Consider the following 71,768-nt stretch of genomic DNA (forward strand, 5'->3'; position numbering starts at 1 on the left):
CCAAGGTGTTCCAGGAACTGGATCACCTTTCCGGCCGCTTGTAGACAAGTAGTGTTGGATGCTGCCCACACCAGCCAATCGTCCAGGTATGCTACTACTTGAATTCCTTTGGAGCGTAGTTGCTGGACGATTGAGTCCGCTAGCTTTGTGAATATCCTTGGGGCTATGTTTAGCCCAAAGGGCATGGCTGTGAAGACATAATTTGTCTTCTGTAGCCTGAATCCTAGGTAGGAGGAGAGGGGGTGACTGACTGGTAGGTGTCAGTAAGCATCTGCCAGGTCTATTGAGACTGTGTACGCCCCTTTTGGTAGAAGGGTCCTTATGTGTTGTAAGGTGAGCATCTGGAACTTGATCTCGATGAACTTGTTGAGTGGAGACATTCTAGAATGACTCTGAGTTTGTCCGAGTCTTTCTTGGGAACACAAAACAGCCTTCCCTGGAATTTGATGGACTTTGCTTCTCTTATTACCTTCTTGTTCAAGAGTTCTGAGGTATATTCTTCCAACAAGGGGGTGGAGTGTTGGAAGAATTCTGAAAAAGCGGGTGGATTTTTGTTCCATTTCCATCCGAGTCCATTTGTGATTAGGCTGTGGGCCCAGGGATCGAAGGTCCAACGATCCCGAAAGTGAAGGAGTCGGCCTCCTACCTGGAACCTCTCATTGCTTAGAAGTTCCTGAGGACTTGTTTCCGTGACCGCGTCCTCCTCTAACCCTTGGGGGTTTCCGGAGGATCCTCTTTTTGGGCCTTTACTTTTGTAGGGCCAAAAGGTGGTCATGTACCTCTCAAAGCCTGGGTTGAAGACAGGTGACTGAGCCACCAGCTGCTGAGGGACCATCTGGAAGGTGGTTTGCAGCTGGGCTACCATTTGAGGCACTGTGGCCATGGTCACGGCCGAAAGTTGTGCTGGTCTACGTGGTCTCTTTGCCTTTCTGTTCTTAGGCCGGGGACCACTGTCTGAGGAAGATTTCCTTTTTGAAGACATGCCTCACTTTTGGAGAAGGTTCCTATTCTCCGTGGCAGCTTTGGCAATGATTTCTTGGACCAAATCTTGTGGGAAAAGGTCTTTTCCCCAGATGCATGATAAAATCAGCTTTCTGGGTTCGTGTTTTACCGTTGCTGCGGCAAATACATGCTCTCTACTAGTCCTCCTTGACCTGACAAGGGCATATAAGTCCTTCACAAGGGCTTAGCTAAGACCATGTACATGTCTGAGGCATTAGTTAGGCCTGCACACATTTCCAGGGAGTTCTGATGAGACAAGGACGCAAGTCTTTCTTTCTTCTCCTGTTCCCTTCTCAAAAGATGGTCAGGCAACTTTGGAAGGTTCTCATTAAACTGCTGGCCTGCTATCTCCGGATCCAACTTCGAGATGGAGAGGGTTAGATGTACCTCTTTCCACTTCTCCTCGCAGGTGGGCATGGCTAGATATAATGGTTTACATTCCTCTAGAACTGGGCAGGGTTTGCCCTCTTTGACTGCTTTCATGACACAGTCAAGGATTTCACCGAAAAGGGGAAAGCTCTGGAGGAAGGAGCAATGAAGGTTGGGTGCTTCTTGTTCAATACTGAGACTTTGGAGTTGGTATATCCGACTCCTTTCACGGTCTTGGTCAGGATAGCTTGTGCCTTGTCATGTTCAAAGACAATGACTTCCTTTGGTACCGTGTCCTCGGGGGGATGCAGGTTTATCTCGCAGTCTCACGTAACAATCTGGGTATGCTGAAAAGCTGGGCCAGAATTGAAGATCTTCAAGGAGTTTGGCCCCCAACTTCTCGGAGATATAAACCTTCTCATTCATGTGTTCCGTATACCTCCAGGGGTTAGTTTCGGAGCAGTGAGGAAGGTCAGATACTTTAAGGGGCTTAGCAGAGCCCCTGGAAGCACCAGGGCTTTTTCTTCTTCTTCTTCGACTAAAGCTTTTCCCGCTATGCAGGGTCGCTATTTCTAGAGAGCCGTTTCCAAGTTCTTCTATCTCCGATGTCCTCCATTGTGAGATCTTTCTCCTCCATATCTGCTGTTACACACTCCATCCACCTTCTCTTTGGTCCCCCCCCCCCCCCCTTCTCCTACCTGGAACATCCATATCCAGCATCCTCCTCCCAACATACTCCTGGTCTCTCTTCATTACGTGCCCAAACCAGTGTAGTCTCTTTTCTTGGATTTTCTTTGACACCTCTGTAACCTTTGTTGTTCCCCTTACCAAGTCATTCCTAACCTTATCCAGTCTTGTGATCCCAGCCATCCATCTGAGCATTCTCATCTCTGCAACATTCATTTTCTTCTCAAAGATCTTTTTCATGGGCCAGGTCTCTGCACCATATGTCATGGCAGGTCTCACTACAGTTTTATGTACCTTTCCCTTTAACTTTAAGTTTATCCTTCGATTACACAACACTCCCGACACTCTTTTCCAATTATTCCATCCAGCTTGAATTCTACTGTTCACTTCCATTTGGAGTTCTGCTGTTTCCTCCACACATGACCCTAGGTACTTGAATTTTTCTGTCCTCTTTACTATTTCACCCAGCAAATGTATATCATTTAATTGGTTCTGTGGGTTGCAACACATATACTCTGTTTTTGTTCTATGATCTTTAGCCCTCTACTCTCTAATTCCTCTCTCCATCTCTCCAGCTTCCCCTCCAATCCTTTTCTGGTTTCATCGCACAGAACTATATCATCTGCAAACAGCATGGTCCATAGTGACTGTTCCCTCACTCTTTCAGTAATTACATCCATTACTATATTAAACAAATAGGGGCTTAATGATGACCCCTGGTGTAACCCAACTTCCACTTCAAACGTCTCTGTAAAACCAACACTTGTTCTTATTTGTGTGCCTGCTCCTTCATACTTATCTCTAATCAGTCTAACATATTTCTCTGGTGTTCCCCTCTCTCTCAAACATCTCCATATCTCCTGCCGTGGAACTCTATCATAAGCCTTCTCTAAGTCAATAGATACTATATGTAATTCCTTTTGGCCTTCTCTATATTTTTCCATCAACTGCCTTAGTGCAAACATTGCATCCGTTGTGCTTCTGCCTGGCATAAATCCAAACTGCTCTTCTCCCATCTTGGTCTCTTCCCTGATCCTACGTTCTATAATCCTTTCCCAAAGCTTCATTGTATGTGGGAGGAGTTTGATTGCTCTATAATTATTACAATTTTGTACATCCCCCTCTTCTTTGAATATGGGCATCTTTTCTTTCCGGTGTATCTTTTTCATCAGATCCCACAGCATATCCACTCCAAATTCCCCCAAGCATTTCCAGACTTCCACTGGGATCTCATCAGGTCCCGTAGCTATTCCATTTTTCATCTTGCTGAGGGCAACCTTAATTTCTTCTCTATCTATATCTCTTACCATTCCTAAATTTGCATTTCCATCTGCAATTATAGACCTCAGATTTTCTTCATTTAGCACCTTCTTGTACCTCTCTCTTCGTCTCTTTGAGATCTTACTTCATCTCTTCCTGTTCCTTCCGGAACACTCCCAACATCTGCTGGATCGACTCCTGTCGACCTGTTTAGTCGGTTGGGGAGTTGGGGCTGAAGAGGTTGGCGGCATAGGCTGATATGCTGTCACAGTGAACTGAGGGTCCTCAGTCACCGTCGAAATGGATCCTTCTTCCTCCATTGGTGGTTGAACCACTTCTTCTTCAGGGCCTTCTTGCAGTAGGTCCTGTTCGGTGTCAGTGGACACCTCCGACATCCGTTCTTGATGAATGTCCGTGCCTTCAAGTGCCTTATTGATGTCCGCGTCCATTTTCAGTTGAATGAAAGGAGGCTGGACCTGTTACTGGGGCATTACTGCACTGGATTGCGCCTTAGGGAACAGAGGGCACCTAAGAGATTCATTAGGTAAGTAAGGTCCCGGAGAGTTCTTCTGGAACCCTCTTACCCACTTACGAAGGGTTTCCCTTGCTGTATCTCCTGTCTTTGTGGTGGCAGGGATATCTTCTCCAAAGCCGTTGGTCAGCAAGGTCGAGCAGTTGGAGCAACCCTTTGGGTCCCAGTATCTCAGGGATCCAGATACGATGCAGCAGGGGGCATGAGACCTGCACATTGTATGCCCACAAAAGTCCTTACTCTTGTGGTTGCAGAACACAACTGCACATGTCACCATTGGCTCCTCCTGTAAAGGAAAAAGGGTGAAATGAGTATACAGTTGTTTATATCGTTGATATAAATGCATACTTTTAATAGTAATACTTATTATTATATTTAATAGCTTAGGATAGTAAGCTAGAAAGGAAATAGGAAAGACGCATATCTGTGTTTCCTCTCCCAGGCAATCGCTGAGACCTCTGTCAATATTAATATTTAAATTCCCTTTAAGGGAGAATACAAGGTGGAACGACTCCCGTACGTAGAGCCAGAGTTAGTAAATATTTATACTTACTGATACTGAACGGTGTTTATAAGTGTTCCGATGATCAAAGGATTCATGACGAAAGATAGGGGGTGAGGCTGGGGCTCAGGGAGGGAGGAAGGGTTTAGCCTCTTTTCTCTAAAAGAGAAAAATATTGAACCTTATCCATAAATTCTAGGGGTTTATATGTCTCCATCCGAATTAATAAGGAACGATATAGTGAGGTTAAACAATGGGAATTACTTTACTAACGTATACTTAACGAGTTAGGTTAGCCTAACTCCGGTGGGAACCACGGCCAAGGTTGGTACCACTGGGGTCCCCGGCGTATACGAAAAGTAAAGTTACAAATCGGAAGAGGAATAATTAAATAGTATGCAATATCTTCACTAGTATAATTTGCCTAACTAGCTAAAAAAAATTTATAGCTAAATACCGGGAGTGTCGCATTACTGACTAAATAAAATGTATTTATGACGAGCGACAGCGGTCTCAAAGGAATGATGAGCTGTAGTGGTACGGAGAGGAGGTCCACCGGATACCTTGATAACGGCTCCCCTTTCGTTCGCCACTCTTCCCCCTCAAAGACTTAAATCTATTCTGGGCGAAGATTGCAATGTGTCGTATAAAAAAATACGTCCCCTGATATTATGTGATATCCTTAAAGCTATATTAAGGATATTCACGCCAGGAGTTAGAATTCTAGAGACCGATGGTTAATTCTCTGGGAGTATCACTGTAGCAAATATCCCGTAGAAAGCTACCTAAAGGAACCTTCCATCAGAACAACATGGCCGAGCCCAAAAAGTACTGTATATAGGAGTGTTAAAGGTCTTTGAAAAATAATTCTTTCACAAAAAATTATCTGTAAATAATATTAAAGCCAGTTTGTTTAGACAAAAAGAGTGCTGCTATCTAAAGGCATTTGAGATTTTTTCCTCTATGTACGCCCATTATGTATTTACTGTACCCGGTCCTTTCTATGCCAGTTTTTACCAGTAAACTTTCTTAGCTCGTCAATCCATTGTCTTCTCTCCCATCCCTTACTTCCTTTGCAGTCTCTAGGTACCCGTTCTCTTATTCTTAAGTTTGCTCTCATTTCTCTTTTTCTCTCTCTCATGGTGTTATTTCCATCATCATTCTATCCATAGCTATTTGAGCTGTAACTAGCTTATGTTCCATATATAAGAATGTGTGAGCATGGCCCTTTTTCAATGCAGTTATCAGTGGTGGTCAAGATCCAACTCGATATCAAGAATAGCAATAATGTGGCAGCTTTCAAGAAAAACCTGAAGCCTTATCTTTTTGGAAAGTGTTATAATAGTGACCTGAAAACTATTAGGCCTAAATACAAATGCTAGCGAAATAACTGATAACGATACAGAGCAAAATATCAACTGGAAAGAAATTATTTTTTTCACACACCAAGGCCCGTCTGAACAGACCTTTAGTGTTTGATGGAGGGCGAGAAATAAACCCGTAAGAGTAAGTAAGTAAGTAAGTGGAAGGGTGAAGCTAGGTGATCCCTCTCGACTCGAGTCTCGACCCTATCATCAGCCCATTCGTTCGGAAACCGTAGTAACCGACTGACCCACCTGTCAGTGGATCCATGCACCTCTGGCTCACCCCCCTCCCCTCCCAAAACTCGCTTCTCATAGGAGTCCTACTGGCTGGAGAGAAGGAAGAACAAGATCTTGGTAAACTATATCTGTCAAAAGTGAGGATTATTGGGGTGAGCCTGTCAAGAGTACAAAGTACAACCAGGTCAACAGCCATTTGAGGACAACAAAGACGGTATTCCAAGGAGTTCAGGTCCTATATTGTGGCCACTTAGTTTTCCTCCATTTTTTAGTTTATACTAATTTTAACTTGATTAGGTTAACTGGCTATTACATATTTCGGACTGTGCGCGGTGGGATTGTGTACAGTTTTTTTTTTCCATATATATTTTTTGCGTTCGAGACTAGCACAGTCTCTGGGTCATATGGGCCACGTGTCCACCCCAATTTTGATTACTAATCATTGCAGAAGACCACATGTCTAACCAACCATTCTTTATTATTTTGAATTGCTTTTTTATTGCACCACATTTCATTTTTATACCATTTTTGTGTTGTTCAGATGTCCATTTATTTTCATGTAAATTTGTATAATAAATTCAAGATTAGGTTAATTAAACCTCGACGTATTTTTACTCCCTCGTTTGTTTGATTGTCTAATAAGATTAGTTGATCACGGGACAGAATACCCGATATTTTGAAAAGAGTAACCCTAGGTAAGTCAAGTGTGCTAGCGAAGAACTTTGTATTAATCTATCTGCTTCGAAGGTAAAGATCCACATTTCTAAGCTATTTACTTTACATCACTGCTCCAATTTTTTGGTTTGTCTCAATAATTACTTAACGAAATATTCCTGTCCAGCATCTCACTGGGGTCCCTAGGACGGAGTCGAAACAGAGCCTGAGAGTGTAGATGACTATAGACCTGGCAAAGCTAGAGTAGGCCATTAAATTACTTTTATTTTCCCGTATGGAGTTCTTCGGCCTCTGGATAGTACAATTTTCTTTTTGCATTTAAGAGTGATGGTTAGTGAACTACGTCAGTATAATTATTAACTGGGTGTTTTTGCCCTGAGTGTAAGTGCTCCTTATCCTCCCCTGTTGATCTTTGAGTAACTGACGTAGGGAGACTTTCCTGGACTAAGTTCCCACTCAAACATTTAATTATAAAATTATTCTCCACAAAGACAGTTTTCCCCAATAAGCTTATGGCTTTCATCAAGGCTGCAGGCTGTTAAACCATAGATTATTACACTTTAAAATCTATCAGCGGAAATTAAAAAAAAGAAATCCAAAAGTATATATAAGATAAATCTTGGAATTGATTAACAAACTTTGATGAATTGAAAACAAAGTAAAAAACAAGCGTACTGGTCGTTAAATATAATTATATCTACACTCTCTCCAGCTATTTGTATTAAATTAAAATTAGTATGGCTTAAAATATCTGCTCTACCGAGAGTCTTAAATGCCACGATTTTCAAGAATTATTTTTGGGGAATCATAATAAAGTAGGACAGAATTAGAGATGAAACTATAAGGGAGATTATTCGAGTGCCATATGTGGACGAGATCATGGTGAGGGGTAGATGGCACTAGAGGAGTTGGAATACCCAGGCCTACATGGCTGAGGACTATAAAGTGCGAAGATGATGAATGGAGAAGTATTGAATTAAAAGCTCAAGATAGAGACGACTGGCGAAATCTAAATGAGGCCCTTTGCGTCAATAGGCGTGGAAGGAGATGATGATGACGATGATAAGAAAGTAAATCGCTGCTCCATTGTTCCCATGCCTAATGCCATTTTTCAAATCTAGGTATTCTCGTTCTATCTCCCAAGTTCCCTAAATACAATATAATCTCAGTTTATAATCCTGATACAGTGTTGCTGTTTCCTATGACAAATCTAAGCCAATGTATTTATTTGGGTAGTGCCATAGCCTCTGTACCATGGCCTTCTGTTGTCTAGGATTAGGGTTCTCTTGCTTAAGGGTACACTCGAACACACTGTTCTAACTTATTTCGCTTCCTGTTTTTTTTATATATAGTTTATGTATGAATTGTCTGATTTAATGTTGTTACTGTTCTAAAAATATTTTATTTTGATTGTTTATTATTTCTCTTGTAGTTTATTTAATTCCTTGTTTCATGCCTATGCTATTTTTCTCCGTTGGAACCCTTGGGCTTATAGCATCTTGTTTTTCCAACTAAGGCTATAACTTAGCATGTAATAATCATCATTATCATCATCATCATCATCATATATCCAGTTTGCACCCAAGTCCTGATAACATTGTGTAATTTACAAGAAGAGGTAAGGATGAAATCCGTTTTCTATGAATTTGTTTACTTATCATTGTGATTTGTGGGACGAACCAGCCAAGAAGCCAAGTAGCAATGTTGCCAGCCTAGCGCGAAATGCGCTAGTTCTAGTGCATTGGAATCACAAATAGCGCATATATTCTGCATTTTGCGCATAACGCATTTTCTAGCGCAAATTTAATAGGGTTGGTGCATTTTCTAGTGCATGTGTGTGTGTCTGTCTGTAGGCTAAGTTGCAATTAATTCTTTATAAGGTGAAGTTGAATATTCCAATTGAACTTGTTCTCTCTCTCTCTCTCTCTCTCTCTCTCTCTCTCTCTCTCTCTCTCTCTCTCTCTCTCTCTCTCTCTCTCTCTCTCTCTCTCTCTCTCTCGTGAAATTTCTGAAACCATAGTTGTTACTCGACCCTATGATTTCGCTGCTACTAACACTGTAATATTTACAGTAGTTTTACAGAGTATATCAGTCATTTATTTTCATTATAAATATTGATAAATAACATTCTTCAAGTACGTAGTTAAGAAAGTTTGAACCTGTGTAGCAATTCTTCTATAATACAATAATTGTACCCGATTGCACTGTATGTCAGTCGGATTATTCGTATAACAAAGCCATATTTAACATTCTTAATAGTTGCAAATTGTTGCCTTGACTTTGTTGTTGTTAGTTCATCTTCTATGTGAAGTATATCATCACCAGGTTCAGGTTCAGGTTCTGGGGTGAGCCATAGCCTTTACAACGGCGCCTCTTTGTCTTTTAGTTTTGTGTGTGCCTTATTTTCACTAGTTTTTCTCTTTTCATCCACATTTGTTGTAGTATACTTTTCTTATTTTCAATATTCTCTTCACAAAAAAAAGGAATTTTCCAACTGTTTGTGCACTATCTTCTTCGTATGGTTGTTGAAGCTCAATTGCTTTTATTCTTATATCACTAAACTGTGGACAATATAATATAAAGTGGTTAGCATTTTCTTCTACATCACAGAATACATAGTTTATATTTCCATCTTGGTGTCTGTTTCTTATATTCAAGCCCAATGAGTTTGTCCTTGCTCTGAATAATAAAATTGACGAAAATGTATTGTCATACACTTCCTCCTCCTTGATTTCACTTTTCCAGTTTTTATACAAAATTAAACTCTCCTTACACTCCATTTCACTCTTCCATTTGCTTGTGTCCCAAAATTCATATACAGGGAGAAAATCTTCCTAGCGCATTTCAGACCTCAATCTAGCTCATTTGTGTCCAACACAGTTGGCAACCGTGGGTAAAGATGAAATCCATTTTCTATGAATTTGTTTACTTGTCATTGTGGGAGGAATAGGGTTCCCAGATTATTTCGACTGGATTATCGTACATGAGCCTTAAAATTGTCGTTTTTCAACCAAAATCATCGTACACAGTTTCAAAATAATAATTAAGAAGTTACATGATTGACTTATTTCAAAATATTTTAGTACAATTGTTTAATTAAACACACACATATTTATATACCTAAGGTATGTATCGTACATCGTACTGGACCTAAAATAATCGTACATGTACGATAATTATCGTACGAATGGCACCCCTGGGGAGGAATACCAACCAAAATCGTCATGTTAACAAGTCAAGATAGTGAAGTACGAACCTCGGAACAAATATCAAGAACAGCGGACCATCTATGACTTGTCAAATCTAAAGTTTTCGATCGGTTTAGTTGGAAATGATGCTATAAAACTTCCGTATGGCAGTAAATACTCTGGTAATTTTCTGTAATTATTTGTAACTTTCATTAGACACGGTAGGTCGATGGTAGTTTTTGTCCAACTCCTTAGAAAATTGGCAATATTTAGAAGGTTTGGTATTATACTTGCGGACGGGACAATCTTTTCTACTAAAAAAAAAAAAAGGTGTTTCCGGTTGTATGTATGATAGCGGCCATGTGTATGGATGATTACAGCAAATTAGAATACGGCTGTGTAAAGGGGGGCGTTAGCTCCCTCCGTTAGGTAGTTAGGTAAGGACACGGCTTGTAGGTTAGGTTAGGGTGGAAAATTTAGGTTGATGTCCATTTTGAATCCACATGGGAGGAAAAGTTGGGCATATCTCCCTTGGTAGTTAAGGTTACGGCTTATAGGTTAGGTTAGGTTAGGTGGTGTTTTTGTTTTCACATTGTGATTACAGTCCCACCCAATTAAAAAATAAAAAGGTAAATATATAATACTTCAAGTTTTAACCAAATAAATGTTTGTGTTTTATGCATTTCTGACCATGGGGGAAAACCACCTGTTCATGAGTTTTTGGACCCCCTTATATTCCCCGGGGATTTTTGGGTTGGGAAATGTCATAAACGAGTGATTTACAGCAATAATAATGGTCAGAAAAGCAAAATAAGCACAAGATAACCAGATGGAGAAATATATGGTTCATGTAGTGGCTGAAAACTGGCCAAAACATGATTATTTATCAATTTTAAGATATTTTTAAGGGTACAGAACCTAACAAACCCACCTGACCTAACCTAGCTGGGGGGGGGGGGGTAGTGTAGGTTGGGAGGATGACAACACTTGAGGCTGCTATTCCTCGCTTGAATTGTGATGCAAGACCAAGAGTTGGGCTTGAATTATTGGGTCATGGTGCCGTGGCCGTACGCCTGCCCCAATCAGCAGAGCGTATGATACATGATATCCTGACACAGCCGTGATCAGTGCCAGGGATTCTTCCCCACTGTGGTTGGCCTGCCTGGACCTTCTTCAGCTCCCGGTTGTTCTGCCATATGGGGCTGGAAATGTGACTTAGTGGTCCTTTGGCTTATTATTACTTATTAGGTCAGTTTCAGAGTTTAATTCTTTGTTATTAATGAAAGATTCATTGCTTTTAATTACATGAAAGATGACCAAAAATAAGTTTTTCTGTGTTATAATTAATTTTTTCATGGCCAATGAGAATAGTTCACATTCCATGCAGCATCTTTTGAAAAATTTTTTAATGATACAAGTGCAGAACACTATTGGCTTTTTGAAGTACTGTAGAAGTAAATGGGTTTTATACTTTATATTAATAGACCATCTCCTGACTGTTGAATTTAATGCATACCAGTATACTATATTGTACAGTGTACTAAAATAGGAGTTTACATTTAGCCGTGCAAATACTTTGTTCCAGCACAACATCCAAACTTTTCGCTTTATACGTTGGAGTATTTATTTCACCGAAGCTGAAACTAGTCGATATAGCTTTTGTAAGGTGTAACTACCCTTAGCCAGTTAGCAAAGGTAAGGAGCGGGGTATACTAGCTCCCCGCTCACAGTAGTACAAGCGACAAACAGTCACTTTTTAATTCGGCTCAGTAAAGTGCAGATGTCTCACTCCCCCTTTAACAAAACCTTAGAAATTAGAATCTTCCATAACTGGCCTAAAGCTTAAAAACATTTCCATCCTACTTTTTGTTTGGTGTGTCACTGCCCGTGAGGTTCTTAAGTATGTGGGTTTGTCTAGGCACCGAAGGGCGCCGATGCGGCACTTTCATATCGGCTAAGGAGACCAATCCTCATGGTCTGTGCCCTGCGTGCAGGAGTTTTTTTTTTAGCATGCAGGAGTTCTTGTGCTGAGTGTCAGGAGTGGTTGCCCTCCCAGTGGCTGAGATTTATCAGGTGCCGAAAGAAGAAGGCTAAGAGAGATTCTTCCTCTTTGAGGTCAGTCTTGAAAAGAAAGAAACCTTGCCGTCTTTATACGCTGGCTCGATTGGCTTCCCCTGGGAGTCGGTCGAGTACGAGCGGCGCACAACTGACTCAAGGACAATCCTGCATGTTGGGGACCTCTGTTGCTTCCCCTAACAAAGCAGCGCAGGTCACCTCTGTAGGGGTGTCTCTATCAGAAGATGCGGTTCGTCTGTTGTGGCCTTCTTTGGGGTTCACGATTCGGTGTGCAGAGGAAGCAGGCGTCTTCCCCTAGGCTTGAACTTGGTCTTCTCTTGCTCACTCCGGCATTTACCCTGCTCCGGCGGGTGAGCGTGAGCAGTTGAGGACCTGCACTCATCGGAGTGACTTGACAGGGGATCTCGCGATCCTAGGGACTAGCTTCGGCCACGTTCCAAGGGTGGTTCATGCTGTCGATCAGAAGGGAAACAAGGTAAGGATTCTGGAGCAGTCTCCCTTTCCGAGGGAAGACAAACCTCCACCAGCTCCCACCTGTCAGTCACCTCGCCTAAGAAATGTGCCATCGGGAGTAGAAGGGGTTGATCGTCCATCCTGTCCGCAGGAAAGATGCCCTTCTCCTGAGAGGTCTCCCCCCCTGTTTTCACTAAAGGGTGATAGATTCATCCATGCCCTACTCTAATTCATCGTACCGCAGCTTTTAGAAGCTGGATGATGATGGTGGGTATGGTTGCCATCTTTTCTTACCCCACATCGTCGTGCCTTATGCAATGCCGGACTCTAGTGAGACCGGGCCTAACGTTTCTACCTCGCTAGGGGTAGAACAAGCTTCGCTATTGGTGTGCAAGCGCCCACCCCCTGTTGTCCCTCTCCCTCAGGGGAAAGGAAGACGGTGCGCCTTTCTCCTTTAGGAGATCGAACAGGAGAGTTCCTATCCTAGATGCTGTCATAATGGAGTACACGGACCGGTCTCTAGCGGATAAGTCACACGCAGCGTTGCGCACCTTACCTCCTAGTGAGGAGGTAGGCTGAACTTCTTCACTGAGTCGGATAAGCGAGCCATCCATTATGAGCTGGATGCTTATGTCACAGGTTTTCACTTGTAAACGCTAGATACCTGTTCTAGTACTAAGGTGAACCGAGAAAGGCACACATGCCAGTGCGCTATATCAGCTACGAATGCACACAATCCCGTTGCAAGTGCCCACAGGTGCACCAGTTACCTGTGAGACCTGAGAAAGGCGCGCATTTCTAGCTCTCACCTTGTGAGCTCATGCACTTAGCTGGGCAAACTGGAAGAGGTGAGTAAGCTAGTGCACCTTCTCAGCCTTCACCTCATTAGTGTGCACATGGGGATTTCACTTTACCTGTTTGGATTGATCAAGGCGCTCATGCTAGCCTGCGTATTCAGTCCTCTCTTCACCATTGCGCACAAATAGGGTTTGCTTTACCTGAGCAATCAGGGAAGGTTGTGCACACATAAGCCTCAACTCATCCCTTGCCTCTCCATCGACTCGGACAGGTAGACAGCACTCTCTTGTGTAGAGAGCAGGAGCAGAATCTCGACCATGAGCTGAGGGCTTCTTGCCCTCTTCCTTTCCAAGGCACTCCACTCAGACCTCAGAAACTGCTGAGCGGGATGCAGTCGGGAGCGTCGTTTTTGAAAGACGCCCCTTGGTTTAACGAATTGGTTCTGGGAGTGAGGCAGGCAGACGGAATACCGGCCAATCCTCCACTTAAGGTTCCTTTTCCAGGGACTCCCAGCATCCCGTTAGAATCCTCACAGCTGATCTAGCCTAGCTAGGCAGCACTCCTTCCCACCCCTCTCAGGTCTTCGAGGTATGAGGATTACCTTAAGACCAATGATCCAACCACTCAAGATCTTACTTGGGAGAGGCTAGGGATGATTCCCATTGAGACTAAGAGGAGGAAAAGGGACCAAAGGGCCATTACTCCTCCTCCAGAAGACACGAGTAGGGCATCTAGATCTCCAAGAGAGATCTCCTTGACAGAAAACTATAGGCTTTCACCTATTGAATAGGGCTGTAGAGAACCTCCTGCTTCAACGACAGAGGTTCCTCCTCCTCCAACGACAGAGGTTCCTCCTCCTCCAACGACAGAGGTTCCTCCTCCTCCTGCCACTTCCAAGGATGCAAGACCTGTGGAGCCAGTGAGGAAGGAGGGCTCCTCTTTTATGGAAGAATTTGACATTCGATCCAGAGAGAGGAAGGACACTAAGTACCCAAGAATTGGCACTCTATGGATGAGCGTTAGTCTCAAGGGGAACGTTTTACTGGTCCGTCTGCTTCTGTAGAATTGGAACATAGTGGACTTCCTCCTAGCCCATTCCTTGTCGAGGAACCAAGACGACGACCTCCACCCTCTCTGGGCTGCTATGGGTGCTAGCTCAGAGGAGGAATAATCGTTTGTTGATGGAGTGCTGTGGAGGATTAATTTTATTCTAATTTATTTTTTTTGTTTGCCAAATCGAGAGAGAGAGAGAGAAAGAGAGAGAGAGAGAGAGAGTTTATTTGTTTTAGTTTTGTTAAATCGAGAGAGAGAGAGAGAGAGAGAGAGAGAGAGAGAGAGAGAGAGAGAGAGAGAGAGAGAGAGAGAGAGATTTTATTTGCTTTAGTTTTACCCAAGAGAGAGAGAGAGAGAGAGAGAGAGAGAGAGAGAGAGATTTTATTTGCTTTAGTTTTACCCGAGAGAGAGAGTGTTTATTTGTTTTAGTTTTGTCAGAGAGAGAGAGAGAGAGAGAGAATTTCATTTGCTTTAGTTTTGCTAAATCGCTCGCGCGAGAGAGACAGTATGTATGTGTGTGCGTGTGTTTTTGTGTCCGCGTGTTTGTGTGTCCGTGGTGCGCGCCGCCGAACAAGTGGTAATTGTTTGTAGTGGGAAAGACTGTCGGTATAATTGAAGTTGTTTGTTTACCTTTTTTAGCTAGGTTAGGGCGGTAATGAATGTCTTGGGCGAAAACATTTTCTATTTGACTGTAGCAGGAGTCGGTTGTTTGTTTTGTTCTTCGACAGCCAGCTTTGAAGTGATTTTTTCATTATATTGGAGTAAGTACTGTTTTTAATTTATTTTTGTTAGGCGCGATCATGAATGATAGAAAGTTTGTTATTTATCTTTGATTATAGTGCGATAGTTTAGTTAGTTAGGAGTTTTCGTAAGCGTTTTTTTCTTTTTTATTGCAGGCCGTAATTCCTCCTTTGGATTCCTTTAGAGTCCTTTGGATTCCTTTAGACTCCTTTGAACTCCTTTGGAGTTTTTGTTTGTCCGTGGCCTGTTGGTTGCCTGCCGCACATTTTACAATAGATTGATGACGACCCCGTATGTTAAATCGTATAAGGATTTGGATAGACCGCTCGTGTAACTGTTGATGACCAAGCCTAATAAGTCCCGGATGATGATGATGACGACACTGGTTTGGCCTGGACATGGAGATGATATTCTAAGAGTATAGTTAAGTGATTGCGCTGTGAAATTGGCCGTAGGCTAATACTCTTGCCAAGAAGTTGTGGCAGTGGACTAGGAGTTACTCGTATGTGGACGATGGTTACCACACACAAAAACTTAAATATTGAATATTTTAGCGTTTTCGCTTATGTTGGTGTTGGATGTGATTATTTGTTGCTGGGTTGTGGTATATGGTTGATGGTTTAGAGTTAAGTGATTTTTGTTCCGTAACCGAAATACAAACCACGCTATTTACATTGGGTTTACCTTTCGGCGTAGCTGAAATGACGAGCCAATAGTTTTTAACGAGGGTTAACTACCCCCGCGCTGGTTAGCGGGGGTAGGGGAAGGGGTAGCTTGCTACCCCTCCCCCCCACACACCGGTGATTTGCTTCACTTCACTTTTGGCTCCGGCGATGAACAGACATGTCTGTCCATCGTCCTCGTTGACAGCCTTAATCTTTTTTTGCTTTTTCTTCCAGTTTGTGTGTGTGCGTTTTGAAGTTGGCCTCACCCTTTATTGTTCACCATGCGCAAGTGCCCTGGTATTGCCGGTCCCCCTTGCGGTACTTTTATGTCTGCGGTGGACACAGATCCTCACACCCTTTGCCCGCAGTGTCGAGGCCGACGGTGTGACAAAGAGAATACGTGTAGTGAGTGCAGGGAGTGGTCTGCCTCCCAGTGGGAGAGGTTTGGCCGCCGGCGTAAGAAGAAGTCCAAGAGAGACCGTTCTCCTTCCGGGGTTGCCTTGAAGGAGGAAGGCTCTCGGGACTCTCCTTTCGCCGCTCAAACCTCCTCCGAAGCTCCCCCTCGTTCGGCTCCTAAGGATAGACCGCCGAGTGGGAGCGCAGGCCCTAGTTCTGTTTCCCGACCTTGGATTGGGGGAGAGGGCGTCGCCTCCCATAGCGGGGTGGTTCCTCCTCCTCCTCCGGGGGAGGTTGTTGCTAATGAATCCTTGTCTAATGATGATCTTTTTCAGATTTGGGCTTCCTTGGGGCTTAAGGGCCTGCCCTCCAGGGAAGCCCTGATTGACCTTGTCCAGTTAGGGGCTGCTGTTAAGCAGTCGCCGGTGATAGCAAAGGTAGATCCTCTGTCTATTGTCGACGTCGTAGTGGCAGAGGCTTCCGACGGGTCGGGTCAATCCTCTGTAGGTACTGTTGTGGATGATGGTGCTGAAGGCTCTCCTCCCCCTTCCGTACATCCTTCGAAGGGGGAAGGGAGTCCCGCGGGCTCTTCTGCTGCCAAGCCTCCCTCTAAGGGGAGTGCTTTGACTGAGACTCCCCTTGGGAGGACTGATGGTCCTGACGATCCTCCTCGTGGCCGCCTTCGCCGTAAGGCCTTTTTGAATCTTCGCCTCCTTCCTCCGAGGGGGACTCTTCTCGCCGTAAGCAGCCTGCAGCTCCAGCTTCCTTAGACCTCTCTGAGGATTGGTCTCCTATGCCTTTCAGACCTTCAGCTTCTGGTGCAGATGTCCAGCAGCCTGACCTCGTCACCCGACGGGCAACGGTCCCTTCGGGGCAAAGGGATTCTTCCCTTGCGCGTCAGGGTTCCCCTGCTCATCAACGATCTCCTGTGCGTCAATGGTCCCCAGCGCGTCAGCGATCACCTGAACATCGGCGATCTCCAGACCGCCCGCATGACCTATCGCCTGCGCGCAAGCGTTCTCCAACGCGCCGTCGCCCAGAGGATCTGGAGGGACATGGGTCGCCTTCTGTCAGCTCGCCCTCGCGCGGTCGTTTGCCTACGCGCTATCGCTCGCCAACGCGCCACCATGCACCAGCGTTCACCAGCGCGCCGCCGATCGCCTGCTCGCCATCACCTGCTCGCCATCACTCTCCCACGCGCTACAGGTCTCCTGAACAACATCGTCAGCGGTCATCGGAGCGATCTCGTTCGCCCACGCGTCAACACGCTCCCTCGCCTACGCGCCAACGTGCTCGATCGCCAGCTCACCCACGCGACCGCTCGCCTGCGCGCGATCGCCGTTCGCGTCGGGTTTCGCAGCCCGTGACAGCAGCAGGGACGCGTGTCGCCAGACCGCACTCAGGATCGCCTCCGCCGAAGCGCAGGACTCTTGTGCAGGATAGGGAAGACACATCAGAGAGGTCAGTACAACTTTCTTCCCCCCCTTTCTTTTCAGGCAGGTCCAGTGGTGTCTACTCTGAAGGATCGCCCGATCCCCTTCCCTCCAACGGGAATTTCGGACTCTGTGTCCGTTTCGCGGCAGACTTGGTTTGGTCCTCTGATGCGGGCGTTAGTGAAGGCTATGAAGCCGGCACTCGCCGATCAAGGACACAAGCCAACGGCTGCCTCGCCCCCGCTGACGAGGAGGAGAGGAGTGGACTTCGTGGTGACTTCCCCCAGGGAGAAGTTGATTCCTAAGAGGTCTGTCAGGAAGGCTCCATCCCCTTCGCATGCGCTTTCTTCTTCTCCCGAGGACGAGGCTTTTCCGTCCTCGGGTGAACCCAGTGAGGTGATAGTCTCCCCCTCGGCACCAAGGGGGGAGTCGTCTTCTCATGGAGGAGAATCGTCTCGCGCGGAGGGCGCTTTCCGAACCTCTTTGTTGGGGGTCGTGTATCCCGCCCAGGAGGGAACCCAAGGACTCCAAGACAATCCCGAAGTCGTCTTCTAGGATTCGTCAGGAACCAGCTGCGCCCCGGGAGAACGTCCACGCATCTCCCCAGGAAGAGATTCCCGGGGACGGGAGACTTAGCTGCCAGTCCGCAAGGAGGAGACCAGCAGGAGTCTGAGCATGCCTTCTGGCAGGCCCCGGAGAGACTTAGCTGCCAGTCCGCAAGGAGGAGACCAGCAGGAGTCTGAGCATGCCTTCTGGCAGGTCCTGAGCCTGATGAGGCAACTCAACGGGTTCATGGACCCCGTGATCGCCCCCCGAGAAGGCAAGGATACGGTCCTGGACTAGGTGTTCGGTACTCAGAAGCCCCCTAAGACCAGTGTGGCTCTGCCCTGGTCTCAGGGGTTGAAGAGTGCCAGAGCCAGGGCCAATGCCCAACTCGCAACTCTTGCTTCCTCCAGTCATTCCTCTGCCGGGTACAAACTCCTCCCACCTCCTCGTCTCCAGCAGAGGAGGTATTTTGAGATCTTGGGGGAGTCTAGCCTCGCTCTTCCTCTCCATCATTCTGTAGAAGAGCTTGCTAAGGGAGTTCCTCTCGAGAAGCTCTCCGCCCGGCAGGTGACGTTCTCGGCGTCGGAGATCCTGAGCCATGAGAAGGTCGCGAAGTGCGCCATGCAGGCCACTTCGTGGCTGGATATATGGCTAGGGACTCTGGGCATCCTATTGCGCTCCGAGGACTTGTCTAAGGACACCAATAGGAAGGCCCTGGAGACCTTCTTACTCTCGGGCACCCGCTCCATCGAGTTCCTGGCACACCAGGTTACCACCCTGTGGGCCAACTCGGTATTGAAGCGGCGTGATGCGGTGACCGAGAAGTTCCACCCGAAGGTCCCCGCCGTGGATGTTTGTAGGCTCAGACATGCTTCCCTCCTTGGGGAGAATCTGTTGGAGCCCCAGGATATGGAACGAACGGCTGAGAGATGGAGGAAGTCTAGCCAGGACTCCCTCCTCCATAGGGCCCTTACAGCTCGGCCCTATAAGCCTCCAGCTCCGCAGCAACAGCAGCAGCAGCCTCGCAAGACACCAAAGCAGGCACCGGCAGCTAAGAAAGTGGTGTCTAAGCCCCAGCCCTTTCCAGCCAAGGTCAAAAGGGGCGGTAAGTCCTCCAAGGGAGGCAAGACTCCTAGAGGGAGCGGCCGCGGCCGCAAACACTAGGAGTGGCAGTCCCCCCGCATGTCCACCTGTGGGGGGATGCCTTCAACGTTGCGTGCACAGGTGGCAGCAACACGGGGCCGATGCTTGGACGATTTCTGTGATCGTCCAAGGCTATCGCGTCCCGTTTATAACATCTCAACCTCCCCTGACAGCGAATCCAGTGTCGTTGAGCTCCTATGCCATGGGATCGGTAAAGGAGCTAGCCCTTCGGGCAGAAGTCGAGACCATGCTCAAGAAGGATGCTCTCCAGGAGGTTGTCGACGGCTCCCCAGGCTTCTTCAGTTGACTCTTTCTTGTAAAGAAGGCGTCTGGAGGCTGGAGACCTGTCATCGACCTCTCGGCTCTGAACGGGTTTGTCAAGCAAACTCGGTTCAGCATGGAGACAGCGGACACGGTCAGACTTGCGGTGAGACCTCTAGACTTCATGTGGCCACTGGATCTAAAGGACGCGTACTTCCAGATCCCAATCCATCCGTCTTCCAGGAAGTACTTGAGATTCAGCCTAGACGACAAGACCTACCAGTTCAAGGTGCTGTGTTTCGGTCTCTCCATAGCACCTCAGGTGTTCACCAGAGTGTTCACCCTGATTTCATCTTGGGCGCACAGGAACGGCATCCGTCTCCTTCGTTATCTGGACGACTGGCTGATCCTAGCAGACTCGGAGTCGAACCTTCTTCGACACCGAGACAGGCTTCTGAGTCTTTGCCAGGATCTGGGGATCGTGGTAAACCTCGAGAAGTCCTCTCTGCAGCCGTCCCAACGACTGGTTTATCTAGGTATGTTGTTAGACACCAATCTCCACAAAGCCTTTCCATCAGATGACAGGATAGCAAGGCTGAGGAGGGTGGCGGAACCCTTCCTCAGGCGAGAAGAGCTTCCCGCCCAATCGTGGTTGCGTCTCTTAGGTCACCTGTCCTCCCTGGCTCGTCTGGTTCCAAACGGCCGCCTCAGGATGAGATCCCTGCAGTGGTGGCTCAAGTCCCGGTGGAATCAAGGATCCGATTCCCCGTACGTACAGGTCCCGATAGGATCTTTGGAACGGACGGACCTGCGGTGGTGGCTGGTCGACAGGGAGTGAATCTTCTCGTCCTCCCCCCGGAATTGACACTGTTTTCGGACGCGTCAAAAGAAGGGTGGGGGGCGCACGTTCTGAACCAGAGGACCTCAGGCCTTTGGTCAGAATTAGAAAAGTACCTGCACATCAACCTGCTAGAGTTGAAGGCTATCTTTCTGGCTCTTTAACAGTTCCAACGGACCCTGGCGGGACACTCCGTGGTGGTGATGAGCGACAACACCACGGTAGTGGCTTATATCAACAAGCAGGGAGGTACTTTTTCGCAGCAGCTATCCCATCTTGCAGTAGAGATTCTGAGGTGGACCGAAGTCCACTCGATAACACTATCAGCTCGCTTCATTCCTGGCAAGAGGAAATTGCTCGCCGACAGTCTGAGCAGGGCTTCGCAGATAGTGAGTACCGAGTGGTCTTTGGATCCTCAGATAGCCAACAAAGTCTTGACTTTGTGGGGTTCCCTGACCGTGGACCTGTTCGCGACAGCGTTGAATTTCAAGCTGCCTCTGTACTGCTCCCCAGTCCCGGACCCCAAGGCTCTCTGGCAAGATGCTTTCCAGCAACGGTGGGACAACATCGACGTGTACGCCTTCCCACCGTTCTGTCTGATGAGAAGGGTGCTCAACAGGACCAGACTATCGGTCAACTGTTCGATGACTCTGACGGAGCTCCCGAGAGAACTTCCCCCACGACGCGAGCTACTCAGACAACCACACTCCAACATCCCTCACAAGGCCGTGGCCTCGCTTCGGCTTCACGCCTGGAGACTGTCTAGCGTCTCCTCACGGAGAGAGGCTTTTTGCAATAGGGTGCGGAGAGAATGTCTCGGCACCTGCGAAAGTCCTCTGAGGGAGTCTACCAGGCAAAGTGGAGAGTCTTTTGTGGTTGGTGTCGTGGGAGGGGTATCTCTCCACTCGATGCCACTATTCCAGCAATAGCGGAGTTCCTCGTATATCTGCGGAAGGGAATGCGCCTTTCTGTCTCGGCAGTGAAAGGCTATCGCTCAGCCTTAAGCTTGGCTTTCAGGCTGAAAGGTGTGGATATTTCTTCCTCGCTAGAACTCTCTCTACTCGTACGTAGCTATGAGCTTACCTGCCCCCAGTCGGAAGTGAGACCTCCTCCTTGGAACGTGGTTCGGGTTCTCAGGGCTCTTAAGAGACCTCCCTTCGAACCATTACGCCAGGCCTCTGATCGCCACCTGTCTTGGAAGACGGCTTTCCTGCTCGCTTTGGCTCCGGCCAATCGAGTTAGTGAACTTCATGGTCTCTCGTACGACATCGCCCATTCAAGGGGATGGGGGGAGGTAACGTTCAGGTTCGTTCCTGAGTTTGTTGCCAAGACTCAGAATCCTGGAGTGCCGGATCCACGGTTCGACTCTTTCAGGATCGCGAGTCTCCGTTCTGTAACAAGCGACCCAGACCAGGGCTCTTAAGAGACCTCCCTTCGAACCATTACGCCAGGCCTCTGATCGCCACCTGTCTTGGAAGACGGCTTTCCTGCTCGCTTTGGCTTCGGCCAAGCGAGTTAGTGAACTTCATGGTCTCTCGTACGACATCGCCCATTCAAGGAGATGGGGGGAGGTAACGTTCAGGTTCGTCCCTGAGTTTGTTGCCAAGACTCAGAATCCTGGAGTGCCGGATCCACGGTTCGACTCTTTCAGGATCGCGAGTCTCCGTTCTGTAACAAGCGACCCAGACCAGCTGCTACTATGTCCAGTGAGGTGTCTGAGGTATTACCTGAAGAGAACAGCTGCAGTTCGTCCCCAAGTGCGGGCATTGTTTGTAAGCACAGGCAGGGCGAAGAGGAGGGTCACCAAGAATACCATCTCGGCTTGGATTCGAAGGGTTATCTACCACGCCTTGAATCCAGACCCTCCTCCGTCACGTCGCCCTAGGGCACACGACGTCAGGGTCGTTGCTATGTCCCTGGCCTTCAAGAGAAACTTCTCTGTGACGCAGGTGCTTCAAGCTGGGGTCTGGAAGCGTCAAACGACCTTCACAGCCCACTACCTGCAGGACGTGACCCACAGGAGCCTCGATACGTTTTCTATCGGCCCTGTGGTGGCTGCACAACAGCTGGTCTAACCTCAGGCTCCTTTATGGACAAGTAGCAGTAGGTTGAGGGCGTTGTTACCCGGTTTTAGTCTGCGTGAATGAAAGAGTATGTCTGACCCTTACTTCTTTCTTCATTCTCCCCTCTCTTGGGGAAGCAGCATCCTGGTCTTCGCATAGCTGACCTCGACCTCTGCAGGTAACCCATGCTTCCTTGTGCTCCTAGTATTAAGGTTAACCCTTTTACCCCCAGGCTCTTTGGAAATTTCCAACCCTTAACCCCCAAGGGGTTATTTTTTTCCCAGCACATTTTGCAGTATATTTTTTTAAAATTGCTCTAACAGCCTTAATTTTTGTCATAGAGAGGTCAGGTTGGTCTCATTCTCTTGGAAAATGCCTGATTTTTTTCAAAAAATTATCAAAAATATGAATTTTTTTTTTTTTTTTTAGCATTTTTTTGGAAGGAAGTACCGGTACGTCCATGGGGGTAAAGGGATGGATTTTGTGAAACGTACCAGTACGTCCTTTGGGGGTAAAAGGGTTAATACTGTCGCGTCCCCCATACCCTGACGAGGTGGTATTGGGAACGTCCTATCCTAGATTCCTATCTAAAGGTCTCAAGGTCAACTTCATAGGACGAGTCACGCTTTCCTCCACACACAACTTATGTAGGCCCCTCGTTCCTAGCGAAGCAAGGAACTTGTGAGGTGCAGGGGCTCCTTTTCTCAAGTGCTACTCACTGGGAGGCGGAGCCCCTGGGCAAAGCCAAAGTCAGTAAGGCTGGGGACTTTCCACCCTTCCTAAGGGGTAAGTCACCCAATGTAAATAGCGTGGTTTGTATTTCGGTTACGGAACAAATGACAAATTCGGAGATAATTTGTATTTTTCCTAACCATACAAACCTTAGCTATTTACACATATTTGCCCGCCAGCCCTGACCCCCAAGTCAAGTTCTACCTCTAAGTGAAGTGAAGCAAATCAAATCACTGGTGTGTGGGGGGGGGAGGGGTAGCAAGCTACCCCTTCCCCTACCCCCGCTAACCAGCGCGGGGGTAGTTAACCCTCGTTAAAAACTATTGGCTCGTCATTTCAGCTACGCCGAAAGGTAAACCCAATGTAAATAGCTAAGGTTTGTATGGTTAGGAAAAATACAAATTATCTCCGAATTTGTCATGTTTTAGTGTTTTAAGTATTTTCGTTACTGTGTGTGGGGTAAGTGTTATTCGGTGCTGTGTGTGGACTGTTGGTCTTGGGTTTGTAAAGTTTTGTGATTGGTGAGTTTTGTGTACCCACACACACCGTTATATATATATATATATATACATATATATATACAGTATATATATATATATATATACATACAGTATATATATATATATATTACAGTATATATATATATATATATACATATATATATATATATATATATAAATAGTCTGTTATTTTTTGTCTGTTTAATGATTCGTGTTTTGTTTTTGGTTGCGTTTAATATAGTTTTAAGGCTATGTTTTTGTTTCATTGTTCCCTTCGTGCAATAGTCCAGTTAACGTAAAGTAAGGGGAAAGTTTGTGTTGTGGGATATTTTGGAAGTCAGAGTGATCTAAGGTGTGGGGGTTTGTTTTTGTTTACATCCCGCCACAGTGCTGCCAGTGTCCACAAGCCTGAAGATTTCTCCCCTTGAGTAGAATGATCCTGATCTCATCTTTCTGCAGGAACTTTCGGGTATCCGGAAGGTCAGCAACTTGGGAGGAGAACGGATCAGATCACGACTAAGTGGAAAGACACAGTCCTAGATCTCTATTTTGACATGCCGAAGCCCATTAGAACCAAAGTAGTTTGTCCCAGTTGAGTGGGGTTAAGGCAGTGAAGTAGAGAGCTTACTTGCAGGTGGAAATCACGTCTCGTTCTCTCAGATCGGTGGACTCTTCTTGTTAACTCCCACTGCTGTACGTACAACAGAGGAAGTACTGTACTATGAAGTAGTGGGAAGGTGATTCATCCCCGCTTCCACTCGATCCGGCCATTGTGGCTTCAACACGAGGCTCTTCTCTGGCCAAAATGGCAACCTTGCCAGTTCAGTTCTCTGGGACTGATGCCACCAACTTGGAACAGGTTGTGAAATGTTCTTTGCAAACCATTTTGTGACTGGATTATTGGTTGGGCATGGTCGGGTATCTCGTTAAGAACGAGGACTTCTCTACACTCAAGGAGGGGGCGGCACTTTTTGCCTTCCTACTCTTGGGCGCGAAAACCCTAGAGTTATTGACCGAGAACATGATCAATCAGTGGGTCAGCTGGGTTTTGAGAGCGAGATGTTGTCATCTCAAATTTCCAGAGGCAGGTGCTGAGTAGAGAAGTGATGAGACTTCACAACTCCCCGATGGATGGCCTCTGTTTTCCGGGATGACATTGAGGCAGTTGTAGATAAGTGGAAGAGAGTGAACCAAGACTTGCTTCTCCAATGCCTCGTGACCTCTCGCTCCTACTACTTGACACCTCTGCTGCAGAGACATTCTCCAGCCAAGACCCAAGGTCAGAACAAGAGTGGTGCCCAAGAAGAAGACATCGCAGAATCAAGAACCCAGACGGGACGTCTGGGTTCTTGATTCTGCGATGTCGGTCTAAGGACTCTGAAAAGGGCAGAGGAAACAAGAAGCCCCAGCAAGGACGTTCCCACTTGGGAGGTCGTTTCCCCCAAATTCATTGGTAGGGGGGATGGCAATTGTGGATGCATTACAGAGCCAACACTTGGTCGGTTTCTGTATACGAAATGGTTACTGTACACTGTCCCTTTCATCAATTTTCTCCCTCCTCTGACCCTCCATCCAGTGATGACAGAGTCCTATGTGAAGGGATCCATTAAGGAACAGGCCCTTCAGGCCGAAGTGTGGACCATGCTAGGGAGTGGTCGCTCTCCAAGAGATCCCGGAAGGGTCCCCAGCCGCTAACTAGCGGAGGGTAGTTAAATCTCGCAAAAGGTTTATCGGCTTGTTTAATCTTCGCCAAAGTAAATATTATGGAAAGAGCTCCAGGTTTCTATAGTTTAGGGAAAAATTATTTCCAAATTTGTTATTTTGAAAAGGTTTTATTTCTTATTTTTATTTCCAGATAATGTGATAAAAAAGAGGTCTTTTAATGTGGAGTAATATAATACATGTATTTGTATACTAGTCAAAAAGATTGAACACAGCGTATATGCAACCATGTCGTCTCACAAATTCGAATCATTGGATGAAGAGGTTGAGGCATTGTTGGATCAAGTAGCTGATGAACTTGAAGTAAGTAGGAATACTTCATTATTATTGTTGTTCTGATTATTTTTATAATTGTCATTTTAATTATTATTATTATCGTCGTTATTGTTACAGTATCATTATTTATGGTGCATCATTAGCAACCATGTTTACTGATATGTGTCTTATGGAGCATTATGTAAGACCAGTTTGTTCATACTGTACTGTACGTGTATATATAGTAAACTCTTTGTCCTTAAAAATAGAGAATGTCTTCAGTACAATTGGAATGGATATTGAATTTGTTAACAAGGTAATTAATAGACAGGTAGTGCTTTATGTGGGATCCCTAATAAAGACTTAAGATTCGTCTTCGTCCTCAACGAGTATAGCTGTACTTTTGCCACCTTACCAAAAGCTTTTATTCGTGTTCTTATAATTTTCCAAAAAATTAGAGGAGTGTTTGAATTTGTGAAGTTGACCATGTATGTTTTAGTTATGTAAATGAGAAAGGGTGGGGTTTTCAACCAATTAGTAGCAAGACTGGTAGAATCACCCTGTCCACTTCTTGTATTCAGCATGATCGCTCACAGTTGTACCCATGTGCTGAGTGCTTCCATTTAGTGACCAGGATGGATGTAAATACCTTATATTTTCCCTATTAACATGAACGAAAATTAGGACAAATTTTAATAAGTTCAAGTCATATCTATTGTATAAGACAATTGTTCAATAACAAAACCATCACTGTATAGACTAGCTTTTGTTGTATCATTAAAAATCCAAAATTAACTAAATAAAGGCGAGTTCATATCATGTGTTTCTTAAACACGGCAAAAAAGCTCAATAAAAAATGGAAGCAATTGTTTTTATTTATGGTCATCTCTGATCATAAAGAAACGAACGCATTTACACATCTGTGTTTAGGTTATGTACGAAGTATTGATTATATGGTGATTGTGTTATTACTGTTGTCACTTAATTTTTCATAGAACTTCAAAATAAATGAAATTAATGCGATTTATATAATGATTTTCCTAAAGACGCTGCCTAAAACAGAAACCTTCCATCGTCGATCAAAATGAACAAACGAACAAACCACAAATGATCAAGGTGGTAACTAATGATATTAAGAGCTCTTAGTAAATATTATGCTATTACAAATATTTTACTTACCATATCCATAAAAATTCCTACATGCGTAGCAAAACAGGAAATCCATTTTGTTTGCGTTTAATCAACAAGAGCAAACTGCCACTAATGACAGTATGATAGTTTACGTTAATTCTAAACTGTTACGAAGGATAATTGTCCATTCCACATCCAAAATACTTTCCCTTACTTCAGTTATTATAGGTCAGTTTGATAACGTATTAACTTGTACCCACCTCAGTTAAGGAAGTAGGTAACCATCTGCAAAAAAAAAAGGAAAAAAAAAGTATATACCAGACCGGTTTTTAAAGTCATCGAACAATTGAGTTACTGCCATAACGTTCGATGTGACAGAGATGGTGCGAGATTGGGGAATATAAGGATAATTTTGAATCATGATTGATTTTTTAATATAACTGAAACTTTGTGAAAAAAGAGAGAGAGAGAGAGAGAGAGAGAGAGAGAGAGAGAGAGAGAGAGAGAGAGAGGAGAGAGAGAGGAGAGAGAGAGAGATTTAAATGTACTAAACAAAAAATATGAATAGGTTGTAACACATTGGTGCTTATGTAGTATTAACTTTATAGATGCTTTGGATAAGTCAAGAAATTGTATAAACAGTAATTTGTTACTGTATTCGTACGCGCATTTCCTGAGAGCGGCAGTTAGACATCAACTGATCTGATCACAGCCAAAAGTAAAACAAAAAGAAACCAGCAATACTCGATGTTAAAACAAAATTTAAAACAAAAGTGCATAAATGTTTTCTTAAAGCACAACTAGCTATTTAAATAGTAGCAATTTTCTAGAATAAAATTATGTTTCCTAAAAAATAGTGGTTTGCTGTCGAAATCGGATGCCATATTTTAAGCTACGATTGAAATTGATTTATACACTATAATTTTTTTGGTGTCGTCATATTTAATTGACACATTAAGGAAGATTTTGGTTTCTTCATCTACATGTAAGTACAGTGGAACCTCTACATACGAATTCAATCCGTTCCAGAACCAACTTCGGATGTAGAAAATGTTCGGATGTCGAAACGAATTTTCCCATAAGAATACATTGAAATAGGATTAATCCGTGGTTGAGCCCAAAAACCTATGATAACTTCTTAATAAACTACTACACATAATTTTCCCATGAGAATAATGAACACTAAATTAGATAATAGACATGTAAATAAGAAGAATAGACATGTAAATAAGAAGAATTAGCAAAAAATGATAAATAAGAAACAAGTTTTTAGCGTCACTTTACCTTAGAAACTCCAGCGCAGGTGTTGTTAGTCTTGCTATGCAGAGAGGAGACAGACGGGCTGCGAGGAGGTAGAGAGGTTAACTACGATAAACGTACACTTACCGTAATTTATTCTAACTTACACTAAGTGAACTTTAACATAACTTAGCTTATTTTTTTTAATTTTTATATTTTATGTTTTTTTACATTTTCTTTTTTTCTTTTTGATGATTACGTAATTTTAATCACTTTCACTCTCTACACTTAAAATTGACTGAATTTCTTTCGCTTCACTCTTTTCCGTTTTCTTTGTTTCACTTTCTTCCGCTTCACTCTTTGCCGTTTTCTTCGAATCACTTACATCCTCTTCATCACGAGTTCGCTTCGCAGTTTTTTTAAAGAAATTATCGATAGATAATTGCTTGGTACGGCTTTTTCAGAATATTTCGAAAGTGAGTTAGGCAAACATCATCGAATTGAGAAACTACACGACAAACCCTGCAATTTCTTTGGATGGTATTTGTCGATGAAGTCGACCACGTCTTGATATTTTCCTAACACCCTCTTTTATATGCGCCGAAACCTAACACATGTTCTACCTCCTCGCTCCCTTCCTCGTCATCACTCATGTGCTCCGACATAGCATGGAGTTCCTTGAGCTCATCCGTGGTAAGTTCGTCGTGATGTTCGGCGACGAGTTCCGTAACGTCATCTGCGTCGACCTCCAGACCCATGGACTTGCCAAGGGAGACGATTTCCTCTACGGCTTCCGCTGCACCGACCACGGGATCAGGTTCGGGGTCAAAACCCTCGAAATCTCGGGGGAGAAACTGCATCAGGCCACAGCTTCTTCCAGGCAGAATTGAGGGTCCGTCAAGTTAATCCCACCCAAGCCTGATCTATGATCTTCAAGCATGTGCACGATGTCGAAGTGGCCCCTCCAAAATTCTTGCAAAGTTAAGTTGGTGCTTTGCGTGACATTAAAGCACTGCTTAAATAAGTGCTTGGTGTACAGCTTCTTAAAATTATGAGATGACTTGCTGGTCCATGGGCTGGAGGATAGAGGTGGTATTCGTTGGAAGATACAGCACCTTTATGAACTTGAATTCATCGAAGATATCATCTTCAAGTCCGGGGGGGGGGGGGGGGGGGGTGTGAGCGGGTGCATTGTCAAGGCATAGCAGGCACTTTAAAGGCAATTTCTGTTCATGAAGATACTTCTTCACAGAAGGGCCGAAAACTTGGTTTAACCCATTGCACAAAGAATTGCCTAGTGACCCAGGCCTTCGAGTTGGATCGCCAGAAAACATGAAGCTGATCCTTATCGACGTTGCGTGCTTTAAAGGCCCTAGGGTTCTCTGAATGGTAAACCAGTAAGGGCTTGACTTTAAAGTCCCCGCTAGCGTTGGCACATAGGGCAAGAGTCAACCGATACCTTCATTGGCTTATGCCCAGGCAATTTCTTCTCTTCGGCAGTGATGTAGGTTCGACTCGGCATCTTCTTCCAAAACAGCCCGGTTTCATCACAATTAAACACCTGCTGCTCTACGTAGCCTTCTTCCTGCACGATCTTTTCGAAGTTCTTGACAAGTCAGCTGCAGCCTTTGTGTCCGCACTAGCAGCCTCTCCGTGGCGAACAACTGAATGAATTCTGGACCGTTTCTTAAATTTCTCGAACCAGCCACGAGATGCCCTTGAAATCATCAGAGGAAGGCTCGGTTGAACTCTCCCCAGCATCACCCCCAGAGCTCTCCTCCTTCAAGTCCGTAAAGATGGCGTACGCCTTCTCGCAGATGACGGTCTCGGTGATGGTGTCGCCAACGATCTCTCTATCCTTAATCCACACTAGTAGAAGTCGTTCCATCTCTTCTATGATAGGGGTACGGCGTTTGGAAATTATGGTGATCCCCTTAGGAGGTTTCACTGCTTTAATAGCTTCCTTCTGTTTAAGGATTGTCGAGATCGTCGACATATTACGGCAATACTGTTTTAGCAAGTTCACTCACGCGGACGCCACGCTCATATTTTTCAATAATTTCCTGCTTAATTTCTAAAGAAAGCATTTCCTTCTTCCTTTTCTCACCACTACCACTACCACTGGCAAAACTAAGCCTTTTAGGACCCATACTTTACGTAAATTACCGTTAAAGGATGCACGTAAAAAATCACGATTAAAACAGAGTTAATAGCAGAACGCACAGTGCACAACCGCAAGAAGCCGACGAGAACAGAGGACTGACCCAAGCCCCGCTAATTGAGCGTCCCTCCGAGGTCGATGTGCTGCCTTCTATCGGCGAAAATAAAAAAACACTTCATCCGCTATGAGCACCGACTGCGCGTACGAGTATTGTTTACTTCGGGTGTCGAAAAAAACATCGGGTGTAGAGTCGGAACGTGTTCGAATTGTACTTCGCGTGTCGAAAAATTCGGATATAACCGGTACGATGAAAATTGCTTACTTCGTGTGTCGAAATTAAAATTCGGGTGTAGAGTAAAAAATTTGCTCGAATTTTACTTCGGATGTTGGAAAATTCGGATGTAGATACCTTCGGATGTAGAGGTTCCACTGTATTGTATAACACCAGAGAGAGAGAGAGAGAGAGAGGAGAGAGAGAGAGAGAGAGAGCTGTTGTATATCGTATTGCCGTGTTTTTGTTTTCTTGTATTACCTGAAGCGAGGAATTGCTCACCACAACGGACAATAGTCATGTTGATTTCTTTCTTAAACTTAGGTTGCCAAATGTGAACTCTTAAGATTTTATTTGTTACATAAAGACACATACGTACACACAAAGTGTGGTAAGTGGAGAGTGAGAGGTTTTTATATACCATGTACTATACAAAACAAATCTTTGTAAAGTAATTCTATACTGTTTGAAAAATATGGACAGAAAATATTGCCCACTCGTTACCGAAAGTTAGGCTATTCACTGCCGATAAACGAACCCAGTCTACGTGTGAAAACCTTGAATACCCACTGGGAAAAAATAAAGCTTTTATGTATACGGTACTGATAAAAAATAATGTTGTAATATACCATTATTAACACTACCATTAAAATTATCTTAGGTTAGAGAAATATAAAGATTGATGAGAACGTAACTACAAATCTGGTTACATATTATCAGCTGGACTCGCATAGTTAAAAGTTGATTTCATTAATGAAATGGAATTTTTCCTTAAATAGGCTATTTATTATGAAATTATGTTAATAAAATGTAAGGTAAATATCGTTTGGTTACATTTATTATCAGGCACTGTACTTAGGGCTACCAATATTCTTGAAAAGACAATACAGTAGATTTGATACGTTTTGTGTTGCTTGATTAGCAGATTTTTAACAGCTTTGCAGATCCAGAAAATTTATTTTTGAAAACTAGCACCCCCAGAAATGGGGAAATCGCACAATTCGAACACGCATAATTCGGGACCGTACCATACATACATAGAGGTATACCTTCACCTTACGTCGGTAAATTGGCTCCAGAGGAGGCGACAAGTTGAAAAACGACAAGTCGAATGTAATTTTATATTGAATGAGTTAAAAAATTATTTTTTGTTATTTGCGATAGTCTGGAGATCTGCTGATCACAACCATGAATAAAGAAAAAGTGATTTTTGATTGCTAAGTTGCACTTGACATCAAGAAATAGCATACAAAAATTTATTTTCATATGATTGTATATACTTTTACTTTTATTTATTGTAAATAAGTAGCTGAACTAATCATAGCAAACGTCGCTGTTAAGCTCTTAAAGACCCGCTTCTTCTTCTTCGACTAAAGCTTTTGCCGCTATGCAGGGTCGCTATTTCTTGGAAGCCGTTTCCAATTTCTTCTGTCTCCGATGTTCTCCACTGTGAGATCCTTTCTCCTCCATATCTGCTGTTACACACTTAAAGACTGGAAATTAATTATATATATATATTATATATACATATATATATATATATATATATATATGAATAATTTATGGTGTATGGTTTAGTATTATTAAGTTTACAGTTTATAAGATCTTTACAAGTTAAGGTTGATTTTGAAAATGAGGACCAGTGATAGTTGTGTGTTTAGAAAGTTAAGTGCAGTTTGTTCCAACACGGAGTACCGCGTGAGACACAAAGGGGGTCGGGGACACAAAGGGTCGCAATGGGTTAAGAGATAGCGTCGGGGTGTTAACGCCGACGCGACCAGAAACTTACTGGAGATCGAGACCTGAGCAAGCATGCTCTCTGACCCCTGGTCGTCTCTGGGCGCGTATCACTCCGCCAGAGATTACCCTGCATAGAAAACGGGAGTAGGGTAAACTACACAAAATTCTGGTCGGATGGGAGGAGATCCCAGATACTCTTAAGAAAGTAGTTCGAGGTAAGTACTGTTAGGAAAAATACAAATTACTTGAAAATTTGTGATATTGTATTATCCTCAAATCTTGTGGTATATTTTTGCTTTCAGTTTGGGTTGAGTAGATGTAATGGCCAAGGAGAAAGAAAGATGCTTCTATCCGAGATTGAGCGTATGCTTAATGATGCCACTGGGTCATTACTTGACATGGATATTGAGTCCAAGAAAGCTCCAGTAATTATACATGAATACATGAACAGCAAGGTGATGAGATATCAGAATGAAGTAGCTAGGTGAGTAATTCTGAAGTATTTTGGTGTATTGAAAGATTTGTTGCTTATATGCAAATCCATGTTTGTTCCTACACAAATACAAACTCAAGTCCTTTAAGATGAAACGGCTGTTAAGCTTTTGGTGGGTGGAGGGTAGGCCCCTCCCACTGGCCAGGGTGGAGTAGCTCTCACTTTGACTTTAGCTTCAGTTCTATATTGACATACCATTCTACGTTTTGAATTTGGCTGGTTCTTTACCTCTTCTTTTCAAAATATCTGTGCTCTTTGTACTTTATGGCGATTCCACGAGCAGAAATGGGGCTTTACCCTGGTAAACCTGGCCATAACTGCAGCCAGTACATGAGTAAGTCAGAGGTGGATCCCCATCAACTGTATAGCTTTCTGCATGGGGTATGACTGTTAGCTGGCATTCCGATGATGAGTGTAGGGAGCGGCCTCCTCTTTAGTGAGAGGAATTTTCAAAGAGGACTTAGCAGGATTAGTCAACATTGATTTTGCAATGCCCAAGGTGATGCTGAAGTCTGTGTGTTAGGTAACCTAAGTGCCCACAGTTTCTGAGAATCCTGACCATTTGAAGGCGTTGCGATGCTCTTCTTGGTTTCAAACCCGACTGGTAAGTCTGTGGTTTGCTACACAGTGTGAGTGTTCAGATATATTGATCTGAGATAGTCACTTTGGTCTTGGTTATCTAGAAGCCTTTGGATATTCAGACTTAGATTCTTTAGCCTATGACCATGGCCGCCATGTGTATGTGATATCATCCTGATTGGCTGCCACAGAGATGACAGTTGCCTAACCAGTTTGGTGCTGGACCAGGGACCTCCAGGTACTTCTTGCTCCAGAAGGGATTAGACTAGGGCCCCTTCCTTGCTGCTATACCTCCTTCCAGGCTCAGTCCAGTAAAGGGTTAGGAGGAAGAATAGAATGGAGGTAGGGACAGAGAGGTTCCCATGCTGTCAGTAGGAGTTTTGCTGCATGTCTTTTAACCTCTCCATCCCATAGCCAGATTGAGTCTAAACATACCTACTTACCTACCTAAGTTCTTTCTCTGACTATGGTGACAGAAGTGTAACAGTCCTGGATTCATTGGCTAGAATTTAGATACAGTCATTCTCCAGTCCTCTCCTGACAACGCTATGAGAAGGATGATTGGTTTTGTTACCCCCTCACAACTGACTTGGTTCTTTTAGTGTGTGTTTAGTTAGACTCTGTCCAGATTCTAGAGGTGACAACTTAATGCTTTTGGTGACAACAAAGACTGGTGGGGTTTACAGTCCTTTGGTCATCCTGTAAGCTCCTGTTTTAGCCCCCAGGATCCACCTGAGTGCCAACTGGACCCTGTGAATGTTCTTTTTGGAGATTTTTCTTGCTGAGATAGACTTTTCTTGTGTTGATCTGAGGATCATGATGGAGGAGAAGGCATACGGTCAAACAAGCAGTTAGTCCACAGGTCTTCCTGGGTTCGTTCGACCCCTAGGATTCTTACTTCTAGATTCCGGAATGCCACCATCGAGGAAGTATCTTCGACCATCTAGCAGTTCTCACGAGAAGGTTTACCCTAGTGTCAACCTAGTTTGTCAGGATTGGCGTCATTCTCCGAAGACTTCAGTACGACGGACTAATCCTAACAGACTTGATGGCAGACCTTCGTTACCCCCGAGACTTCACCCCTAGGTTACCGAGATCGAGGGCCTGAAGTAAATCTCGAGAGATACCCCAGCTTCCTTATCAGAAACAGGTACCCTTGGATATGCTCATTGTTATCATGCAGAAGTTTTTTCCCCAGATTGACAGGATCCTAGGAGGAGGATGACAGGAGTCTTCCCTGTACGAAACACTTTCAGCCATCTGTGGTTACGTCTCCCAAATCACTGTTTCACTCGGGTTCAGCAAGCCCGCATTGGATTCCTTTGAATCCGGCCTCCTCTTGGGCACAATTAGGAACAGGAGTAAGACCCCCTATTTGGCGGGTCTATGAGACCTGGGCAGGAGATAGACCCGAGAAGACTGTTGACAAATGGAATCATCGCGAGGAGTCGACTTCTTCGTCCCTTCCTGGATTGAACTCTCCCTCCAGATGCATCAAAGAAAGTGGGGTGGGGGGTGGCATGCTGTACCTGTTGGCCTCCGGGCTCTGGTCAAAGTCCGAACTGTACTCTTTCTTAAACCTTCCAGAGATGAGGGCAACCTTCTTACGGGCAAGGGGTACCACCCCCTTGAAGGAGAACTCAGATTTGAGCTGCAGCTCGTTTCTCAGACAACACCCATTGTTGACCTTTAACTTGAGCCAGAACTCGGGGATGGGAAACAGAGAGTGTAGCCAAAAGGATTGCCTCTAGGTGCTGGAACTCTCCCTTCCGAGTGAGAATCCCTCCAACCACTGGTCAACGATCTTTTTGCTTGTGGGGAGAATCGCCAACTATGGCAGCAGATGTTGATTGTGTCTTTCCCGTCCATGGAAAAGATTTCCTGGGATTTATCTACTCCCCTGCCGATGGAGTAGTCCCTCCACTAGCCACTGTGCAGCAACCTTCCAGCTTGCTGGAAGGATCGCTGACAGTGGCAGCAAACGGTGGTCGCATTTCCTGTCCACATGAGAATTTTCCTTTTCTTGGTTGGTCTCCCTTCTGGGAGATTCTTCCCACAGGGATTGGGTTCGCCCATTCTCCGCCATTACCCTTCATAGCAGGCCTCGTCATCAGTAGTCTTGTCTCGATAGAAGACTTGTCTCACCTACTGACGTAGATCCTGAGATATCCTACGGGAATTAGATTCATCCATCCCCCGCCCTTGATCTTCGGGAACAGGCCATCAGACTTGTCTTGCCCAGCAGACTCGTCTTGCCAGCAAAATTCGTCTTACCCACCAGACTCGTCACGCCCAGTTGACTCGTCTGCAACTCCCGATGGAAATCCCGATGTAACCCCCTCAGTGACTCTAACAGCCACATGTGAACCATTTTCACTAAGCATCTCCCCTCCTCATACAGAGGTTTTGGTAAGGATAGCATGATCCAGGACTCCAAGCAGCAGATGTTCACCTGACTTCGATGACAAGTCTTCCACTCGTGTTGGCTTAGGCCAAGAGAGTCGGTGAACCCCATGGTACACCATTAATGTCTCTCATTCACGATGATGGGCCAGGTAATGCTTGACCTCGTTTCTGGCAGCTCAGATCCCAGAATCGCAACCCTTTGGTCTAGGAGTCCTTCGCAGCATGACCAATGATCTAGATCAACCGTTATTATGTCAAAGAAAAACTGGAGGCGATACCTCAAGGAAACTATAAGAGCCCGCCCCGAGTTGTCAGCACTCTTCGTCAGCTCGGGGAAGTCAAGAGAAGGATCACCAAGAACGTGTTTTTGTCTTGGATTCTCAAGGTCATAGACCAAGCATCGAATCCTCATCCTTCTCATGAAAGAGACCAAGAGCTCATTACGTTAGGGGCAGGAATATGCCCTAGCATTTATAGGGCTACTCTGCGACGCAGGTCTTGTCAGCATTCATGTAGAAGCGTCAAATGACTTTCAGCACCCACTTTCTGTAGGAAATGACCTAGAGGAACATGGAGACATTCTGCATGGATCCTGTGGTGGCTACACAATAAATGGGTTGAAAACCTCAGGCTCCTTGATGGACAAGTAGAAGATGAGGGAGGGTAGAGTTTAACCATGGTTAAGTCTGGGATGAATGACAAATTGATTGGCTTCTTCTTTCTTTCATCTTCCACCTTGTAAAATAACAGCACCTATAGTACTCAATAACAGCACCTACAGTACTCTACAAAGCTAACCTCCAATGACTGCAGGTAAAACCATTTTCCTTGTGTAACTGGGTATAGAAAGATATACTCGTTATGTCCCCATTCCCTCAGCGAGGTTTGATTGGTTAACGTCCATGGTACCCTCGGAAGAGTCCGATGACTCGGAGAACTCATACCTGGACCAGTCACAGTGCTAATATCACAAGACATAGCTTCAGTAGGCTGCAGACCAAGCATAGCATGGTTTTAGTAAGGTTTAGGGGTTTCCACCAATTATGTGCAAAACACACAAAGGGGAAAACCCCAGGTCAAAGCCAAAAATCCAGTTGACATGGACTTCCACCCTCCTAAAGGGTAAATTGTTCCCCATAAATAGCGTTGGTTTGTATTAGTGACGGAACAAATGACAAATTTGGAAGTAATTTGTATTTTTTCTAACGATACAAACCTGTAGCTAGTCATACAAATTGGCCCGCCAGCACCAGTCCCCCTTGAAGTCCTACCTCCAAGCAAAGTGACGTTCACAGCCTAAGTCTGTGAGTGTGCGGAGTAGCTACTACCCCTCACCCCCCTGCTAACTGGCGATTGGGTGGTTAACCCTCGCTAAAAGTATAATGGCTCATCTTTCAGTGTTGCCGAAAGTAATATCTCCTATAAATAGCTACAGGTTTGTATCGTTAGAAAAGATATAAATTACTTCCAAAGTTTTTATTTTTGTCATAAAACCCTGGATTCAACTTCTTCCATATGCATGTGTGTAATTATTTACAGCAATGATGATGAACAAAAATAAGCTATATTAAGTAGTTGTATTTTTTATTATTCATCATTTTTGCTTTATAGGTACCGAAGGCAATTAGACCGTGAGAAGTCATCAAATTATAGAGGTGATGACAGATCAGCTTTACTATCAAACGATGAGGATGTGGCGTCTTTGGATGCTTTGAGACGTAAACAGGTAAAAAGTGCTATGTATTTTTAACATATCTTACTAAGATGGGAAATAGAAGTGGATTTTATATTTTTATAATCCCCCAGAGTTGCTGTAGTTACTGCTAGCTTGAGCACTTTTAGTATAATTGATCCATTAATGTAATTCATTATGATTGTGTTCTTACAAGGTTCCTTACCCTTCTACGGTATGTTACATTGATTACATTTTGAAAAATCTAGTATAGATGGTTTGGACAAGTGATGAGAATGGGTTGATGTACAGATAGTCAGAAAAGAAGCAAATATGGAAGTAGCAAGAATAGAACCAGTAGGAATGCCCAGACAATCCTGGAGATGGGTATAGTTAGACTTATATCAGATAAATTTAAATATACTGTACAGTACACAATAAAGACCATAGAGAGAAATAATTTCAGGTCACTCAATTACACAGGGATGTGACCTCGAATGAGGAAAACCAGAGTGAAGCATATCTGTCCCATAGATCCCTCATGATTTAAGGATGAATTCTTGAATGGTATTTGGTGTTAAGAAGTCGGAAGAGAGTAAAACTAGTTTACACCACTTAGTATTGTATATATTTTGAGATGCAGCATCTGTACAGTTGTAGGCAAAGGTGTCCTGACATAAATTGGTGTGACCATTACATTGCAACTAGTGTTGTGGGAGAAATTACTGGGAAGGGGAGCAACCCCTGAAGAGGGGATGGTAAGCGTAGTCCCTTCTATTCAGATACTCTTAAAAAATTGTATATAGGTCCAATTCTAAAGAAAGCCAAGCTTCTTTTCACTATTAACATCAGACTTGGTTACATCTGCTGAATGTGTAATGGCAGAGGGAGACAAACAGGGAACGAGCTAACTACTGTATACTGTACAGTCAGAGCAGTGATCAGATCTGAGGAGGAATGCTGAACCATGAGGAATGCAAAAATAGAAAGTGAACATGGCTGGAGTCAGGCTGAAGCCCTTGGAAATCATGATAATCCTTGGCCAAGATGAGTGTTTGATATCTCACAGGAATAAGATACAGGAGAGAAGGTTCCCGGTCCCCTCGTCCCATCCCTTTTTATCGCCTATTCCGACACGCAGGGATACGTTGGCACTATTCTAATTGTTGATATGCCCCCGCGGCCACGGGGCCAGATATGCGAGAAATATTTAGCAAAAGGCAAGGAGGTGTATGCTGCGTTTATGGATCTGGAGAAAGAAGAGTTGATAGGGAAGCTATGTGGAATGTGATGATGTTATATGGAATTGTTGGAAACTTGTTGCAAGTGGTGAAGTGTCTAAATGGGTAGTAAAGCATGTGTTAGGATCGGAAATGAAGCGAGCGTGTGGTTTCCAGTGAGAGTGGGGCCGAGACAGGGATGTGTGATGTCGCCATGGTTTAATTTGTTTGTTGATGGATTGGGGAGAGATGTGAATGCTCAAGTGCTTGAAACTGACTGATAGACGAGAGTGATCATAAATGGGATGTAAATTAGTTGTTTGCAGATGATACTGTACTAGTTCTGGAGTCGTAAGATAACCTTGGTCGATTAGTGACAGAGTTTGGAAGGATATGTGAGAGAAGGAAGTAGAGAGTTAATGTTGGTGAAGGTAAGGTTATGTGATGCTCGAGAAGGGAGGGTAGTGCAAGGTGGAATGTCATGTTGAATGGAGAGTTACTTGAGGAAGTACAGTGAACCCTCGTTTATCGCGGTAGTAGATAGGTTCGAAACCCGGCCGCGATAGCTGAAAATCCGCGAAGTAGGGACACCATATTTACGTATTTATTTAACATGTATATTCAGACTTTTAAAACCTTCCCTTTACGTAGTACTGTTAACAAACTACCCTTTAATGTACAGAACACTTAATGCATGTACTACAGTACCCTAAACTAAAACAGGCACAAATATTAAAGGCGATTTTATATCATGCGTTTCCTAAACACGCCAAAAAGCACGATAAAAAATGACAACCAATGTTTTGTTTACGTTTATCTCTGATCATAACGAAGAAACAGACGCATTTACACATCTGTGTATAGGTTAGTTTTTGCATCGACAGCAATCTTACCAAGTATTGATTATATGTTGACTCGGTTATTACCAATGTTCTACTTAATTTTTCTTAGAACTTCCAAATAAATGAAATGAATGCCATTTATATAATGTTTTTCTTTATGACGTCGCCTGAAACGGAAACCTTCCACTTGTTTACGCTCCATCTTCGATCATAATAAACAAACGAACGCATTAAACACACATGCTCAAAGTGATAACTGATGATATAACAAACATTTAGTAAACATAATGTTATTACAAATATTTTACTTATCGTATCCATATAAATTCCTAAATTCGTAGCAAAGCTGGAAACCTTTTTTTTCCTTATGCGTTTAATCCACAATAGCAAACTGCCGCTAATGACAGAATGATAATTTACGATAATTTTAAACTGTTACGAAAGATAATTGTTCTTTCCGTATCCAAAATACTTTTCCTAACTTCAGTTATAAGTCAACTTGTACCCACCCTACCATATGCAAAAAAGGTAAAAGAAGAAGAAAGTCCTAGGCCATTTTTAAAGTCATCGAAAAATTAAGTGACTGCTATTACGTTCGATGTGAGAGAGAGAGAGAGAGAGAGAGAGAGAGAGAGAGAGAGAGAGAGAGAGAGAGAGAGAGAGAGAGAGAATGGTTTTAGATGTAATAAATAATAAATATGATAGGTTATAACACATTGGTGCTTATGTAATATTAACTGTTTAGATGGTTTGAATAAGTTAAGAAATGGTGTAAACAATTCTTTGTTAATGTATTCGTACCGCGCATATTCTTGAGAGCGGAAGCTAGACATCAGCTGATGTGATCATAGCCAAAAGTAAAACAAAAAGAAGTAAAAAATACTCAATTTTTAAAACACACCCGAAATTTAAAAACATAAGTACATGTTTTATTATAGCGCAATTGACGATTTAAAGAGTAAAAGTTTTCTGGAATATAATGGAGTTTCCTAAAAAATAGCAGTTTGCTGACAAAATCGGATACCGTATTTTAAGCTATGATTGAAATGGATGTATACACGGTATAATTTTTTCGTTTTGTATTTAATTGACACTTTAAGAAAACCGATTTAGGTTTCTTCATCCATTTGTAATTATTGTATAACACGAGAGAGAGAGAGAGAGAGAGAGAGAGAGAGAGAGAGAGGAGAGAGAGAGAGAGAGAGAGAGAGAGAGAGAGAGAATCAGCTGTTGTAATCGAATGCCGTGTTTTTGTTTCCTGTACCTCCTGAAGCGAGGAATTGATCGCCACAACGAACAATATTCATGTTAATTTCATTCTTAAACTCAAGTTGCCATATGTGAACTAAGGTTTTATTTCTTACGGATAGAGAGAGAGAGAGAGAGAGAGAGAGAGAGAGAGAGAGAGAGAGAGAGAGAGAGAGAGAGAGAGAGAGAGAGAGAGAGAGAGTTGTTTTAAATGTAATAAACAAAAAAATATGATAGGTTATAACACATTGGTGCTTATGTAATATCAACTGTATAGGTGGTTTGAAAAAATTAAGAAATGGTATAAACAATACTTCGTACGCGCATATTCTTGAGACCGGCAGCTAGACGTCAGCTGATCTGATCACAGCCAAAAGTAAAACAAAAAGAAGTCAACAATACTCAATTTTTAAAACACACCCAAAATTTAAAAACAAAAGTACATGCTTTCTTAATGTGCAATTAACTATTTAAAGAGTAGCAATTTTCTAGAATAAAATGATGTTTCCCCCAAAAATAGTGGTTTGCTGATGAAATCGGATGCCGTATTTAATGAAAAAAGTCCGCGAAGTCGTGAATCCGCGATGGTCGAACCGCGAAGTAGCGAGGGCTCACTGTAGATCAATTTAAGTACTTGGGGTCTGTTGTTGCAGCAAGTGGTGGAGTGGAAGCTGATGTACGTCAGAGAGTGAATGAAGGATGGAAAGTGTTGGGGGCAGTGAAGGGAGTGGTAAAGAATAGAGGTTTAGGCATGAATGCAAAAAGAGTTCTGTATGAGAAAGTGATTGTACCAACTGTAATGTATGGATTGGGTGGGGAATGAAAGTGACGGAGAGACAGAAATTGAATGTGTTTGAGATGAAGGGTCTGAGGAGTATGGCTGGTGTATCTCAATTAAATAGCAATAGAAGTGTATTAGGTCTGCGTCTTCTTCAATTGCACAAAAATTGACTTATTAAGAAAGTCTTTTAATATTTTCGGTGATCAGTCTTTTCTGAGGAAGTATTTTAATTCTTTCCTTTTACCTTGTTTTAAGTATTTTTCTATCTGGTCTTCAGCTGCAGATTCCCATCTTGATTTGTTGGACAGGAACTTACAGTCTATTAAATTTCTTATTCCTCATCTAGATATTAATCTCTGGCACCATCGTTCAATTAATTTGTTATGCATGTTGCTTGAGATTTTTCATAATTCTGACCATCCTTTGCATTCAGATCTTCCTGGACAGCACCACCCTGTTCATAATGCTAGGTATGCAGTTAATTCTAATAGTTAGGCCTTCTCCATCATGACGCTCAAGATTACACAGTACAGTATTTTAGAAGTTTTCCAGCTACAGTAGGGTCCCGAATTATGCGATTCCCCATTTATACGGTCGGTAGTTTTAAAAACAAAAAATTGTTTCTGCAAGGCTGTTCAAAGTCTGCAAGTCAAGCACTACAAAATATATCAAATCTATTGTCTTTTTGGGTATATTGGTAGCCCTAAATACAGTGCTTGATAATAAATGTTACCAAACGATATTTATCTTACATTTTATTAACATAATTTCATAATAAATAGCCTATTTAAGGAAAAAATTCCATATCAACAATGAAATCAACTTTTAACTATGCGAACCCAGCTGACAAAATGTAAACAGAATTGTGGTTACATTCTCGGCAATCTTTATCTTCCTATAACCTTTCGATAATTTTAATGGTATTGTTGATGAAGGTATATTCAAGCATTATTTTTATTTAGTATAGAATATATAAAAGCTTTAGTTCTCCCTGTGGGTATTCAAGGTTTTCACACGTAGGCTGGGTTTGTTTATAGGCAGTGAATAGCGTAAATTTCGGTAACAAGTCGGCAATATTTTGTCATCTAAACAGTATAGATTTGCTTTACAATGATTTGTTTTGTTTAGTACAAGGTATAATTATAAAATCCTCTCTCCAGAGAGAGAGAGAGAGAGAGAGAGAGAGAGAGAGAGAGAGAGAGACACTCAAATCTCTCTCTCTCTCTCTCTCTCTCTCTCTGTATGTGTGTAAGAAATAAAATCTTAGTTCACATATTACAACCTGAGTTTAAGAATGAAATTAACATGACTATTATTAGTTGCGGTGATCATTTCATCGCTTCAAGTGGTACAAGAAACAAAAAGATGGCATTCGATTACAACAGCTGAATCTCTCTCTCTCTCTCTCTCTCTCTCTCTCTCTCTCTCTCCGGTGTTATACAATACTTACATATATTGTTGATGAAGAACCCAAAATAGGTTTTATTAAAAAGCGTCAATTAAATATAAAACAAAAAATTATACCGAGTGTAAATCCATTTCAATTGTAGCTTAAAATATGACATCCGATTTCGTCAGCAAACCACTATTTTTAGGAAACTTCACTTTATTCTAGAAAATTGCTACTTTTTAAATAGTTAATTGTGCTTTAAGAAAACTCTGTACTTTTGTTCTAAATTTCGGAAATGTTTTATAAATCGAGTATTGCTGACTTATTTTTGTTTAACTTTTGGCTGTGATCAGATCAGCTGATGTCTAGCTCTCGCTTTCAAGAATAGGAGCGTACAAAGACAATAACAAAGCATTGTTTGTACCATTTCTTAACAAAGCATTGTTTATACCATTTCTTAACTTATTCAAACCATCTATACAGTTAATATTACATAAGCACCAATGTCTTATAGCCTATCATATTTATTGTTTAGTACATTTAAAACCATCATATATCTCTCTCTCTCTCTCTCTCTCTCTCTCTCTCTCTCTCTCTCTCTCTCTAGGATACCTTTCGCTACCCCCCTCATTTCTTACCTCTCTCTATCTCTCTAACAAATGAAATCTTTGTTGTTTCACAAAGTTCAGTTTTATTAAAAATCAAGCATGATTCAATTTTCCTTACTTCTCCAATCTCGCACCATCTCTATCTTATCGAACGGTCTAGCGGTAACCTAATTGTTCGATGACTAAAAACCGGCTTAAGACTTTCTTCTTCTTTTATCTTTTTCCAAATGGTTCCATAATTGAGGTGGGTACAAGTTGACTTATAACTGCAGCTAAGAAAAGTATTTTGGATATGGAAAGGACAATTATCTTTCGTAACAGTTTAGAATTATCGTAAATTACCATACTGTTAATAGCGGCTCTTTGCTATTGTTGATTAAATGTATGAAAAAAAAGTTTTCCCGCCTTGCTACGAATTTAGGAATTTATATGGATACGGCAAGTAAAATATTTGTAATAACATAATGTTTACTAAATGCTTTTAATATCAATAGTTATCACTTTAATCATGTGTGTTTAATGCATTCGTTTGTTTATTATGATTGAAGATGAAGCGTACAGTAAACAAATGGAAGGTTTCCGTTTCAGGTGGCGTCATAGAGGAAAACGTTTTTTTCATTTATTTCGAAGTTCTAAAAATAACAAAATCATCATATAAAACTAACCAATACAAAGATGTGTAAATGCGTTCGTTTCTTCGTTATGATCAGAGATAAACGTAAACAAAACAATGGTCGTCATTTTTCATTGTGCTTTTTGGCGTGTTTAGGAAACTCGTGATATAAAATCTCCTTTATTTTGATAATTTAGGATTTTCAATGATACAACAAAAGCTACTCTATACAGTGATGGTTTTGCTATTCACCAGTTGTCTTATACAATAGATATGACAAACATTAAAATTTGTCTGTATTTTGGGTCGTGTTATAACGAGAAATATACGGTGTTTACACACATCCTGGTTTTAACTTTATCCTTTTTTTCAAGTCATTAGAACTTTAAAGTATATTAGATGTTTAATTTATTTACAAGAACAATTTGATATTATAAAATAATACAGTATAGTACATAGAAAGTATTGAAAATGGGTGGTAAACACGTTTGAATAGGCAAGTTGCTGGTTGCCATGGCCCAAATGTAATTATTTCTGTTAATTGTGTGTTTCGAAATATGCAATTTTCCATTTATACGAGGTCATTGATCGACCAAATTCTAGCATAATTCGGGACCCTACTGTATGACCAAGTTGTGGAATGACCTTCCTAATCGAGTAGTTGAATCGATAGAACTTCAAAGCATATGTTTTTATGTTGAATAGGTGGACATAAGTCTCTTTTTATAGTTTATAGATGAAAAATCTGTTTTAATGGTGTTACTGTTCTTAAAATATTTTATTTTTAATGTTGTTACTGTTCTTAAAATATTTAATTTTTAATGTTGTTACTGTTCTTAAAATATTTTATTTTATTTCTTTATTACTTTTCATATAATTTATTTATTTCTTTATTTCTTTTCCTCACTGGGCTATTTTTCCTTACTTTTTTCAACTAGAGTTGCAGTTTAGCTAATAATAATAATAATAATAATAATAAAAATAATAATAATAATAATAACAACACATTCATATCCACTCTAGTAGCTAAATCATTTCTTATACCCATTCTCACCCTCACTACTTTGTTCTTAACCCTATCTAATCAAGGTACACCAGCCATACTCTTTAAACACTCCATCTCAAACACATTCAATTTCTGTCTCCGTCATTTTCATTCCCTACAACTCCAATCCATATATCACAGTTGGTACAATTACTTTCTTATACAGACCTCTCTTTACATTCATTCCTAACACACTATTCTTTACCACTCCCTTCACTGCCCCTAACACTTTCTTCTTCTTCTTCTTTGTCTACATCTTTTCCCACTTCTTTCATCTTTCATTTACTCCCTGACATACAACTGCTTGCATTCCACCATTTGAGGCAACAACAGACTCCAAGTCTGCTGAAGTCTCTGAACATGGCTCCTCCACCACCACAACCTCCGACTGTTTCAGTCAAGGCAACCCCTACGATCCCCTTGGAACCCTCGTTGAGTTTGTCCGTTGGGAGTCAAAACCCTAAGAGGGGGTCGACAGCAAACAAGGTACCCAGATCACCTCCACCTCGATCGCGTGCTGAAGGTCCTCAAGCCTTTGACTCTTATATGGTAAACTTACCCTTTACTCCAGTGAAGGTAAAGGAGGTCATTACTAAAAGACAGAAAAGGAGGATGAGATGCGTAACACCACCTCATGCCATAATCATCCGCCCTAGGACAAGCAGGGACTTATGCTCGCCCAGGTAGATAACGATCCATCCCTTCAACCCTCATAACACTGACGTTGTGTCTCCTGACCAATGTCCGGTTTCCTTACCTCCTCCAGAGGAGGAGCTTTCAGCCCCTACTGCCAAGGCTTTATCAAGTGCCTCGAAAGCATTGCAGGTTCTCCCTCCTAAGACCGCTGAGGAATGTCCTGTGCCTATGGAATCGAAGGACGCTAAAACAAAACCCAAGAATGCTGCGGCAAGACAAGCTCGAACGGCTGATGCACACAGACGGTCCCCTGTGGCGGGTCCATCCAGTAATACAGTTGACAACCCTGACCTAGCCCAAACTCTGGATGTGAGTCTGGAGGTGGATGACCCCTTAAATTCTGATGAGAATCTTCCAAAGGCGGCCAGTCCGAATTATCACTCTTAACAAGAGAAACGTGAGTCAGAGCACACCTTTTGGCAGGTCCTTGCTTGCATGAGGGCCATCAACAGGCTGTCTACTCCTGGTTCCAGCATCCATGAAGAGAAGGATATGTTTCTCGACGAAATATTCAAGACCCAGAAGCCTTGCTCTCGGTAGTTGAACTCCTGAACATAGAGAGAGAAGCGAAGTATGCCATGCAGGCTGCTTCGTATCTTGATCTATGACTAGGATCCTTGAGCTTCATGGTTCGCTCCCACGATCTTTTAAAGGAGTCGGCCTGGAAGACTTTGGAGTCTTTCCTGTTGTCAGGTACCCAAACGCTTGAGTTTTTATCACACCACGTTGTCAACTTGCGGATGAATGCTATTCTCAAGAGAAGGGATACCGTCATCGGGAAATTCAATAAGCAGCTGCCGAAGTTGGAAGTCTTCCGGTTGAGGAACTCCACCCTTGAGGGTTCTTCTCACTTCGTTTTAGAAGATCTAGAGAGGGCTGCTGAGCGATGGAAGAAATCGTTGAACAATTCTCTCCTCCATAGGGCAATGACAGCGGGGACTTACGGTAGACTTTCCCAGTCTTCCCGGACTCAGCAAGCACCTTCCTCTTCTCACCTGTCAACTTCTAGGTCCTCTGGACCTTCAAAGGTGTCTAAGCAGCCCTTTCCATCCAAAGGCCAGAAGTCCTTCAGAGAGAAGGCGGCATTCCTCCTCTCCTACCACCCGTGGGAGGATGCCTACAGTGCCGCTGTTAGAGGTGGCAGATCCACGGGGCAGAACTCTGGATGGTTGAAGTGATCGCCCTAGGGTATCGCATCCTGTTCATTCAATCTCTCCCTCTGACTCGCGATCCAGGGCATCTAAGCTTCTATGAGAAGGGATCTGCAAAGAAGCTGGCCCTCAGGGCTCAAGTCCAGACCATGCTGCAGAAGGGTGTTCTCCAAGAGGTTGTTGACGGGTCTCATGGCTTCTACAGTCAAACTTTTCTGGGGAAAAAGGTGACGGGAAGCTGGAGATGAGTCATTGATCTCCCCTCTGAACAAGTTTGTGCGACAAATTAAGTTCAGAATGGAGACGGCAGACGTGGTCATCCAAGCGGTTCGTCCAAGGGACTTCACGTGCACACTGGATCTGAAGGACGCAACCTGCCAGATCCCAATCCAACCGTCTTCAAGGAAGTGTCTAAGATTCATACACGACGAAGACATACCAGTTCAAGGTTCTATGCTTCGGTCTCGTGACAGCTCCACTGGTATTCACCAGAGAGTTCCCCTTAGTGTCATCTTGGGCTCACAGCAACGGCATCCGTGTTCTCAGATATCTGGACGACTGGCGGATCCTACCAGACTCTGAGATGACCCTTCTTGGTCACCGAGACATGCTTCTCGAGTTTTTTCAGGACCTGGCGGTCCAGATAAATCACAAAAAGTCATTACTGCAACCTTCGCTAAGACTGGTATAATGTACCTCGCTATGATAATAGACACCGTCCAAGAGAAAATCTTCCCATCAGACGAAAGTGTATACAGACTGAAGGAAGTGGCTGCACCCTTCCTCAGAAAAGCTCTTCCAGCCTCTCGTTGGTTGAGTCTGTTAGGCCATCTGACTTCTCTCGTCCGTCTTGTTCCTAACGGCCGTCTCAGGATAAGATCCCTGTAGCGGCAGCTGAAGTCCGTGTGGAACCAACACTCCAATCCACCGGACACCTGAGTTCCCAAAACTCAGGATCAGGTGACGGATTTGAATAGGTGGATGGTAGACGAAAACCTTCGATGAGGCCAGAATCTTCTCGTTCCCCCTCCAGATTTGATGCTCTTCACCGGTGCATCAAAAGAATGGTGAGTGGCTTACCTGCTACACCATACCATCTAAAGCCTTTGGTCAAAGTCAGAAAGGTACCAGCACATAAATCTCCTAGAGATGAGAGCAGCTTACCTAGCTCTTCATCAGTTCCAAACAGTTGCCGGCAGGTCATTCTGTAGTGTTGATGAGCGACAACACCATAGTAGTGGCTGACATAAACAAACAGGGCGGTACCTATTCGCAGCCTCTATGCCATCTTGCAATAAAGATCCTCAGATAGTCAGAAGAACATTCGGTGAGTCTATGAGCTTGATTCATTCGAGGCAAGAGGAATGTGCTCGCGGACAATGTGAGCAGAGCGACTCAGATAGTAGGTTCCGAGTGGTTTTTGAATCGTCACATAGCCAACAAAGTCCTGACTTTGTGGGGGTTCCCTGACTGTAGACCTGTTCGCAACATCTCTGAACAGCAAGCTTCCACTGTACTGTTCTCCAGTCCCGGACCATCAGGCTCTATGGCAAGAGGCATTTCAACAATGGTGGGACAACATCGACGTGTACGCCTTTCCCCCTTTTTGTCTGATGAGAAGACTGCTCAAGAAGACCAGAGCATCCAAAGATCTAATGATGACCCTTGTAGCTCCACTAAGGCATCATGCAGAGTGGTTTCTAGACCTCGTGCAAGTTCTAGTAGATCTACTGGGAAACCTCCCTCCACGACCAGATCTACTCGAACAACCACACGCGAACATCTCCCACAGGACCGTGCAGTCGCTTTGACTTCCGCGTGGAGACTATCCAGCGTCTCCTCTCTTAGAAGGGCTTTTCACGACAAATTGCGGAGCGAATGTCCGGATACTGTACTTGCATAGGTCCTCAGCCTCAGTCTACCAGGCAAAATGGAGAGTATTCTGTGATTGGTGTCATGGAAGGATTATCCCTCCACTCGATGCCACTATTCCGGTAATAGCGGAGTTCCTGGTATACCTTAGGGAGGAAAAGCTCCTTTCAGTCTAGGCGGTGAAAGGCTATCACTCGGCCTTAAGCCTTGCCCTAAGCTGAAGGGAGTCAATATTTCCTCTTTGTTGGAGCTTTCTTAACTCATATGGAGTTATGAGATCACTTTCCCCCTAGTCAGAGATTAGGCCTCCTCCTTGGAACGTGGTTCGCGCCTTGAGATCCTTGAAAGGACCTCCCTACGAACCATTATGCCATTAACTGACCGAAACCTCACTTTGAAGACAGCGTTCCTGCTCGCTTTAGCCTCGGCAAAGAGAGTCAGTGAACTACTGTACATGGCCTCTCGTATGACATCGCCCATTCAAGGGGAATGGGGGGGGGAAGTGACACTCAGCTTCGTCCCCCCAAGTTTATTGCCAAGACTCAAAATCCGGTGGTGCTAGACTAAAGATTCGGGCCCTTTGAGATTGCAAATCTTCGTTCTGTAACCAATGATCCAGATCAGTTGTTACTATGCCCAGTGAGGAGTTTGAGATACTATCTTAAAACGCACTGCAGCAATACAGCCCAGACTAAAACCTCTGCTTGTTAGCTCAGGGAGAGTAAAGAGGAGGATCACCAAAAATACGGTTTCCTCCTGGATCCACCAAGTAATTGAAAGAGTCTTGGCTCCTGATTCTCCTTTGGCTCGTCGACCTAGAGCCCATGATGTCAGGGGAATCAGCACTTCCCTGCCATTCAAACGCAACTTCTCTGTGGAAGTACTTCAAGCGGGCGTGTGGAAGAGACAGACCACCTTCACAGCCCGTTATTTAAAAGATGTGACCCACAGGAGACTCGATACATTCTCTATCGGTTCTGTGGAGGCTGCTCAACAAGTGGTTTAAGAATACCTCAGGCTCCTTGATGGACAAGTAGCAGATGGTTGAGGGCATTGGTTACCAGGCCTAAGAATGAGATAAATGAGAATTTCTGGCTTTCCTTTCTTCATCTTCCCCTCCCCTCGGGTACAGCACCATGGGTCCCTCTACAAGCTGGCTTTAACCTCTGCAGGTAATTATCTCTTCTCTAGTGTACAAGTTATAATTTTATATACTGTCCACATCCCCATTGCTTTCTGTGAGGTAAGCAGAGGGTTACGTCTTGTTTTCCTATATAAACTCAGAAGGTGTTCATACAAGATAACCTCTATTACACTGCATTGCACATGCCGCTATTATACTTACTTTGTACATTTTAGCAAGGTGTCAAAATTTTCCCTAGACCATAGTCATATACAGTACTATACTAGGTAAAACCAGGTCAATGGCTATACCAGAACTAGTACTTCCACCCTCCTAAGAGTGAGTCATCCACATAAATAACAGGTTTGTTAGTATGGGAACAAATTACAACTTCGGAGATAATTTGTATTTTTCCAGGTTTGCATTTAGGAAAAATACAAATTATCTCCAAATATGTCATTTTTCATTGATACTTTGTGTTAGAGGGACTGCTGTAAGGTCGGGTAAAATAATGTAGATTTCAATTTATATTTAATATTTTAAGAAGTGACGTAAAGTTAGGATTGACATAATGTAAAATGACTTTTAAAGTTGAGTAATGCTGTACAGTATACAACATCCTTATTTCAACCCTTGAACCAGGGAATGACTGTACCTTCAACATATTTTAGCTTCAGCTAGCTATTGGTACTTTTTATGGGGTAGACAATGAAGGCATATTGGTGTGGTGGCTACATCAAGAGTGCCATTAATGATATACTAATAGTAGCATGGGATAAAATTTATGAATGGATTTCTGCATATGAAGGAAAGCATAAGGCATACTCAAGAGTCTGGTTTTAAGAGGAGTATGACAAAATGTAAAGAATCTGTAAGTCCTCATTAAGAGTTTGGAAAAATAAGATTTGTCAGTTAGACCAGCATTTGAAATTTAAGTTGGAGGTTACATCCGTAAGGATCATGACAGTAAATAACTTAGAATTAACAAATATGAGAAAGCTTCAGATTTACAGAAAGACTTTTAGCTGAATGCAGTGGTCACTGACTGAAAATGAAAAACCTTAAGCACCATTACTGATAAATGAAGTTCAGAAATAGTGACTCGGACAAAATATCTAGTTTTCCTCTAAAGGCTATACAATATTATAAACATGTTAAATTACTCATTATTTTAACAGTACTTCTATTACAGTACAGTACTTGTAATTTTTTGTGTGAATTTATTGGGATTAATGTTTTCTCTTTATCTTTTAGGTTCAACGGGGTACAGCAATTCTTGAAAGAACATCTGAAAGTATAGCACGGTCCACCACCATTGCTGTAGAAACTGAGCAGGTTGGAACAGAGGTCCTTGGGGAATTGGGTGCACAGCGTGAAACCCTGACACGAACGAGGGACAGACTTATTGACACAGATGCGGAATTGAGTCGTAGTAAAAAGATAATTAGGGCCATGTCACGTAATGTCTTATACAATCGTATTCTATTGATAATTATAATTTTACTTGAAGTGGGGATACTTGGTGGCCTTGTTTACTGGAAATTTTTTACTTAATATCTTCATTGCAGATCATTGAAGGAGAGAGCTAAAATAATTTATTAATAGAACCAAGTACAGTATGTTAAAAATGTACTATACAGAGGTTGGTAGGATATCTAGTTAACCCTTTTACCCCCAAAGGACGTACTGGTACGTTTCACAAAAGCCATCCCTTTACCCCCATGGACGTACCGGTACGTCCTTGCAAAAAAATGCTATAAAAATTTGTTTTTCATATTTTATGATAATTTTTTGAGAAAATTCAGGCATTTTCCAAGAGAATGAGACCAACCTGACCTCTCTATGACAAAAATTAAGGTTGTTAGAGCAATTTAAAAAAAATATACTGCAAAATGTGCTGGGAAAAAAATAACCCCCTGGGGGTTAAGGGTTGGAAATTTCCAGATACCCCGGGGGTAAAAGGGTTAATAGAACCAAGTACAGTATGTTAAAAATGTACTATACAGAGGTTGGTAGGATATCTAGTTAAAGTCAATCGGATATACTGTATGGTATTTCTTCGATGTTATTTTGCCTAAATTTACAACTCCAAAAGGTCAGTTTACCTATTCCTATACATATAATATTTTTAGATATTTTATGAAAGGTCATTTTATTCATTATGATGATAGGTAAAAAGTAAATTTATAATTTCTACACTAATACAAACCGTCCTTTAACAGGAGTGAGAATTTGGCGAAGCAGGAAACATCAGTTTTAACGAGGTAAACAGTTTAGGCCCTGTCTATTGACCAGGTAGAGCAACCCTCATTTTGTGTTTGGCCACAGTATAGTACAGACTTACTTCTCTGCTATCTCATAATCTGGCTGTTTAAATATTTTCTTTTCATTTTAGATTGAATGTGTAGGCAAATAGATGTGTTCGAGTGATACTTAAGGAAGAAGACAAGGATGTGCATCCTGCAGTTATCTACAATACTTCTATTTGTTGGGTGACATGTCTGTTGGTGTGCATTCCCTCTCTAAGTTGGCTAAGACGACAATGTGTACCTAAGGAAATTTGTTTTTCTTAAACATAGACAATGCTCCTTCGGAGGGAGTTTTTGTTGCCGCTAATTTTTTAAGGGAGGAGTCATTGCCCTTCTTTCTCCTTACAAGTGTCTTCATGACACCAAAAAGCTGCTAAGGGCATATCACCTAGTAGTGCTGACTCTCTGAAGAGTCCCCTGTGGTCTCCTCTTCTCTTGGGAGCCTTGTCAACGACCTGGGTAACCTGTAGAAGGCGAGCTTCAGGTTCCTTTTCTTCTTCCTCATCTCTCTTAGTTTTCACTGCAAGTTTCTAGAACAAGTACATATAAAAGTCCAGGAAGACTGAAAAATGGAAGTCACATCTGCATTACTCTTCATAAGGGAGGACAGTGCAGTACCGAGAACCAACCCTTCAGGGATGTGTTTCTCTGTGATACAGGTGCTCAGTTCCGTACAGAACCTAGCACTCATATCGTCGATTTCTTACGGGACCAAGAATGCTCCTGTTGGTCAGGATGAAGAGCTCCGTTCTTCTTTAACTGTTCCTGAATGATAGACCAGTTTTCTCACTTTCTCGCTTCGGGAGAGAAAGAAATGGTGCTTGCTGAAAACCATTGCAGACTAGGAAGAATTATTGGGGTACGCTGCTCTTGCTGCCTATGCACCATGCACAGACAACAAGAGCAAAGTACTGTATACCAGACTGGGATTTGAGTCCCGCTCAAGTTCGTTAGTTCCTTTGGTTGCTGCAACCTCACCATCCTTGTGAGCTGAGGACAGGGGGTTTGGAGGAGCTTGTAGTTCTACCTGCTGAGTCACCAGCCATTGCCTGGCCCTCACTGGTCCTAGCTTGGGTGGAGAGGGTCTTGGTTGCTGATCATATGTATATATGGTCAGTCTCCAGGGATTTGCCCTGCTTGATAGGGCCTCTGCCATTCATGAGCATCCTTTAAACCTTTAAAAAAACTGCTCCAGCTGGAAAAGCGAGAGAGAGAGAGAGAGAGAGAGAGAGAGAGAGAGAGAGAGAGAGAGAGAGAGAGAGAGAGAGAGAGAGAGAGAGAGAGATTGATTTTGATTGATTTTGGATGCCAAAATGTAGCCCTCACCGTGGTGAAATATTGGCACACACTGCTCCTGATGTTATCAAGCACTCTCTCCTTACTGATGTAAGAAAGAGAAGCAGTGCATGCCGAAAATTATGGTATCGACTGAATCTGAGGACACCATTACTACTGGCCTAAGAAAGCAGTTAAACTCAGCTGAAGTTTAGCGTGACTCCTACCGATCTTTCCATGTGAAAGCGAAGTAGAAGTGGTGGATGAAGTGAGATCTTGAATACTGGGAACCTACTTATCTTTGTGTAGACTTGCCAGTATGTGATATAGATGTTAACGTGCCTACTACCAGTACTCTGTTCTGTATGATACCGAGCTCATGCAGCATTGCTCGAAATCAAGGGGTCAGCCATCTTTTGAATCTTGGAGTAACACTACAGCCCTGAGTGACTGGCTTTATTGTGCCCAGTCTCCATGTACTCCATCATCACGTGATTGGTCTTCCACGCCCTTGGACACCACACAGATGGACTCCTCCAACCTGCTCTTCAGTGACGTTCGGGTCACTTAACACTTCCGTCTCCTGCTTTATTCCACCATTCCAGTCTACATATCAGTGGAAGAGAAACCTACAATCTTTCTCCTTGATCATACGAGCTACTTGATCTTCCTACACGCGAGCAGGATCTCCTCTTGATCTTTTCCTTCGTCTTCTGTCTCCACGAGATCATTCATATTGTGTAACAGTCACCATAAAATTAGTCTCGCCACGCTCTGTCACAGTGTGATCGTAAACGTGTGATCTTAGGTTACACTATCAGAAACCACAGGGTCAGAACTTTGCATTCGTTCTCCGTGTGATCATGACTCAAGTTACCAGGGAACGAGATCACTTGTCAACTGTTACCTGTTCCATCCAAAATGCTCTCTGTCTAAAGACCTTCAAACACACCAGAATCTTTCAATGCTCCAAGAGACCATTCCACAACATTAGATTCTCCTATGCGCAAAGACCTTCCAACTTGTTCATGAAATAGGGAATTGCAACAGTTAATTTCTCAGGACCACTCTCAGCGCTCTTATGACCAATATGCCACATGGTATTCAAGCAATTGTCGGCAAGGCTTCTCTCCACCCAAGAACAGACACACACAACGCAATGGTGTGGTGCCTGCTACCACACAAGACGGAGGCACCTAGTGCCTCTTTACCCCCTGAGGGCTTGAGAGCCATGTATAGTTCAGTCTCCCAAGGGAAGCCCAATCAATGTTTGATTATTTCTTCTTCCTTTGCAGGGTGTCTCCAAGTTCTGTTTTTGGTCCAATCTGTAGACTGGAATGCTGAAATAAAGCAGAAGACAAGTGTCATGTGACCCAAAAGTCACTGAAGAGCAGGTAGGAGTCCGTCTGCATGGTGTCCAAGGGCGTAGAGAAGGAAGATTGCTCGAGGAAGGTCGCGAGTTTTGTCAAGCCAAAGGCATCCAACTCCAGTCCAGTACCAGGGGAAGCAGATTTCCAATACTGTCTATGATCATCAAGGTCTTTGCTGTCATTTGTGAGTTCATTGACCTCAGCACCCTTGTGGTGTCGTGGATGTTTCTGCCTCACGTATCCTTCGCTAAGATCAATTCCTAGATCTCTGGTCCAAGGATTTCCTTAAAATTCAGACGACAATGGAGATTCTACGTGCCAGAGGAGGTAGACCTGTCTCCTCTGTCCATTGATTCAGCAATAGCAGTGCTTGACAGCAAGTACCCCTCGAGTTAAGTCAGCTACCATGAAAGGCGCTTTCATGGTTAACCCCCAAGCATCTTCCTAAGTGACCACTGTCCACAACCTGGGTTTTGTTAAATCCAGAAATGCAGAAGCATAGACTTGAGTTTTCTCAGGCGCAAGGAATGACCTTGTCGCTGTAACCAGCTAACCAGTGGATCCTGAAAGAAATAATGGAGGAGAACATGCTCAGTCTTCCAAGATGGTTCTTCAGATCTTTACACTCAACTTTTCTGGGGAGAAGTTAACTAAGGGCCCGTACACCAACCATCATCATCTCCCGAGACACCTTTCAAGATGGAGATGGCAAGTACCATATAGTCTGTCACCAGTAAAGAAGACTTCATGCTTTTGGTAGAACTGATGTATGCATACTGCCAGATGCCCATCCATCGGTCCTACAGAAATCACCTGCTCTTTGTCCTTGGGGCAATAGTGTACAAGTTCAAAGCCCTATCCTTCAGACTGCCTATCACCCATGAGCATTCATGGTTGTCTCTTCTTGTGCCCACTCAAATGGAGTTAGGCTCTAGGATACCTTGACTATCGGCTTATCCTGTTGCCCTCCAAGAAATGATGCTTTAGGATCAAGACACAGCTTTCCTTTTATCACAATCAGAGAATCATGATCAATCAGTAAAACCCAGTTTTATAGCCAAACAGTATAAAATATCAGAGTATGCTGATAAACACACAGGTGATTATATGAGCAACCTCAGGAGGTATAGCAGCCATTCCTGTGCGACCAAGAACTTCTAGCTCAACAGTGACAAAGTCTTCTGCAACATCTTTCATCGTTGGAGAATTCATTCCGTGTGGGCTACTTAACCAGTGATTGCTCCAGTGGTGTTATGAAGCATCACCGGTCAGCAGCCAGCAATTCCCATACTTTCTGGTTCCTATGGAACATTAAGTATGAGATGATCTGACCTGACGGCTGAATGATGAGAACCTCACCAGGGGAGCCCTACTCAACTCGCCACCTCCTGGGATGCCGCTGTTCACTGACGTATCCAAGTAGGGGTGTGGCACACACCTGAAGATCTAGCTGCTTTGACAACATGGTCCACAAAACAAAACCCCTGCATATCAACCTGCTGGAAGGGCAAACAGCGCTACTAGCATTGCAAACTGGACTGAACACTAGATGCAGGTAAGCCTCACAATTTTGTAACTTCTTTGTAGCTAAGCTTTGTATTGAAGTATCTCCCCCCCCCCCCTATCCTCCCAGACGAAGGTAAGGATGGACGAAATGTGTGCAAGACAATTTCTCTTAATGATCATGCTTTCAGACACATCCTTATGGATATAGGTTCTTCCATGACCACTTACCAACCATCTGGGAGGGACCTAGCCTAACACTTGCAACATCATTCTGAGGTTGTTAGGAGGTGGACAGGAATCATTACTTTTGCTCCTCTTCAGGCGCAACTGCCTCAACATTTCCTAGGTTAGTAAACTGGCCAGTTTAGCTATAAGGAATTCTTCCCTCCTGAAGATAAGTCTCCTATTAAAGGACAATGGTTTGTATTTGTGTAGGAACAAATTTAAAAGTAATTTGTATATTTTCTAACTATACAAACCAGAGTCCTTTAAGTTATACTGCCTGACAGCTGGGGAGGGGATACCTTCCACCCACAAGCAACTACAGTTTTCAGGTTAAAAGTTTAAACAGATGTTTTGAAATTCGCCATTTTCTTTTTCTTATTAAAGGACTCTGGTTTGTTAGGAAAAAATACCAACAATTTCTTAAATTGGTGATTTAATGGATACTATTTCAATTTCCATCATGTAATTTTTTTCAATTAAAAAAAAGTCAAGAACTATTCACTGCTGGAAAGTACTTATGATTCATACACAATATGTATAAAATTTTACTTTTTAATTCGAACAAATATGCTCTATTTTTACTTTGATAAAAAAAAATTACTCTGAAATCTTTTGCTGTTGATCAAAATCAAGTGTTTGACTACCAGTCATTTTTATATATACAAATACTGTGATAGGTTTTAACTATAATGTTAAGTTATTTAGAGATCAAACCAGCAAGAATAAAATTCTACTCCTTTAGAATATGTTGATCTTGGTAGTTGTTCCTACACTCGATACAAACCCTCATTCTTTATTATAGTTATTCTAGAGCGAGCTGGAAAATACGGCAGAAAAACCTTAACTAGGTCGTTGACGACCGGGCAGGTAGTTACCCACCTGTTAGCGATGGGGGACCGCCGGTCAGTAGCTACTGTTTACCTTCAATCAAATTCTAGCCGTCGCAGTGGTAACACCGCTGCTCCTGCTTTTGTTTGACTGGTAGACTAGCCTTTATTTTGTTTGATTTTTTTATTAATTTTTTCTTTTTCTTTGTTGGATGTGATGTCCTCTATTATGAGGAAGTGTTCCGGGCACCTTTATGTCGCCAATGGAGGTGGATCCTCATTCCCTATGACCTGGGTACGGTCATAGGTGTTCTGGAGGCTACCCTTGCCAAGTATGTAGAGAGTTGTCGCCTTCTAAGTGGTAGAACGTTCGAGAGAAGTAGAATAGGAAGTCCTAGAAGGACTCATTACCTCCAGGTTCGCCGTCGAAAGGTAAGGAGTCTTGGGTCTCCTCTTTGGCCTCTCTTTCTCTCCCTTCGGACTCTTCCTTGCCTCCCTCCTCCGGGGGAAAGTTAAGGAAGAGTGACACCATTGATTTAACCCCCCTCTTGGTCAGGAGGATCCCGTTGCCTCTCCTAATAGGGCAATGTTTTCCGCCACCGGAATGACACTGTTACCGCTTCCATTCCAGATCATGTACGAGCGGTATGGCCTTCCCTTGGACTTCATGGTTCTCCTTCGGAGGAAGGTTGGAACCAGTTCCTCGCGGGCAAGGTTCTGCCTCGGGTCCCTTCTGTTTTGGAACCCTCGGGAGTTCCGGACCTCGCCTATCTGCCATCAACTCAGTCGGCGTCCGCTGAAGTTTCAGTGGATGTACAGTAGTAACTTAAGTTCCTGCGGCGCCTACTTCTCACACCATTTACGCTTCTACAATACACAGCGTCACAAGCACAAACATCGCCGTACCTCCTCGTCATCGCCCTCTTTGAAGGTCAGGATGGAGAGAGACACGAGGAAAAGGAGAGCTCGCGTGCCTTCGCCTAGACATTCTCGCCAAAGAGACAGGCGTTATAGGAAGCGACATCATCGTTCTCGCTCTTCCTCGCCTTCTGTCTCTTCATGAGACATCTCGCTTCGAGACTATAAGCGCTCTTGGCACAAGCCTAAGAAGAGCGCTTCCTCTCGTCATCGTTCTGCCTCGCTGTCGTCCTACTCTTGCGAGTGATCACCTAAGAAGCCAGGAGTGCGGCCAAGGGTAAAGCACATCCTGACCTCGAACCCTCTTCTTCCCAGTTTGAGGGTCTCCATTCGCTCTAGAAAAGTCAGAAAGAGCGCTTCTCCTCGCTTTCACTTCTTATCGTCAGAGAAAGATCGCTCTCGCCATTCGAATTCTCGATCTTTGACCCTTCAGGGTCTCGTGACAAGGAAACTTCGGTTTGCCATTGCTCCGGCCCTAAGGGTTCTCGCAACACGACCTCTAGGGGCACACATGATCGCGCTGAACCTTCTGATTCTCGTGAAACAAGTCACCAAGAAGTTTTACTCTTATGACAGAGTCTTCAGACTCCTGGCCCGTGGAGTGTTCGGGCGCGCAACCAACACTGCGCTCATGACCATCATGAGCTTTACTCTTATGGCAGTCTTCCGACTCTTGTCACATAAAGTGAGCGCAGTTAGCTCTACGCACGTAAATCTCCAGTCATACACTCGCGGGGTCAATCTCCTCGCCCTCGTGTTTCAGACAGGACATCCTCCCCAGTTCCTTTGCTCCCTAATGAGTTAAGGATTACGAGAATCTCGAAAACCTCGTAAGAAGATGCAGGGGTTTGGCCCTTCTTCTCTTTGGTTGAGAGCAGAGGGAAAAGGGGAAACGTGTTAGAGGCTAAAAAGAAAGCACGCCCAGATAGCAGCGATGTAGAACACAAGGCCGATGGCTTCGGCTGCTCTGTTCATTATCGTGCGCTTCATGTGACAACACGTGAGCGGCCCATGTTATGAGGTAGCACTCATTGTCAACCTTCAACTTGAATAACTTGTTGTTGGGAAGCATAGATTGCTGCCAGGAGGTTCGCCTCCAGGGATTGAAGAACCTCTCCTTACGAGGGAGTGTTAATCTAACCCCAGAATTGGTCTGCCCCCTTTCGAGGGAGAGCTTCCCTACTTCAGCCATTGAGCAACCGTCCCTCTTTCGTGAAGAGTTGCGGACAGCTCAACAAGTATTACCTCTGCTATCTCGTCCCCGAAGACTGTGCTTCTTCCCCTTGAGCTGGGGAAAAGCAAATCTAAGGCTTGTTACTCCTTCGAGGGCAACTTCTCCCTCGTTCGCGAGAGATTATTACGCCTACTCTTTTTTCCCATAGAGCTAGGAGAAAGCTTATCTCAGGCGATGTCCTGCTTCGGGAGGACTTCTCTCTCGTTCGTGAGAGGGAGATTATTACGCCTATGTTTTTTCCCATAGATCTGGGAAAAATCTTGTCTTAGGCGATGTTCTCCTTTGAGAGGACTTCTTCTCGTTTGCGAGAGAGAGATTATTACGCCTATGCTTTTTTCCATAGAGCTGTCTTAGGTGATGTCCTCCTTCGGGAGGACTTCTACCTCGTTCGTGAGAGAGAAATTATTACGCCTACGCTTTTTCCCATAGAGCGGGGAGAAAGCTTGTCTTAGGCGATTCCTCCTTCGGGAGAACTTCTCTTTTGTTCGCGAGAGAGAGATTACTCCTATGCTTTTTCCCATAGAGCTGGTACAAAGCTTGTCTTAGATGTCCTCCTTCAGGAGGACTTCTCCCCCGTTTGCAAGAGAGAGATTATTACTCCTACGCTTTTTCCCCATAGAGAGGGGAGGAAGCTTGTCTCAGACGATTCCTCCTTCGGGAAAACTTCTCTCTCGTTCACAAGAGAGAGATAATTACGCCGACACTTTTCCCATAGAGCTGGAAGAAAGCTTGTCTTAGGCGCTTCCTCCTTCGGGAGAACTTCTCTCTCGTTCGCGAGAGAGAAATTATTACGCCCATGCTTTTTTCCCATAGAGTTGGGAGAAAGCTTGTCTTAGGCAATGTCTTCTCCCTCGTTCGCGAGAGAAATTATTACGCCTACCCTTTTTCCCATAGAGCGAGGAGAAAGTTTGCCTTAGGCGATGTCCTCCTTCGGGAGGACTTCTCCCTCGTTCGCTAGAGTGTGTTTATTATGCCCACGCTTTTTCCCATAGAGCAGGGAGAAAGCTTGTTTTAGGCGATCTTCTTCGGGAGAACCTTCCTCTCGTTCGCGAGAGAAAACCTGTGGATTTTGCTGATCCACGATCCTCCCCTTTACAGTTCTCTTCCAGGGGCGGAGCGAGAGCCTTGTCTTAAGTGATTTTCTGAGGATGTATTGTAGGCGGTCTTGGGAGAAACGGGTTCCCTGAAGTCTCAGGAATCCCATAAATTCCCGTTTAAGAGACAAAAGCCCTTTTACAAGATCAGAGATGCCAACCCTTCTCCTCTGATCTTGGATCCCTTCACGGCGAGGCTCACACCTGGCTAATCCTCAAAGAGACATTCTACTCTTCCAGTCTCCTTCTCAGCCACAGAAGCCTTGGCAATGGAAGCGGCTTTAATGTCTCTTCTGGAGGCTCTCTTGGCTTCACACGTAGTCTGGTACAGTCGGCTACCTCGCGAGTCACGAGGACCTGTCAAACCAAGACTCCATGCAGTCCCTACAGGAAGACCTAACTGCTGGGGCCAAGACAATGGACTTCCTTACTACCACAACAGCACCATGTGGGGCAATTCGGTTCTCAAAAGGAGGGAATCAGTAGTTCCCAGACTTCCTTTTGTACCTCAGGGAGGAAAAGTTCCTCTCAGTCTCGGCGATTAAGGGCTATCGCTCAGCCTTGAGCCTCATCTGTAGACTGAAGAGGGGTTGACCTCTCCGCCTCGGAAGATATCGCCTTGTTGATTCGAGGTTTTGAGTAATCTTGTCCCCCAGTTGAGATTAGACCACCACCTTGAGACGTGTCTTACGTTCCCTGAAGGGTCCGCCCTATGAGCCCTTAAATAGGGCCTCAGACTACTTTCGGATCCTTAAGACCATCTTTCTCGTAGCTCTGGCCTCGGCTAAAAGGGTCAGTGAGCTACATGGTCTGTCCTACGACGTCACCAATTTTAGGGGATGGGGAGAAGTGTCTCTTAACTTTGTACCAGGCTTTGTAGCTAAGACTCATAATCCTTCATCTACCGATGAGAGATTTCGAGAATTTCAATTTTCCAGCCTCAATAAGGTAACACAGGATACAGACCAGTTGTTACTATGCGCAGTCAAGGGCGCTAAAGAAATACCTGAAGCGCACCAGACCTTTCAGACCACGTCTCCGTCATCTCTTCCTTAGTACCAACAAGGTAAAGAAGAGAACCTCTCGCAACACCATCTCAAAGCCCATCAAGTTAGGGGAGTGGCTGCCTCACTGGTGTTTAAGAGAAATTTCTCAGTCTCCCAAGTCTTAAGAGCTGGGGTCTGTAAACGCCAATCTACATTCACCGCTCACTATTTTAGCGATGTGACACATAGATCTCTAGACACCCTTTCTATAGAGCCTGTTGTGGCAGGTCAACACGTGCTGTAGCTACCTTACGCCTTTTCAGGGGACAGTAGCCATTGGCTGAGGATACTGGGTTACACTAGGTTTCAAGAAAGACATCCATCTGTCTTCTTTGTTTCCTTCTCCCTCCCATCTGGGGATCCTAGTCTGTAGCCAGTTTCAGCTGGACTCACCAATGGAAATACTGTAAGGTATGAAACTCATCTGATTCTTCTCACAGGGTATAAGTTATACTCGTGGTCACGAGGTTTCCCCTTTTCAAGGTTTGGGGAATCTTAACTATGAAGGGGTCCGAATCAAATGTTCCTGACCCACTTCATCCTGAAACATTTGTTTCCACGAATCTACAAACCTTCAGTTGTGGTGAGATTATGGGGATCTACAAAGAAAGAAGATTAACGGGAGATTTTTTCTTCAAAAGAGTCTAGTCTGAGGACTATCTTCCCTTGGAATAGGGAACTCCTTGGCCACCTTAGCCTCAAGACTAAGTCTCCTATAGTAAAGAATGAGGGTTTGTATTAAGTGTAGGAACAAATGACAAACTTATAACAGAGTTTGCATTTTTCCTAACATACAAACCCGAATTCTTTACACAAATCTTCCCTCCATCACCGCCCCCTAGAATAGTCCTAGCTAGAATCCGATTGAAGGTAAACAGTAGCTACCGACTGTCGGTCCCTCACCGCTAACAGGTGGGTAACTACCTGCCGGTTGTTAACGACCATGTTTAGGTTTTTCTTCCGTATTTTCCAGCCCGCGCTAAAATATCTCCTATAGTAAAGAATTCGGGTTTGTATGTTAGGAAAAATACAAACTCTGTTATAAGTTTGTCATGTTTTGTTTGTTACTCAAATAAGATTTTTATATTTTATTGTTGCTATCTTCACATAGGTGTCTTTATTTATATTAATATTTATTTTTCAAACATTCCTTTGAAAATCACATAGTATATAAGATTTTAGTTTTAAATGTTAATGAAGTACAGTGTAAGATGTAAACACAGAAATTAAATTAATACAGTTTATACACAGTACAGTATGAGAAATTCTTTCAAATTTGTATCAGCTTACAGTTTGTGACCTTGACCAAGAATAAACTTGTCTCGGTGCATGATTCAAGAGGATATAAATGAGTTTTATCTTAAATTTTCATAAACTAATATAATGGTTAGCAGCATTATTCATATTTATATTGTCAAGGTAAAAACACAGGGCATTAACAATGTCAGATAAAACATAATTTTTAAGCAATAGCTATTCATAAGAAGCCTTTGATAAGTACATTTACTAGAGAAGTAATTAGATCTTGAAAGTACTGTATCACATTTTAGGCTGTATTATATAAAAAGGTAACCCTTTGAGCTAGGACTCTTCAAAATTATCTGATTCGACAGATTAGCCCGGGATTCTTTCTACTACCTGGAAATATGTCAAAATGTTTATGGTATTAACTGCAGGGACTTTGTCATATTTATTACTTTTCCTCCCATTTTGAATTGAAACCTTTTCAGGTAAGTTTTGAGCTTGAGAATAACCAAAGAGCTACCTGTTAAGTAGGGAGCAATACAGATTGAATAGGATGGCATAGTTGCCAAAAAAAATCCGAACAGCTTTGAACAGAAGCAAGTTAAAGTTGTCGTGGCAACACCTCTTATTTTGGCCCACAACATCCTATAGAAACTTTGTTGGCACATGCAAATTTTGGTTATTTCTTAAGTTCAAAACTTCACTAATTGACATTTTGATATTTAACATAAGAAATTATCACGCAAATGCAACAAGTAACCTTCAGAATTTAGCATAACCTGATAGAACAAATTTTAAAGTTAGATAGGGCCAACTTTGTGGAGAATTACTCTCCTAGATCAAAAAGTAAACCTTTATTCCTTCAGTACAGGTTTCATAAAATATTGTAACTGTTCTAAAATTATACAATTTTTTACCTGACACATATATAATATTCTTAAAATATCCCAACAGAAAAACAGGTTATTGCATAAAAAGACAACACACATATCACATATTTATTATACAACCAATTTTTTAATTTGAACAAAATTGCATCAAAAGACATGTTTCAGTTGGCGCTCTTTTAGCTTCATCTTGAGATTGTGAATCCTGATGTTCACTTCATCTAATGACATCTGTAAAGAGAATATATACTGTAACTCAATTGCTATGTATATTTCATGAACAAAATTAAATTTAAAAGTCATACATGACATAAATTTTTAATTTTTTATACCGAAATGGTGCTTTTCTAATTGTTATTTTTTATTCACCCTTCATGTTTACTTTTGTATATAATTATTATAGAAGATTCTGTGGTTCAAGTATCCCTTTGTTCTTACTCCAATACAAATTATAAATCCTTGAAAAAACAAAAGCTTCAGGCAAACTGATAGTACCAGTCATGATCTCGGTCGTTAATCTGCACTGCTACAGGTAAAAGTTGTCATCGGTCGGTGTACCACAGGTAAACTTTCTGCTAGAGGAAAGAGTATCCTCTTCACTAGGGGAGGGCAATACTCCCATCCTTCCCAAAGAATGCTCTGAATGCAACCCCAGGTTTTACTCCCATCCTTCCCAAAGAATGCTCTGAATGCGACCTCAGATTTTCTCTCCCCATAAGCACTTTCAAGAGACCAAGCTCAAGAACCAGCAGGAGAGACTGAGTTGGGTTCCAGCAAGAGAGCAAAAAGAGCTATAATATTGTCAGAAGCTGTAGGAGGCCTTGGCAACTGCTAAAACTCCATGATCTGACACAAGGTCCTAGATCACCTAGTGACCAGTCCCCACTTAGAGCATATGCTTGCTGCCCAGGACTGTGGTCACCTATACGATCCTCAGAGATTTTTTCGAGGGGGATCACAATTGTTCAAAAACAGGGGCTTTATTGACCTCTTCTGTGTACAACTCTGGTTCTGGTCCGAGTGAAAAGACCGATCTCCCGAGTGGTATATTAGCTTAGCCCTCTGCTATGCCTCCAAGGGTTATCAACCTTGGTCATGTACCAGAGGCAGCAGAGAACCTTTAGTCAAGAGTGTTCCTTTATGGACATCCTTGCACTCATTCATGAGTGAAATGACCTTGGGGAGACAACTGTAGCCTTTTAAGGGAGAATCCTTGTACCTCTCAAGGATTAAGGCCCTCCCTGAGCCACCATAATCTGCCTCTTAGTGGCACTATATAGTTAAGCAGATCTGATAAACAGGTATGAAAGTTCTCTACTTTCTGGACAGTCAAGAGAGTTCCTGCCTCCTACACTTTCTCGGCAGAGGGAATTTTACGTGTCTGCAATGACAGCTGGACTAACGGGGTAGAAGTTCAGAGCAGAATGCAAATCCTTCTCGGCTCTAGAGTTCTTGGCCATGGTAGCTTCTTACATGGTCAATCGCCAGGCCACCTCATGGGTGGACTAGCTGTTGTACTTCAAATCCTGAGAAGAGCAAAGTACATACAGCTGATGCTGTTTGGTGGAAAGATGGCGACCTTTAGGCACACCAGTCAGCCAGTCAATGGGTCAACTGATTCCTGAAGAAGAGAAATGCAGTTCTATCTCAATTCTCTTAGTAGTTTGAATTGAGTGCTGATGGTGGATCTGAGGAGTGCCTTAGTGCTGGAGGTCATCCCTGACTTGCAATTAAGAGGGGATCCTCTAATGCTCTCTGAAATTGCAGAAACCTTTAGCTTTGTAGTGGAGGTGAAAGAGATGGAAGATAAGAGTGGGCTAGAAGTTATTTGAGACTGATCTTAAGTTTCTACAATCGACTCTTGAGACTGAGGACTGGAGACCTCTCGCCTCTAAACAGGTTTCTTCATTAAATCACATTCATCACGGAGACAATACATTACATTCGTTCTGCCATCAGGGAGGGGGATTTCATGTTTTTGGTGAATCTCTAATGTTTTTGGTGAATCTCTAGGATGTATTTCTAAATACCCATCTCTAAATACCCATCCATCAGTTCTCCAGAAAGTACATATACTTCCTCAATATGGCAATGTATCAGTTCAAGACCTTGTATTTTAAACTTTCCACTGCTCCTCGAGGTGTTCACTCTTGATTTCAGCTTTGGTCTACTCAAACAATATGTCTGCTGAGTTATCAACAATTATCTGAGTCTGGCCTTCTCCGTGAGGTTTTGCTTCACGATTGAGAGTGGCTGCTCTTCTTTCATTGTATTTTGGGAGTGTGATAAATTGGTTAGTCGAATCTCGCCCTCGATCAGATGTAATATCTGGGCATTCTGATAGATAAGGCATTAGCGAGTCTTTTCTTCAGACAATCACATGAACAGGCTGAGAGAGTGAGGCTGTGCAATAATTCTTGTACAAGAAAAAAACTTGCTTCCGGTCAGTTGTAGCAACATCCTCTGAGAAACTTGTTCCACATGGGCAACTTCACTAGGGATCACTTCAGTGGTGTTTGAAGAATCACTAGTCAGCTGCCAGGGATCTGTTCAATCTTCTTTCAGCAGAGAATGAGGTTCGAGAAGACCATGCCTAGTGGCAGGGCGATGAAAACCTGACCAGGAGAGTTACACTCAACTTGTCTCCAGAGATGCTTCTTTTTTCAGATGCACCCAGAGGAGATGGTCAACTTCAGGGTTGTGGTCAACAGAAGAATAGTACCTGCACATCAACCTACAGGAAATGAAAGATATAATTATGACACTGATGGCATTCAAACAGTGTTTGATAGGGCATCTTGTAATGTTGATGAGTGACAACATTATGGTCATAGCTTTCATCAACAAGCAAGGTGGCACAGTTTTGCACAGCCTTTGTGAGTTGACGAAGTGGGTACACATCTGGGCAATGGACAATACTGTGGAGCTCCCACCAAGACATATTTTGGCTAAGAGAAGTTTACTAGCCAGGGGCAGGTTTTAGGATCAAGATTGTTCCCTATATCTTAGGCTTTTTAGGGTCACTGGAGACCAGCCTGTTCGCAATACTGGTAAACAGGAAATCTTCGATGTTTTACTCCCACATTCTAGACCAATAGGTAGCATTTTGAGGATGCATTCCAACACCCATGGAACTTGTGAAACATTAATGATAGTATCTCAACAGGTGGCTGGTGCCTTGGCCAATCTACCCTTCTATGTGCTTGCCGCTTCACATGGTAATAACAAAAATGTAACTATTTTTCTTTGTCGAAAGTAGCAAAGTGACAAATTTGGAAATTTGTATTTGTTCCAACACGGAGTACTTACCTCGAACTACTTTCTTAGGAGTATCTGGGATCTCCTCCCAACCGACCAGAATTTTGTTTAGTTTACCCTACTCCCGTTTTCTATGCGGGGTAACCTCTGGCGGAGTGATACGCGCCCAGAGAAGACCCGGGGTCAGAGAGCATGTTTGCTAAGGTCTCGATCTCCTGTAAGTTTCTGGCCGGGTCACGGATAACATCCCGACGCTCTCTCTTAACCCAGTGCGACCCTTTGCGTCCCCGACCCCTTTGTGTCTCACGCGGACCCCACGTGGTCCCTTTGTGCTCTTCCCTATCCTCTTCCCTTTGTGTTCCTCTGTCTCGTGGTGTCTTACTACTGTAGTGCGTTATGGAGCATCCCCGTCGTTGCCCTGGGCCTATGGCCGGCAAATCGTGGGGCGCTTTCCTCTCTAAGCCTTAAGTTGACCTGCACTCCTTGTGTTCTTTGTGTAGGAGGTGCAGTGGGTGCGCTACGGCACCAAGAAGAAGAAGACCTCTAGACGTTCACCTAGGAAGCCCAGCGTCTCTTCGCCTCAAGCTTCGCCCGGCGTTTCGTCGGACAGAGTCTCTCTGCCGTCTTTCCCTACCCAGTGTAGGGGTCGAGATAAGTCTGTTGCGGGGAAGCGGTCTGTGGTCCTTCCCCAGGAGTCTGATTTACCTGACAGTGGGATTGTGTCTTCGATCCAGGCAAGTGGGGGCCTGAGGGAGGGGCGGGTGTATGCTCGGGGGACGGAGCCCTGGTGAAAGCAGGTCCCGTCTCGTCGGACGATCCTATGTGGGGTAAAACTGCTGCAGTCTCTTCTCCCGCCTCTTGGGCAGGTTTTTCAGGTGCGTCAACAGCCAAGGGTGCCGCCGAGAAGGAGGACTCGCCGCCATCAGACACCCTCGCGTGGGTGCCTCCGAAGACGCCCTTCAGATCTCCCCTGAGGATGGAAGAGGAGTTTGAGACCTGGTTCCCCAGCGAGGAGCTCCCCCGCTCCCCTCCAGCGCCTTCAGTTACGTTCCCGGACGTCTTCCTGGAGCCTTCGTCGCCGACCGAACACCATGTGGACCCACCAGCAACGAGGCGCGACTCAGGCCCTTCAGCGAGTCCTACAGGTCTTCGGGCTCCTCGGTTGAGGCCTACTCCTACTCATCGGAAGACGGAGCCCCGAGGGATCATAGGAGACGGCGAGATAGGTCCCGCAGGAGGCGATCTCGCTCACGGTCCTGTTCAAGATCCCGCCACATGAGTAGGCGCTCTAGATCCCCCAGGAGGAAGTATAGGAGAAGCGATTCGCCGGAGGAAGAATGGGTGCGGGTTGCCATCCCCCGTGGCCAACTCCTGAGGGCTTCAGCAGTCCCGAGCACCTCGGGATGGCTCCCTAGGTCCCGCTCACCAGTAGGATTTGTCTCCAGCAGCAGGTATGATCGACGGAGGGAGTCGTCTCATCAGGCACCAAAGGACAGGAATAAGTCCGCAAAGGTTCCGACTCCATCCGCCCAGCGGAGAGAGTCTGGCAGCCGCGTCTCGGGCTCAAAATCTACGACGCATCGTCCGGAACGAGAGAGACTCCTACCCTCGACGGGCAAGCCCGCAGACCCCTGGTCCGCCGGAAGAAGAGAAAAATCCAGGACGGAGGCCTCCGTTCCAGCGGCGATGCCTATCCTACTCCCTGAAGCGAGGAGACTGGACCACTCCAGGAAGATGCCTCCTCCACGTACGACTCCCCCCGTCGGAGGTCCTCCGTCACGAGAACTGGAGCGCCCAACGGAGAATGTAGAGGACGGGGCAGAAGGTTCGCCAGCAGAAGTTTCAGCATACAGGAGGGTGATAGGCCTCATTAGGCATCACCACAAGCTGGACGAACCTGAGCCCTCTACTGACGAAGTCTGGCTCTCGAGCCTCAGCAGGCTGGTGGATGCGCCTGTACAACAGAGGCCCTCGCTAGCCCTCCCTTTGGGTAAGGATGTGAAGCTGGGTATGGCGCACATTGACAAGATCGTGGCCAACCACGCGGAAGCTCCCAAGAGCCAGAGCGCCTCTAGGCTTCTCCCGGGCCTGAAGACACAGAGCCGGTTCTACCTCCCAGAAGGCCACCGCGCGGGGCCCTGTTCGGTGGAGCCAGCAGTTGCCATCCTGGGACAAGGAGCAGCGGAGACTTACATGATGGAGGAGCTGGCCAAGGACCTGGTTCACGTGTCATCGTGGCTGGATTGGTGGGCCTCCACGCTGGTGGGGTTCCAGTCCTCGCACGACCTCGCAATCCCGGAGAATCAGGCCTTGCTGAAGGAGCTGATTAGCTTGGGAGGTAAGGCCCTGAAGTTCCTATCCTATCAATACATAGCGCAGGCCTCCAACTGGATACTGAGGGAAAGGGACACTGTGCTCAGCAAACTAGTAAGGAGGCTCCCTGACAGAGAAGCGAGGTCCCTGAGGAGCTTTCCACTGTAGGACGACTCAGTGTTCCTCCTCAAGGCGGTGGAAGAGACGGTGGAGAGGGTTAGGAAGCTAAAGGATGAGGGAGAACCCAGACCCCCTCCAGCGAGAAGACCCACCCATAGAAGGACACCCTCCGTCGTCTCTCACCCCTCGCGCCTCACCAAACCAGCCCAGGAGAGATGCCCCTACTACATCCTGGCAGCAACCTTCGCAGCCCTCCCGTAGAGGAACGCCGGCTGCGCAGTCAGCCTTCAGGCCTTCCTATTCGGCCGCCAGAAGAGGTCGATCGGGCCGCACCTCTCGAAGGAGATAGGGAGAGAGGCCCCCTACTCCTGCCGAAGCCTCAGGTGGGGGGATGCCTCAAACATTCTTGGCAAGCATGGCGAGACCACGGATCGGACCCGTGGACCGTCACAGTCCTGAAAGAAGGGTACAGGTTGCCCTTCTTGGTGGACCCCCCACCTCTGATACCAGATCTGCAGGCGGAATGGTTGGCACCGAAAGACCCCAAGGATGGCGAAAGGGGCAATAGAACCAGTCAAGAACCCGGGTCCAGGGTTCTACAGCAGACTCTTCCTGGTGAAGAAAGTCATAGACCTCTCAGCCCTCAACAGGTTCATGTGCAAGACCGACTTCAAGATGGACACTCCGAAGTCAGTCCTAGCGGCCTTGAGGGAGGGAGACTTCATGATGTCCATAGACCTCAAGGCCGCATACTTCCACATCCCTGTCCACCCCTCCAGCAGGAAGTACCTAAGGGTAAAATGGGGTACCCAAACGTTGCAGTTCAAGACCCTCTGCTTCGGTCTGTCCACAGCCCCATAGGTCTTCACGAGGGTCTTTGCAACAGTCTCAGCCTGGGCACACGAACAGGGTATCCGCCTGATTCGGTACCTGGACGACTGGTTGTTGCTTTCAGCCTCGGGGGAAGTACTGAGGGAGCAAGGCGCGAAGCTCCTGCAGTTCTGCAACGTCCTGGGTATCACCATCAACCTGGAGAAGTCCCAACTGATACCCTCCACCAGGATGACCTACCTCGGGATGGTCCTAGACTCCCGGTTGGTGAGAACCTTCCCTTCCGCGGAGAGACTGGACAACTTGGACCAGATCCTACGGCCCTTCCTGTCGGATCAGCCCAGGAGAGCCAGGGACTGGCAGAGACTGATAGGCCACCTCATGTCTTTAGAGAAGCTAGTCCCACAGGGGAGACTCAAACTCAGGGGAGTACAATGGAACCTGAAGGAGGCCTGGAACCAGAGAGTGTTCGATGTCCCCGGAGACGAAGGAGGTCCTCGAGTGGTGGCACGACAGATCGAACACCCTCAAGGGGATGCCCTTCGCAGCCAACCCTCCGGAGATGCTCCTGTTCACGGAAGCATCCAAGGAGGGTTGGGGTGCTCATCTCCTCGACAGCACAGCAAGAGGAAGGTGGGTAGCCAAAGAGAACAACCTGCACATAAACGTACTGGAAATGATGGCAGTGCAAAGAGCGTGCCTAGAGTTCGTTCAGAGGCTCCGGGGAAACACCGTGGCACTGATGTGCGACAACGCCACGGTGGTGGCCTACATAAAGAAGCAAGGACGACTAAAGTCGAAGGAGTTGTGCGACCTCACGTTGGAGTTTCTGGAATGGGCCGAAATGGAGCAGATCAAGATCTCGGCCAGATTCATTTCAGGGAAGAGCAACGTCCTGGCCGACGGCCTCAGCAGAATGGGTCAAGTGGTAGGGTCCGAGTGGTCCTTGCACCCAGAAGTGGCCAAGACTCTAATTCAGAAGTGGGGCTCGCCAGTGATAGACCTCTACGCCACGAGACTGAACGCACAGCTCCCCGTGTTTTGTTCTCCTGTGCCAGATCCGGGGGCGGCGTTCGAGGACACCTTCCAACACCCTTGGGACAACCTCGACGTTTACGCCTTCCCTCCCTTTGGAATGCTCAGGCAAGTCCACAACAGGGTGAGGCGAGCGGACAACCTGTAGATGACTTTGGTACCGCCCTGGTGGCCGGAGAGAGAGTGGTTCACGGATCTAAAGGAACTGGCGCGCCTTCCACCTTGGCCCCTTCCGGACAGAACAGACCTTCTCCGGCAGCCACACTTTCAAAGGTTCCACGAAAACCCTCGGTCCCTCTGCCTTCACGCATGGAGGTTATCGAGCATCTCCTGAGGAATGAAGGGTATTCGACGAAAACGGCAACAAGGATGTCAGGGTACCTGAGACGTTCGTCAGCCGCTGTGTACCAGGCAAAATGGGCTACCTTCACGAAGTGGTGCGTCACGAAGAACATCAAGCCGTTGAAAGCCTCCATCCCAGAGATAGCTGACTTCCTAGTCTA

The 71,768-nt window shown here is 44.3% G+C and overlaps 2 protein-coding genes and 1 long non-coding RNA gene across 5 annotated transcripts in view; 1 reads left to right on the plus strand and 2 right to left on the minus strand.

Moving 5' to 3' along the window:
* Window positions 1–9,833: 9,833 nt before the first annotated feature.
* Window positions 9,834–53,101, plus strand: Vti1b (Vesicle transport through interaction with t-SNAREs 1b). Of its 2 annotated transcripts, none has more exons than XM_068362977.1 (5): window positions 9,834–9,998; window positions 25,370–25,539; window positions 32,336–32,517; window positions 37,123–37,237; window positions 51,027–53,101. In XM_068362977.1, the coding sequence occupies exons 2-5, from the start codon at window positions 25,465–25,467 to the stop codon at window positions 51,324–51,326; spliced, it is 672 nt and encodes a 223-aa protein (XP_068219078.1). In that variant the 5' UTR covers window positions 9,834–9,998; window positions 25,370–25,464; the 3' UTR covers window positions 51,327–53,101. The 2 variants fall into 2 exon arrangements, with proteins under 2 accessions (XP_068219078.1, XP_068219079.1); XM_068362978.1 differs by lacking the exon at window positions 9,834–9,998 and adding an exon at window positions 10,915–11,064.
* A 325-nt stretch (window positions 53,102–53,426) lies between these two features.
* LOC137631219 (uncharacterized) lies at window positions 53,427–58,324 on the minus strand. Its single transcript, XR_011041883.1, has 2 exons — window positions 54,560–58,324; window positions 53,427–54,527 (listed from the first exon to the last, which is right to left on the minus strand). It is a non-coding gene; the product is annotated as an uncharacterized lncRNA (long non-coding RNA).
* A 5,481-nt stretch (window positions 58,325–63,805) lies between these two features.
* Mocs2B (Molybdenum cofactor synthesis 2B) overlaps window positions 63,806–71,768 on the minus strand; it is a 148,116-nt gene continuing 140,153 nt past the window's right edge. For both annotated transcript variants that reach the window (XM_068362975.1, XM_068362976.1), the window contains exon 12: window positions 63,806–63,939. In XM_068362975.1, coding sequence (XP_068219076.1) covers window positions 63,859–63,939 — 81 coding nt within the window. In that variant the 3' untranslated portion in view covers window positions 63,806–63,858. The remainder of the gene's footprint in view (window positions 63,940–71,768) is intronic.

Source organism: Palaemon carinicauda, chromosome 39, assembly GCF_036898095.1.
Source record: "Palaemon carinicauda isolate YSFRI2023 chromosome 39, ASM3689809v2, whole genome shotgun sequence".
NCBI lineage: Eukaryota > Metazoa > Arthropoda > Malacostraca > Decapoda > Palaemonidae > Palaemon > Palaemon carinicauda.

Bases quoted from the DNA above. Each gene is read 5' to 3' on its own strand.
- Vti1b (XM_068362977.1), top strand. From the start codon at position 25,465: ATGTCGTCTCACAAATTCGAATCATTGGATGAAGAGGTTGAGGCATTG. The intron at 25,540-32,335 runs GTAAGTAGGAAT...TTTTGCTTTCAG, and splicing joins AAGTAGCTGATGAACTTGAA to TTTGGGTTGAGTAGATGTAA. The intron at 37,238-51,026 runs GTAAAAAGTGCT...TTTATCTTTTAG, and splicing joins ATGCTTTGAGACGTAAACAG to GTTCAACGGGGTACAGCAAT.